We start from the raw sequence: 72,089 nt of genomic DNA, 5'->3' as shown, positions 1-72,089 counted from the left end.
CCGAGAATAGAGACGACGTGGTTGATATGACTGCAAAAGTTATTCGGGAAGAGAGTTTGGACGAGAGGTATAATTCTGAGACAGATGGTGCTGAATACCGATAATCCCTTGTCTTGGCTACTAACAGTAAAGTTGTACAGGCTAAAATAAGTGACAATTTTAGGAAAACGGCACTGGAAAAAGATTATTGCCGGCGTGTCAAGCAATTTTATAAACTCCCTGACGGGTATGAGCTGACAATTCCACCTTCTGGGTCTTCAGTGCTGGATTACCCCGCCGTCCATGTTGCCGTTTATGCAAAGCACTTTGATTTCGACCTTCGTTTTCCTCTCCCTCCCTTTGTTGCCAAAATTTCGAAGGCTTGGAATGTCTGCTTAGTACAGCTAATTCCTCCCACCATCCGTGCCTTTATTTCCTTTGTACGGGTTATGTTGTATAGAAATTACCCGTTAACCTTAAAGGGAGATTGCCAATCGGAAGGGTTGTGGTCCTTACATACTCAACCCCGTAAATATACTGTTCACCCTAAATTGTCAAGCTGTAAGGGCTGGCAAGATAAGTTTTTCTTCATATCGGTTCCTGAGGATTTTCCACTCAGGAGAACATTTTTTCAACCTCACCCAAGGTTCGAGTCTATTCCCGTGAGAGATCTTGGCAAATATGAGCGCAGAGTTGTCAATCATTTTGACATTTTGGAATCTGATAACGGTGACGATAAAGTCTGTCTAACCCCTAAGGTGTGGGTGTCGAATGTGAGTTACATTCTCGGCAACGCTCCTTTGTCCCATGTCGGTCTTTGCTAGACTGACAGTCCTTGTACTAATTCATTCATTTTTATTAACTTTACGCCTTTACACTTTTTAGAGGAAGGCTCATGTAAGAACCCTCCTCTATATAAGAACCCAATCTTATATAAGAACCAATCTCAGCCCTTTATTAGTTTTGATCTAACCATCTAAAATGATCCTTTTGTAATGGCATTTCTGTAATTTTGAGAATTTCGTATTTAGAACATAGAAAAAACAATTTAGAACATAGAAAAAAAAATTTAGAACATAAGTAGAAAAAATTTAGAACATAAGCAGAAAATTTTAGAACATAAGAAAAATAATTTAAAAGATAGCAAAAATTTAGAACATAAACAACCAAAAAAGTTAGAACATAAGAAAAATAATTTAGAACATAAGTTGATTAAAATAATCGTAGCATAGGTAAAAATTAATAACATAATCTGAAAAAAATTAATTTAGAACATAGAAAATATTTAGAACATAAGTCGAAAAAATAATTTAGAACGTAGGAACGTATTTAGAACATAATCTAAAAACAATTATTTAGAACATTAAAAATAATTTGGAACATAAGTAGAAAAAATTTAGAATATAGGAAAAACTTTTAAACATAAGCTGAAAAAATAATTTAGAACATAGAAAAAAATTTAGAACATAAGCTGAAAAAAATAATTTAGAACATAGGAACAAATTTAAAACATAATCTAAAAAACAATTTAGAACATTGGAAAATTTTTGGAACATAAGTAAGAAAATTTTTCCGAATATAGGAAAAACCATAGAACATAAGTTGAAAAAAATTTAGAACATAGGAAAAAGTTTAGAACATAATTAGGGTTCTTACATAAGAAAGGGTTCTTATATAAGGTGGGGTTCTTACCGGATCCCTCCCCTATATATATATATGTATATATATATATATATATATGTATATATATATATGTATATATATATATGTATATGTATATATATATATATATATATATATATATATATGTATGTATGTATGTATGTACATATATATATATGTATGTATGTATGTACATACATACATACATACATATATATATACATATACATATATATATATATACATATACATATATATGTATGTACATATATATATATGTATGTACATATATATATATATGTATGTACATATATATATATATGTATGTACATATATATATATGTATGTACATATATATATATGTATGTACATATATATATATGTATTTACATATATATATATATATGTATGTGTTTAGGGTAATTTTACCCCTCACACGTGGCCCAATCAGAGGGTGACACGTGTCAGCCAGGGGAAGGACCAAAATGGACCTATCCCTGTGTGACACGTGTCCTCCCAGATATTTGGGAGAATGTCGGCCTTCAGGCCCAAATCCCGTGAAAGCCGTAAAACGGCGCATCCCATCTCTGATTAGGGTTCTGCCACCTAATCTGGGGCACAAATCCCAATGACCCTATAAATTGGGAGATTCCCCTCTTTTGGAGGGCATGTTTCTTCATTTTACTACAAACTGTCCCTTTAATAGGGACAACTGAGCTAGAAAACCTAGCAGATCCCCACCTAAATTTCCGCACCTTTTTCTCTCCTTCAAGTTACTAACTTGAGTGTTGGAGGCGGAGCACCACCCAAACGGTGTCTTCGTTGATTTTGTAGGTACAGAAGCCCTCCGGACCAGTCTTCGAGTTGTAACTCTCCCAAGGGACAAAAACACCCAAAACATTTGGCGCCGTCTGTGGGGAGAGTACCTCAGGATGGTTCAAAATTCTGTACCGATTCTCAATTCTACCTCTCTACGTCCGGGCACTCAGACGGGTACCCCGGACGACATGCAACCGGTTATTCAGCCGGTGGGGTTTGAAATCCCCCAGCCTCCACCTCAGCCTCAGCTAGAGGTATTCACTAAGGAGGAGGAAGAAGATGAAGATGATGATGTGGAGACCTACACATCTAAGGATGGCTCCCTCATCTCTAAATCCATTCGTTCCAGGGATCAACTGGAGCGAAATGAAGACCAGGCGGGCCCAAGCAGGCGCCCATCTGGAAGGCCAGAAGGGGAAACCCAGAAGGCCAAAGGTCAGGCCCCAGTCACCCGAGATGAGCTCATGAAATTCATGAACTCTTTCAAAGGTGAAATCAAGGCCATGATCAACCAAAACAAGGCAGGCTCTAGCAAGAGTCAGCCGGCTAAAAAGGCTCCCAATGATGGGAAGAAGAAGAAGTCGGTCAAGGACAGGCAGCCAACTCCTCACCCAAAGGAGAAGGCAGCCGCAAAACTTGACTAGTCCAAGATTCTGATGCCCCGGCGACCCCATCCGGAGGGCAAGAAGACGCCTACCTTCGATGCAAGAGAAGTCATTAATCGAAGGAGGAAGCAGCAGTCTGAGTCAGCCTCTACCTCGAGCTTTCCAGACAGCTTCAAACAAGCATCAGCAAGGAATTCTATGTCCTTGCATGAGAGTCGGACAGGCGGTAAATCCGTCAACACCGAACCTCAACTGATGATAGGGTCGATGCCATACGCACCTCAGGCGCAGTATGGGCAATATGGCCTTCAATTCATGCAGCCACCTCCTTTTGGGGGTCAGGCGGCATATCCTCCTGCCCAGCCTCTGGACTGGCAGCTTCGGCTAATGAGGCTAGGCGAGCAACCGTCTGCCTTTGCAGCCAATATAACCGAGGCGGCTCAGCCGGCCAAGGTTAAGAATGTACTGGTGGGCACCTATGATGGTACCACCAACCCCGAAGACCACCTGATGGCATACACCAACCTCATGTGCTTACAAGGTTGGGACGATGCCACCTGGTGTCGATGTTTCCCGGCTACACTGAAGGGCATTGCCCAGCAGTGGTTTGGCAACTTGCCAGCCGGCTCTATTGACAGCTTTAAGAGGCTAGCCTTCTTGTTTGCTACCAACTTCTCTATGAACATTCCTGCCAAAAAGACGAGCCTTGATTTGAGCACCGTCAGGCAGGGTGAGAAAGAAGGGCTGCGCTCCTATGTCAGGCGGTTCAACCTGGTCAGAATACAGATCCAGGGGCTGTCTGACGAGGTAGCTTTCACAGACTTCTTCAAGGGTCTGAAAGACGGGTCGACTTTTAAGTTCGACCTTGTCCGAAAAGGGGCATTCACGCTACAGGCGGCCCTGAGGGAGGCGGAGAGCTACATTCAGGCTACCGACCTCTGCTCGCCTGGTAGCTAGTCAGACTCCAAGAAGTCTGACAAGCAAAAAGAAAGCCGGTCTGCTCAGCCGGGTAACAAAAAAGAAGAGAGAAAGAAGAGAAAAGAAGTCTGGGCGGTTAGTGATTCTGACCGGCCGTCCCAGAAGAAGAAGAAAGAGTTTAAACCGTACGTCCCCAAGTACGAGTTTAACAAAGACTGCAACTCCATATTCATGGAGGTGAAGGATCGGCTGTCTATTGAGAAGCCGAATCCGATGAAGAGTTCCGTCCAGTCTCGGAACAAAAATAAATTTTGCCACTTCCATGAGGAGGTTGGCCATGACACCAACGACTGCTTCAGTCTACAGCGGCCGTTGGACCGTCTGGCTGACAAGGGGCTCCTCAAGTCTTACATCTCTAAGTCCCCTGCCGGGGCAAAGAAGAAGAATAAGGGTCAGTCCTCCAAGGCTGGCCCCCAGCCTGCTAGTAGCTCGGAAAAACGACAAGGATCCGGTCTACACTATAGCAGGCGGATTTTCATGTGGTGGCCCTACCATCCGGGGCACCAAGAGTCATCTTCGAAAGATGGATAAGGATGATGATGAGCAGGCGTCTGCCTCCTCCACCTTCCCAGACGTTCTTATAACTGAGAAGGATAGGGGCAGCGTCCGCCGTCCGCATGACGACCCGGTTGTCATTGAATGTAAGGTTGCCAACCAGCTGGTTGGACGGATCCTTATTGACACCGGCAGCTCGTCAGATATTATCAGCCTCCGGTGCCTGCAGAAGCTGAAATATAATGTCAGCAGCATGCATCCGGTCACCCACCCCTTGGTTGGTTTTGGGGGTGGGATGGTCTACCCAGCCGGCAGAGTTGACTTGCCCATCCGGCTGGGAGAAAAAGGCCAGGGACGGCATATTGTCGTCAGGTTCTTGGTCGTTGAGGAGTTGACCGCCTACAATATCATCCTTGGTAGGCCAACCCTCAACGAAGCTAAGGCGGTCATTATCCTGTCTCTCATGCTCATCAAGTATGAGCGGGATGATGGCTCTGTTAGTTCCCTGAACGGGGATCAGAAAACGGCAAGAGAGTGTTATCTCTCAGCCGTGAAAGATACTATGGCCTCAGACGGCCAAGGGAAGGAACCAATAGACCTTGACGATGTCAAGGAAGCCAACCCAGCCCCACCAGCCGTTGGTAAGAAAAGAAAGGCGCCCCTGCTGGTGGAGGTGAAGAAAGAGAAGAAATAGCAATCACATACCGGTGAACGGTCAGACGAGCTTCGTCCCCAACCGGCTGGAGAAAATGTTGATCTCGTTCTGGACGACAGCCGTCCAGAGCGTACGGTGAAGGTTGGGACGGTTGCATATGCTACTCTGGGTGCAAGCTTGCACCTTCTGCTGCAAGAGTTCAAAGACATTTTTGCCTTTGAAGTGGAAGAGATGCCAGGCGTCAGTCCGGATCTCGCTGTCCACAAACTCGCCGTGGATCCCAAAAAGAAGCCCATCCGGCAAAAGAAAAGAAACCATGGCGAGGAAAGAAGTCAGGCGGCAGCTGCCGAAGTCAAAAAGCTGCTAGACGCCAGGTTCATTCGGCCCTGTAATTTTCCCGACTGGGTGGCCAATGTGGTCCTTGTCAAGAAACCGAATGGGACCTGGGGCATGTGTGTAGACTACACAGACCTCAACAAGGCGTGTCCAAAGGACAGTTACCCGCTTCCAAAGATCGACAGTCTGGTCGACTCTACAGCCGGTCACGCCTTGATGAGTTTCATGGATGCCTATTCTGGCTTCCATCAGATACCCCTCTGGAAGAAAGATCAAGAGAAGACGGCCTTCGTCACTGATTTGGGGTCATTCTGTTATACTGTGATGCCGTTTGGCTTGAAGAATGCGCCTGCCACTTTCCAACGGATGATTAATACGGTCTTCATTAATCAAATTGGGAGGAATGTGGAGGCGTACATAGATGACATGATAGTCAAATCCAAGCAGCAGGCGGATCACCTTGTTGATCTCCGAGAAACATTCACCACCCTCAGGCGGCATAAGGTCATGTTAAACTCCAAGAAATGCGTCTTTGGTGTTGAGTCTGGGAAGTTTCTCGGATTCTTGATTGATCAAAGGGGGATAGAGGCTAACTCCGAGAAGATACAGGCGGTGATTGACATGAAGTCACCCCGTTCTGTCTAGGAAGTTCAGAGACTAACCGGTTGCCTGGCCGCCTTGGGAAGGTTCCTCAGCCGGTCAGGTGAGAAATGCCTCTACTTCTTCCAAGCTATCAGGAAGAAGACCAGGTTCGAATGGGGAGACGATGCTGAGACGGCATTCCAAAAGTTGAAAGAGCACTTGCACTCTCTGCCTAGGCTGGTCAGTCCTCTACCTAGGGAGACGTTGTATATGTATTTAGCCGTCTCAGATCATGCTCTCAGTGTCGTTCTCCTTGCTGAGCGAGACGGCGTTCAACTCCCGGTTTACTTCATTAGTCATGTTCTTAAAAATGATGAACTCCGGTACCCTGTGGTGGAAAAATTTGGCCTTGCTTTGTACATGGCATTCAAAAAGCTGAAGCCTTACTTTCTGGCTCATCCGGTGGTGATTTACACCGACCAGCTACTCAAGCGGCCAATGTCTACCTTGGAGTCATCCGGCAGAATGTTAAAATGGGCTATTGAAATGCAAAGTCTTGAAATCACTTACGAACCGAGAAAGGCAGTGAAAGGTCAGGCGTTTGCTGACTTCATTGTGGAAATGACCCGTCCGGTGGCTCCGGATAATCTCAATCTGGTTTGGAAAGTGTATGTAGACGGGAGTTCAACTAAAAACGGCTGTGGTGCAGGCGTAATTTGTGAGTCTCCTGAGGGAGACATATATGAGTATGCACTACGGTTCAAGTTTCAGGCCTCAAACAATGAGGCGGAGTATGAAGCCCTGCTAGCTGGAATCCGCATGTGTAAGGCGGCAGGGGCCACAAAAATTGACGCCTACTCTGATTCACAGTTGGTCGTTAGCCAATATGAGGGCACATTTGAAGCAACTCACCCGGCTATGATCAAATATCTTCAGGCGGTCAAAGATGAGGCTGGGTCACTTGAGGAATTTCATCTGAATCAGGTACCCATGTCAGATAACAATCAGGCGGATGCTTTGTCAAAACTGGCATCCTCCGCCTGTCATGATACGCCTCGGTCAGTCTTCTGGGAAGTACTTGAAAAAAGAAGCATCTATGAAGATCCCATTGGAGTCCTAGACCGAAGCTCTACTTGGATGGATGGCATCCGGGCTTATCTCTCAGACGGGACACTTCCTGATTCGCCACAGGAGGCAGCCGTCCTGAAAAAGCGAGCTGCAAACTTCGAGTTAAGAAATGGAGAGCTCTTCAAGGCGGGGTTTCTTAAGCTCCTTTTGAAGTGTGTAACCCCAGAAAAGGGGAAGTAAGTTCTCGAAGATTTGCACTCGGGGTTCTACGCCTCCAATATAGGCGGCAAATCCCTAGCCGTCAGAGCCAGACGACATTATTTTTGGCCCACTTTAGAGGCAAACGCCAAGGAATTGGTGAGAAAATGTGACAAGTGCCAGAAACTTGGCAAACTTATTCACCGTCCGGCTACTGATCTGACGGCCATCCACAGCCCAATCCCGTTTGCCAAATGGGGCATGGACATCTTGGGTCCTTACACGCCTGCACCAGGCGGAAAGCGCTACATCTTGGTAGCTGTGGATTACTTCACCAAGTGGGTATAGGCTGAGGCGGTAAAAAATATCAGGACCTCAGACGTGATCTCCTTCATTTGGAAGAACATCATCACCCGGTATGGGGTCCCTATATCTATGGTGTTTGATAATGGGCCTCAGTTTGAGACGCCTCAGCTCAAGACTTGGTTGGGAGATCAGGGGGTCTCAAGTTATTTTGCATCTGTTGGCTGGCCCCAAGCAAACGGCCAAGTTGAAGCCTTCAACAAACTAATCTCAGACGGTATAAAGAAGAAAATTGAGAGAGCCGGTGGCTTATGGGCTGAGGAATTAATTCATGTCCTATGGGCCATCCGGACAACTGCAAAGGGGGCAACCGGTGAAACCCCATTTCTCATGGTTTATGGTGCTGAAGCCGTCTTGCCCATTGAGCATTATGAGCCTACTCTCCGAGTCATGCTATATGATGAAGAGACGAACTGGGAGGCAATGTGCCTAGCATTGGACTCACTTCCAGAACGCAGGGGCAATGCCGCCTTACGCCATGAGATTTACCGTCTGAGAATGACAAGAGCCTACAACAAGAGAGTACACAGGCGTCCCTTGAAAGTGGACGACCTTGTGTTACGAAAAATGGAGGCAACCGGTAGGGCCAATGAGCTTGGAAAGCTGACTCCTAATTGGGAAGGCCCCTACCGGATCTATGAAGAAGTAAGAGACGGCACCTACCGCCTGGAAACTCCAGATGGCAGGCGCCTGCCTAGAACTTGGAACGTAGATAATCTAAAAAGATACTACGTCTGAGATTTTGTAATAATTCTTTGTAAACAAGAAGTGTACTTTAATGAGAAAAGGCTTTTTGTCTTCATTCTTGAAAGTTTTTTATCCCGTCTGAAACACAGACGGGTTGCATGTTTATTTATTTTTTTTTTTCTAAGTTTGATACTTGGAAATTGAGTGAATGCCTGATTGGCAAAGAGGCCAATGGCCAGATAACTAAGCTGAGCACAAAAACGCCCAGTGGCTACACAGCCGGCCTAAACCAAGGTCAGTGGCCAATTGTCAGACGGCTGATTTTCCCATAAAACCGTCTGTCCCTACATGGACTAAGGCGTCCGGCGACACCCCTCCGGGTGCAATCGTCGCAGAGAGAAGCCAACATGCTTACTCTACGTACCAATGCAGGCGGCAACAATTGGACGGCTGAATCAGCCGCTCATAGCCGTCTGCCTGAGCAACTTAAGGAAATATTAAGGTTGGAAAACCAGATGTCAATTGACATCAGACGGTTTCCTCTACCGGCTGCATTCCTTACTTAGCGTTTTTTCGCATTTAAATTGTACGCAGCCTCGTTTGGGGCAAAAGAGTTGTACAAATGGCTTAATGAACTTCACCTAGGCGGTCAAAACCGTCTAGGTAGAAGCGGAAACGCCTGTATATGTACGGCTGTGCACTTGGTTTGGGGCAATCACTATTGTGATTGATTGACTTGCAAACGTATCATGCTCTTTGCAGCATCAGACGTTCCCAAGTCAATCAACCAACCCTGTTTAAAACCAAGCACACAGCCGTCCAGGGGCAAGGACAGCCGCATACTTTTGATAAGTAGGTAAAAAATTGAAAAAGTTGAAGCCGCATGCTTTTGATAAGTTAGGCAAAAAATTGAAACATTGGAGTGCAAACACAAGCGCAGAAAATACCAAAACCGACACAGTCGGTGCATTCATTAAGATTCCACCCAGCCAAACGGCTGTAGTGGATCAATTGTTATCCGGACCCCGTCCGGGGAATAGAAATTGTTTACCAAACACGGCTCCTCAGCCGGTAAAGATACAAATGTACTCGGTACACAGGCCGGAAAAGCAATTTTTTTGGCATACTGCCGCAGAAGAAAAATAAAAAAAAGAAAGCAAAGACTTGGCTTACAGCCGCTGAAATTATTGCCCCGCAGACGGCCCCTCCTGGTTCTTCCCGCCTCCTTCCAGGATCTCAACCTCAGGAGCATCAGCCTTGGCTTCGGCATCAGGCTCAAGATGCTCCGTCTCAGCCCAGACGAGGAAGGTTTCCGGCTGGGGCAGCCCCTTCTCTCTCAAGTACATGACCTCGTCAGCGTACTTGTGAGCCAGAGCCCAGACGCCATACTCCTTCCCAGGATTCAAGGCCTCCCAGGCGATCCTCATCATGGCGTCCTGGTCGTTGGACATCTCAGAGACCAGGCGGTTTTGCTCCGCCTCAAGGGTGGCCTTGAAGTTCTCCTGAGCCTTGGCTGCCGCCTCCTCCAGACGGGCCACCTTACTCTTCAGATCAGCATTTTCTGAAGAGGCGTTTTGGAGCGCCTGGAGGCTCTCCTGGGCCTTCTGGAGGTCCTCCCTGAGCTTGGGAAGGTCAGCCTCCGCCTGCTTCTGAGCCGCCTCTGCAGCCTCAGCCTTCTGGTTGGCCGCCTGCAGCTGCGACTCCAGCTCCGAGATCCTGGCCGCCTGCGTCATTTCGGTTGCTTTAGTTTTTATTTCATTAACAATAGACGTGTGTAAAGCAACGTCAGTGGCATTTGTGGCAGACTGATTGGCCCGTCTTACCTCATCCCGTTTGCGGGTGTAGGGACGCTTGAGCCCGTCTACCCGCAACATGGCCTACAAAAATAAACAAGGTCAGGAATACAGGCGGGGAAAGAGGCAGAAACAAGTATAAAAACAAAAAGAGAAAAATGGCTAAGCTACCTCAGCCAGAAGGGTCAAGATGCGTTCTAGATTGAACGTCTCAATCCCCGGGATAACATCCTTATCCCGTTTGCCCACAGCCTCCAGCATAGCTCGCGCATGTTGCTGGACGTCTGGCCAGCGAGGCGACCGATCTGCACCATAATCAGCATCAGATTGAGTTACTAAAGCTGCGCCTATCTGGTTTCGACCGTCTGAGGATGACGTTTGCTGAGAGTGTGATTTCACTCGCAACGGCCATCCTAGCTCAGGCGGGGATTCAAAAGGATTCTTACCTGCAGAGCCGGCGTGGCGAGAGCCACTCGCAGCCGTTGATAGCCCCCCGGTTGCAGGAAGACGGACCATATTAAGGCCAAAGGGGCCTGACACTTGCTCGCTTCTTCCCCCAACTCTCATTTGCCTCCCAAACGGGGCAATGGGGGTGGTCACAGAGGCGGCCTTCTTGGAGGACTTTTTGGAGACAGGCGTCTCCTCCCTAGCCCGTTTGAGACTTTTCTCAAACGTCTTGTCCACAATGCCTCCCTGAAAAATTACAACATAATGTCAGCAGACGAAGAAAGGAAACTTTGAAAGAAAACGCTTAAAAGAGGTCAGTCGGTTACCTTGGCCTTAAGCTCCCTCGCCTGAGCTTCCGCCAAGTCTCGGCGGATCTGAGCGGAGGACCGCTTGGTGGTTTTCTCTTCTGGCAGCATGTTTAATGCGTCTTCTGCAAAGATCAGACGGGAAAAACAGTTAGAACATTTTCAAGAAACATACTTCCAACGCAAAAGTACTACAGACGGAAGTAATTCAGGCGCATACGTCTATCAAACATGTGCCCTACCCCGCAGGCGGCTAGGAAACACTCATCTCTGAACCAGGCGCTCTTGGGGATCCAATTCTTTGGAACTTTTATTTTTTCGCCGGTTGACAGAGTTGCGTCTTCGAGGCCGAAGAGATCAGCCTCAATTATTGCGTCGTAATCCTCATCCGGGATTCGAGGCAGACAGCATTTTCGCCCCATTAGCTCGGGCTTTTTACTGTACCGGCGGAGTTCGGAATTCTCCCGCCTGGTAGGAGCCGTACACAGGTAGAACCTGTATTTCCAGCCGTCGAACTTGGATACCTTGTCCAAGGTCATCATATATTGGGGAAACGTGGTCAGAGTATACAACGCTCTGTACCCGCCTGGGTTGCGACTAAGATAGTGCATTTTGGTAAAGGCTTCCCAGCCGGGGTGAACCCCTTGGAATTCGCAGGCGGCAACATACCCCAATATGTTTGCCCAAGAGTTGGGGGTAAGTTGCCAGACTCCGAGGCCGTAGCCTCTCAAAATTGCCTTCACCGCCTGGTGAAGGGGGAAGCGCAGGCCCGCCCTGAACGCCGCCTCGTAACAGCCGAAGTAGCCATTTGCGTTGCGTTCATCATCTTCCCAAGAAATGGTGCCGTCTGGGGGAGGCACCCTTATTTTCCACCCGTCTCCCATGGGGTGAGCCTGCAAGAACTTGTCAAGACCTTTCTCCATAAGGTCAAGGTCCTTGGAGGAGACGTGGATTTTGTAAGGATCATCTTTCTCCTTCCACGTCTTCCTCTCCTCTTCCTCACTATCCTCAAAAGGAGGAAGATCGTTGCTGCTCTCTGAGGAAGAGACGTTGAGACCACTTCCCGTCTCCTCCCCAGATAAGGAAATGGAAGTTGAGGCGGCTTCCTCACCGCCTTGGTCGTGGATCTCTTCCACGCTTTGGTCGCACTCCTCCAAAAAGGAATCTAGAGGAGTTGGGGGGCCACGCGGCGGAGATCTCTCTGGAGCCGTCTGGTGTCCAGAGCCAGACGTCTCCCTTTCAGGCGTTTGGCCGCGTGAGGCATCGCTTCTATAATCTGGATCTCGTGCCGTCTGCATTGTCCGAGCCATTGTGTCCTGCACAGACGTGCAAATGGTCGGAATCCAAGCATAAGGGTGGTCCCAACACCCTGAGACGACACTACCAGTCCTAGACTCAGCCGTCCCTGGTGAACGGCTGGATTCTACCCTAGGTTGTGCCGTGTGTGTTGGTGATGAATCCATTTATTGCAAGGAATATATACAAGCGGAAAAATGAAAAAAGAGCTGAAAGAGTCAGAGACGGTACCTTTAGATTTGATATCTGAAGGTAGACGGGTCCGCCTGTGTTGATGCGACTAAGTTTCTTCGGAAATTACGCCTGACTCAGACGGATGACTTCTGCTCTCACTCTTTCAAGAATTTCTCTAAGTTTACTCTGAAAATTTTTGTGAAGCGTAAATGAGAATCTGAGGGTAAACGGCTATATATAAGGGGTAAAAGAAGGGGTATTCCCGTAATTTACCCAGAAGTTGAAAAGTTAAAATTGGGCGGTAAAATTACCACCACTCATAGAGTGACACGTGTCACAGATGCCACGTGGCGTGCCACGTCACATCTGTGAGGGGCAAATGTTTAGGGTAATTTTACCCCTCACACGTGGCCCAATCAGAGGGTGACACGTGTCAGCCAGGGGAAGGACCAAAATGGACCTATCCCTGTGTGACACGTGTCCTCTCAGATATTTGGGAGAATGTCGGCCTTCAGGCCCAAATCCCGTGAAAGCCGTAAAACGGCGCAGCCCATCTCTGATTAGGGTTCTGTCACCTAATCAGGGGCACAAATCCCAATGACCCTATAAATAGGGAGATTCCCCTCTTTTGGAGGGCACGTTCCCTCATTTTACTACAAATTGTCCCTTTGATAGGGACAACTGAGCTAGAAAACCTAGCAGATCCCCACCTAAATTTCCGCACCTTTTTCTCTCCTTCAAGTTACTAACTTGAGCGTTGGAGGCGGAGCACCACCCAAACGGTGTCTTCGTTGATTTTGTAGGTACAGAAGCCCTCCGAACCAGTCTTCGAGTTGTAACTCTCCTAAGGGACAAAAACACCCAAAACAGTTTGTATATATATATATATACATACATATATATATATATATATACATATGTACATACATACATACATATATATATATATATATATATATATATATATATATATATATATATATATATATATATATATATATATATATATATATATATATATATATATATATCTATGTACATATATGTACATATATATACATATGTACATATATACATACATATATATGTATATATATATATATATATATATATATATATATATATATATATATATATATATATATATATACATATATATATATATATATATATATATATATATATATGTACATATATATATATATATATATATATATATATATATATGTATGTACATACATACATATATATATACATATATGTACATATATATATATTATATGTACATATAATATATATACATATATGTACACATATATATACATATATGTACACACACACACACATATATATATAGCATTTTTTGTTTCTCAAAATTCCAAGTATTTATAAGTTGGACAACAAACAACTTGGGTTGTCAGCTGACGGAACGAAGGTTATAAAGCGTTGTCCGAAAGCCTCAACACCTTCATACGATACTCTTGCTACGTATTTGCAGCCGTGCTCCTGCTATCAGTGCCAAGAGAAGAGCTGAAAGGATGGCTGACGACAACGCTAAGAGGAGAAAGCTGACAACTCTTGATAATCGGCAAGGTGGTGGAGCCAGAGCTAACAGCCCAAGACAACCCGAAGGGCGTGCCGCCAAGAAAAATCAGGCTGACAACCAGAAGATACCTCCTTCCCCAAAAGTTCAAGTTAAAACGATTGTTCAAAATTCTGAACCAATCGTTAAAAAGATAATAGATGGGGTGGAGATTGAAGATCTCACCATTACTCCTGAATCTCCCCCCCCCCAACTCAGCCTAACACTTTCGGTCAGCCAATAGCACAGGTCAGACCTACCGCTTCCGATGGTTTTGACACTAGTATTCCCAGCCTCATCTATTAGTCTAATCAATGGATTGAGCGCCCTAACGGGAGGTTTCCTGAAGTACTTATTAAAGGGTTCTTTGTCCCTGCTGGCCATTCTGGATATCGGTGGCAGCCCGACATCGATGCATGCCAAAATTAGTCGATGATCACTGATGACCCAATGCAAGGTGGGACTCTTGGTTATCGTCTTCTGAGCAATCTAGCCCTCCCAATGGACATACCAGCTGGTACCATTGGCCCTCTTGCTGCTTTGCATATGCACAACATGATGAAGGTATTCAATTTTTGTTTTTATCACTATCATTTTTATACACTTATCATTTTTTTATTATACTTATTATTTTTTATTATTTGAATGCTGACTTATCTTTAATTTGCTCATACTCAGGTCGTTTTGTCTGGTAGCGAGCTTGTTGAGATGTACCGATATTATCAAGAGCAGCATCATCAAGCTTCTGTTAACCAGAACGCGCTGCGAACGGCCTTAGATAATGCTGATAAGGCTTTAAACAATTTAAAAGAAGCCAAAGAGAGAGATGATCTTGAAATGGGGGCTCTCAAGGATAAGGCTTCCAAGGTCGAGGATATTGAGCGGGAAGTTCAGCAGCTTAAGACTCAAAACACTGAGAAGAACCAGGCCATTGAGCGTCTTCCTACCCTTGAGAGGGGTCTCAATGATGCCAAGGTTACCATCCACAACCTTGAAGATAAGGTTTAGAAGATGGAAGCTGATAAGCCTGGCATTCCGTAGAGAGCAGTTGGCCATTATCTGGCCTCTCGAGAATTTTGTACACAGCTCCAAGACCGTTTTGATGGCGGATTGACTGCTACTCAGAGATGCATTGTCCATGCTGCTGGTTGGAAGAAAGAGGATTGGTTAAAAGTTGAAAAAGCATTCAATGAGGAAGCTTACAAGACTCCTTCCAACTTCGAGGAACAGAAGTTTGCGGATGAAGATCTTTTGAACTTGGAGCCGAGTGCTGATGAAGGCCCTTCATACCCTAGTATCCTAAACTCTCCAATGCTTGAAAATACACAAGCTTGAAGGGGCGAGCAGTCATCACCGACATCTTCTTGTGGGTCTTGCATAATTGGGCCTTATTATCTATAACTTGATATATGTAATCATTTGTTTTGGTTCAAAATTGTTTTTTGACAATGCTGTTTTATCGGCATATACCCTTTTTCGTGGTGATGCCGGTCGATTGTCATCTTTGATTATTGTGAACATAACATATTATTCTTGAACTTTTAATTATCAGCTACTCTTGTTTTTATAACAAATTTTATACTTACTAAAATTTCGTAAAAACTTTATCCATATTAGCTTCGTACTTCAAGCAATCTTATCAACTGTTGCCTTTTCCAGTTTTTACTTATCAGCAATAACTAGCCATATCATCCTTTTTCCTTATCTCCTACCCCCCTAGTGTATATATTTGTTACACAATTATATGCACTAGCTCGGAGATTCTGTTGCTGGTTCAGAGTACAATATCGGTCACCCACTGCACCACTTTCATAGCCAGCTAGGTACCCTCTCGGCGATCATTATTATCAAAGGTATTCCTGTTGTCGGCATATACTCGAATTGATTTTGCCAATATTATAATTTAAACTAGCAACCTCGCGAGTTAATGAGCACAACTGATCAGGTTGTAAGCGCATTAACTTCACGGCAGCGGTTTTGAGCTGTCCGTCCCACTTAACGGTGGTCTGTTAAGTGGAGGATGCCTGTTTTCAACACAATTTCTGAGAACTTTCTTATATTCATCACTGATATTGTTCTTGCTAATATCAGCTTCATTGTCTACAAAAGGATTTTTCATTACTTTACTTACACATAATATTTCTTTAATACTACCGTATTCCAAACATTCTTCAACGGTTTTTCATCCATTGTTTCCAAGTAGAATGACCATTGCATTACCATATCCCTAATTCGATATAGTCCTTCCCAATTTGCCGTCAACTTTCCATCTTCATTACCCTTCCCTGTTGCCGCTGTTCTTTGCAGTACCATATCTCCTTTATTCAAAGGGCGATAAGCAACTTGTCTGTTATATGCCCATGACATTCTATCTTTGTAGGCAGCTGATTTAACTGCTGCTTTCTCCCGTACTTCTGGTAGGAAATCTAGCTGCTGACGCAACAAAAAATCATTTTGCTCTTTACAGTAATGCTGTATTCTGAATGTTGGCAACCCTAATTCGGCCGGCTTGATTGCTTTTGTTCCGAATACTAATGTGAAGGGTGAGCTGTTGCTCCTCTGACCGTTGTTCTATTTGCCCAAAGAATTTTTGGTATTAAATCATCCCACAAACTCTTTGCGTCTTCAATTTTCTTTTTTATTGCCGCTATGATTTGTTTGTTCGCTGCTTCTGCCTGGCCGTTTGATTGCGGATGGCACACTGCCGCATATGCAAATTTTACCTTGTACATGGCTAAAAGATCTTTGACCGGCTTACAATCAAACTGAGATCCATGGTCATAGACCATTGCCATCGGCAACCCAAATCTTGTGAAAATACTTCTGCAGATAAACTTTTTCACTTCTGATGCTGTTATCTTCGCTACCGGCTCTGCCACTATCCACTTTGTGAAATAGTTTATTCCCACTATGAGGAGCTTTCTTCCACCCATTGCTAAAGAAAACGGCCCTACTATATTCATTCCCCGTCGTGCAAAAGGAACTGGATTAAGTATCGGCGTAAAATCATTTGGTGGCAAATTGATTGCGGGTGCAAACTTCTGACATTTTTCACATTTTTCACATATTTAACGGCATCTTCATTCACAGTTGGCCAGTAGTACCCCCTAAGTACCCTCATGTATTTCTTCAATTAATTTGGCAGATTCAAAATATGTTATGCATCTGTGTAACGGCAATGAAAATCCTCTTTTATACAACTGACCCTAATGCATAATGAACCGCACACTGTCTTTTCGCAATTTTTTGGATTCCCCCTTATCAAGTGGCAATGCTCCGTATAGGGGATACGCCAATATCCTATCAAACCACTAGGTGCCGTTACCGACACAAAGCACCTGTTCTGACTCTCTATCAATACTTTTCTACTTCAATATTTCCACCATGACTGTTCTCTCTAAGTTATTAAAACTTGAACAGGCCAACCTTGCTAGAGCATCGGCTTATGCATTCTGTACTCTCTGTACCAACCTGATTTCAAAATACTGCAATTATGCTTTAACTGCTTCCTCTCTGTACTCAAGGTAAAAAGTGAAGCAAAATGAAAAGTGAGTGAAGAAGAAAATTTTGATCTAAAAGGCAGTTGATGTAAAAGGCGGTTCAGAAATCCGACTGACGAAATACGAATAACGATTTTAAAAGGAACGGTGAGATAGATGACACGTGTCCCTGGATTGCTAAAATTCTCGCCCAATAAACTAAGGCCTTGTAACTTCCACATATCAGACTTTAGTTATTGATTAAATTAGACCTTGTCTGCTATCAGCACACAAGGTCACTTGGGAAGAAAACGGAGTTTTTCGCTCCCAATAATATTAATTCAGTAGACCTTGTCTGCTATTAGCACACAAGGTCACTTGGGGGGAAAACGAAGTTTTTTCGCTCCCAATAAGTTTAATTAAGTAGACCTTGTCTGCTATCAGCACAGAAGGTCACTAGGGGGGAAACAGAGTTTTTTTGCTCCCAAAAATTTTAATTAAGTAGACCTTGTCTGCTATCAGCACACAAGGTCACTTGGGGGGAAAACGGGGTTTACTCGCTCCCAATAATTTTAATTAAGTAGACCTTGTCTGCTACCACCACACAAGGTCACTTGGGGGGAAAACGGAGTTTTTTCGCACCCTATAATTTTAATTAAGTAGACCTTGTCTGCTATTAGCACACAAGGTCACTTAGGGGGAAAACAGAGTTTTTTCGCTCCCTATAATTTTAATTAAGTAGACCTTGTCTGCTTTCAGCGCACAAGGTCACTTGGGGGGAGAATGAGGTTTTCTTGCTCCCAATAATTTTAATTAAGTAGACCTTGTCTGCTATCAGCACACAAGGTCACTTAGGGGGAAAACGAAATTTTTTCGCTCCCAATAATGTTAATTAAGTAGACCTTGTCTGCTATCAGCACACAAGGTCACTTGGGGGGAAAACGAGGTTTTCTCGCTCCCAATAATTTTAATTAAGTAGACCTCACAAGGTCACTTGGGGGGAAAACAGAGTATTTCCACTCATCGGAATAGATGTCTCGCAAGGATATCTGCTTGATTTCTACGTCAGTTCTGGGAAAAGAAAGCCTGAACATATCATCATACTTAGACATGGACTTAGTGAGTCCCAGTTCAACTAAGTCTTGAACATTGAGCTGGACAAAATCATTGAGGCTGACAACGGAACTGATCTATAACCCAGGAAATTAAAGATAAATGGCATCTTCAAAATTACAAGAAAACATTCTTAATATTACACTACACAAACACGGAAAAATGCTCGACATAGTACAAGAAACGAATTACAGCAACCAAATAAGTACCCTAAAGTGAGAACATTAGTTGTAATCTAACGTCCTCACTTGGGGGGCTAGTTGTATGGGAGGATATGCGAAATGGGCAGACATCTTAATAAATACGGATACAGACCCAATATAATTATCAGATAGGCTGATATGTTCCGTAAAGTAGACATGTCGGCTTGTCGGTATTCGGCACAGGGTAGCAGCAGCTTGACACTTGGCGGGAAAAGCTCTGCAAGCTTTGTGGCCACATGTCATGATAATTATTATAAATAGTAGGTTAAGCTTCATTAATGAGGTTAGCATTTATCACTCTCTCTCTCTCTTTCTCTACTTTCTCTCTCTTACTTCTCTTCTTTTTCTTAAACACATTATGACTTTATCATCGGAGTGGTTATCCCCGGATCACCCCGGGGCTAGCTAATCTCTGCTCATTGTGTAGGTTCTCAGCTTGCCGATAAGAGTATCAGGATCTCAAGCTCGGGCTCTCGGGTTGTCGGATCCAGACAGAAACACTAACCTCCCTTGAGCAACACAAAACCGACCCCCTTCCCTTCCCAACCACCACGAAACCCACCCTAATCCCCCGTAGCCACCATGGAACCCACCTAAACACCAAGAAACCCACCCTTTCCTTTCCCATACATCGATAATCACCACATTGGTAGTACCAAATCAAATTGGGGCTTAATTGAGGGGTCGAAAAGTTGCCATGAGTTCTTCAAATTGAGCTAAAATTCGCTAAAATTAGGGCTGCCTAAGTGCATTCATGGCGGTCGGTTTTTGCGGTTTAAATTGTAGTGGGTGAGGTGTTTTAGGTGCAATGGTACAGTTGTGATTGGTTGTTGCCTCTGCAATTGTGGGCTTGTGCATTTGAGATGGCTAGTGGTTGTTGGTGGTAGTGTGAGATGATTGAGGGTTGCAGCTTGGTGTGTTAGTGTGTGTGGGTTGTAAGTAGAGGTGATCATTTGCGGGCTTGGACGGGTAGCGGGCCGGGCCTATGCTTATTTTTTTTTCCAACAGGCTTTATGTAGCAAACCCGAACCGTTTTATGCGGGCTTGATATTTTGTCCATACCCGCTTGTTAAACGGGCCGGGCTTGCTCGCGGGCTAACGGGCCTTAATTTTTGTTTTATTTTTTATAACACTAACTAATCTTTTTATTATTTACTTGTGCTAAAATTATTTTGGTATAGTTGTGTTATAATTTTTTGTTCACAAATGGTAATAGAAATTAAAGAAAAGAGGTTGAAATTATGACATATGTTACAAATATATGTAAGATAAAACTTATTTAATAAGTGTTTATGATAAAATATAAAATTGAAATGAATAATTGTAACTAATAAAAGCTTATAGTTCAATATAGTCTCTTTGTATTTATTTTCAAAATTACACAAAGTATGTCATAACTAACTAACTAAATAGAATTATTAAAATAAGAATGTTGTTATTATTATTATTATTATTATTATTATTATTATTATTATATATTAATAAACGGGCCGGGCGGGCTAGCCCGCAATAAATATTTCTTGTCCATACCCGCCCATTTTTGTTAACGGGCCGGGCCTAGCCCGCCCAAATATCCAATTTTTTTCAAAAAGGTTGTCCAAGCCCATCCTTTTGCGGGCTGGGTTGGGCGGGCTTAGCGGGCCGTCCCGCCCATGAACAGCTCTAGTTGTGAGGTAGGGAAGTAGAGATGGGCTCCGTCGGCGTGGTTTCTGCAGCGGCGAGGGTGGCTGTGATGTGCGAATTGGTGGCGATGGTGGTGCAGGTTGGTGTTATGTAACACCACTGAAGATTCCAGGCTGCTGCTGATTGTTGCAATCAGAATGCCAATTGGTGGCAGTGTGTTGATGTTGCTGCGCGTGCCACTGCAATAATTTGATGTGGCTGGGACGGTTTGTTTGCCGAGGAAGGGGAGTCCATGGTGGTCGTTGGGCTGGGGTTAAGAGGGGGTTTATTTTATTTTATTTTTTATTTTTTTTTGTAAGGAATTCCAAAATTACATGATGACACGTGATATGGGTAACCGGTTTATTAGATTATATGTTTTTTTTTTGTCTTGTTTAAAATTGACGCTCCCAAAGGTTGTAATAATCATGTAAAATCCAAAGGTTGTATTATTTAAAAAGAACAGCCCAAAGATTGTATTAATTTTTGCAATTTTTCCATTCTATTAAAAATAATTAAAAGCTAACTATTTTAAAAACAAATGCAAGAAAATCCACTACCACCCACTGTACCCTCCTTGCCCTCCACCCTCGTCGCGCCAGCCCCCACCGCAGTGACACCTAGACTACCCAAACTCCACGCAACCTTTTTGCTGATCGCTCTCTTCCCGCTGTGACCCCCTTACTACGACGACCCTAACTCTTCCTATCCCCCGCAATTCCTTTTTGCGGTTAATTATCCTCAATCGCAACCCCCATCGATAACCACAAAACTAGAACAATTTAGGAAAGCGGTGGGGTTTGGGTGGGATTCAACTGAATAGGCGTAGGAGTTGTGGCGTGCGGGCCGGGTGAGGGGCCAAAGTTTGGGCTCTAGCGACAAGGGTAAGGTTGCAGTTGGGTTCTTTGGTTGGGGAAGTGGATTCGAGGTAGGGGAGGGGCTGTCGGGATGGAGGGAAGAGAAGGGAGGTGGTTTTGCCGGCACAAGGAGGGATTCCAAGCGTGGGATGGAGGCCGACATGGCTGAGCAGCTGGGAGGGTGGTTGGGCTGGTGGGGGTGGTGTTTGAGTTAAGTAAATATTCCCTCTATTTTTAAATACTTGCTCCACTTTTCATTTGTGGTCGTTTTTAAATACTTGCTCCATTTCCTTATTTGGAAAGTTTTACAATATTTAATTTTTCTCACCTAGTGGACCCAATATATATTCTCTCTCCTCCAATTCTCTCCACTAATTTATTGCTTTCTACAATTTTTTATTCTTCCACCAACCCAGCTACCTGCATATTTTATTACTTTCTCCAATTTCTCCTAAAACTCTGCGCATGGAGAAATGGAGCAAATATTTAAAAACGGATGGAGTAATTAAGTTTTATTTTTATTAAAAAAAATTCTTTAACTTTTTACCAATTATATACTGACACGTGTCGGGTTACTTGTTATAACAAGTTAGATGACCGGTTGGGATTATTGGAAGCAAATTCATACTAAAGTTCGGATTATTAAAAAGTAATCCAAAGTTGGGATTATTTTGGGCGAATGATAAAAAGTTAGGATTAATTTTATAAATTATTTCTTTGTAAAATAAAAAAAACAATTAAATATTGGTGGATCCTTGCCATTCTTGGTAATGTGTCAATTATTTAGAAATGACCGAAAAACAAGAGTGTCTCAATTATTTAGGAGCAAAGGGAGTGTACTATTATAAGGGGCAAATGGATTGATGATGAATTTATTTTGATAAAATTATAATGAGGAAACGAGAGAGTAGTCTAAGGTTTGGTTTATCATTCCTCAAACAAAAAAAAAAAAAATAAATAAGGACTTGTTTGGCATCATTTTTGGTTTTTAGTTTCTTTTTTTTTTTAAACTAAAAACCAAAAACAGGAAACAAGAAAAAGGTGTTTTCACTTTTCTGTTGTCAGTTTTCAAAATTATCATGATTTTAATAAATCTAAATAATTTTTGATTCATTATGTGACATATATAATATACTTTTAAAAAACAAAAAACCGCAGTGATGCCAAACGAACCCTAAATAAAAGGTTTGGTTTATCAAATAAAAATGGATTACTAATTTGGTATGTAATTTCATTCTAGACAAGCATGGATTCTAAAACCTAAACTAGTCTATGATTGTTTGATTTTATTGTAAGGATGGATTTTATTCTTCATTAATAAAATGTACTGTGTGAGTCTTAGAGGGGAGGTGGGGGTGGGATTCTAAGGATATGAGGTAAAGTTAAAACACCCTAGGTATAAAATCCCATTACTAAAAAGCTAAGTTCAACCAAACAAAAAATAGATAGAATGAGTTCTAACTCCATTACAATCCAGTCCAAATGATCAAATCATACGACCCCTTAAAGTCACAATCTACATGACATATTTCTTTTAATTACATGTTTTTTTATTGTTGTTATATCTGTAACCTTTTTTTTTTTAAAGAAATCATATCTGTTACTTTACTATGCCGATATTCATCAATTTTACTTAAAACCATGTGATGGTCAATATATAATAAAAATGAAAGAAGTACATTTTTTTTTAATACATCACTTAGAATTTTGCAGTTTTCATATGTTATCTTTGACTTATTTTTGTAACTAATATGCAATTAGTAAATATGATCATGTAATATGTTGTTGGGTTTGTTACAACATCTACTTATATAATATTATATATTATTATTATTATTATTTTTACCAATATGTATTTTAATATATTGATTGTTAATAGTGATACATTAAAAAAAATAATAATAATAATAATAATAATAAGGAAAAAGAAGTATATCATACGGAAAGAGACCTATATAACAAATTGCTCAAAAGGAGTAGCAAACAAAGCTATGGATCAAAAAATAACAAAATTTGACATCCCTATAATTATCACCAAATAATGTCGACATTTTTAAGATACTCTTTTTATCCATAGTACCTTTTTGATCTCCCCTTTTTCCATCTAACATAATTTCTTTTACTTTAACTTCCTTTCTTAGTTCTCTCATGAACCATCCAATGTTGTTATATGAATGTGAATGTCATTCCTTTTCCTCCATAACCCTACCATTCCAACTCCTATAAAAACCAACCTTCTTTCATAATATATATCTCAAATCATAAGTTATAAAAAAAATTAAGGAAAAAAAAAAATCATCTCTTATAAAAAAAAAAAATTAAAAAAAAATTAAAAAAAAAAACATGGCAAAAACAATTTTTTGCTATGTTCTTACCATTATGCTACTTCTTCCTCCAATGGTAGCAGCTGAGTGCAGTTGCGAAGCTGATGACTTACCCCGCGACGACAAGTCCGTAACCCTCAAGTTTAAGTTAGGTGCCATAGGAGCAATCCTTGGAGCTGGAGCATTTGGGGTAGGGCTTCCTCTACTAGGCAAACGGATATCCGTTTTACGGCCTGAAAACGATATATTCTTCATGATCAAGGCCTTTGCCGCAGGAGTAATCCTCGCTACCGGGTTCATCCACATACTCCCGGAAGCTTTCGAGGGGTTGACGTCTCCTTGTATAGGGGAAACTCCTTGGCAGAAGTTCCCCTTTGCCGCGTTTATCGCGATGGTGGCTTCCACTGGGAGCCTAATGGTGGATTCCTTGGCAACAGGGCATTATAGAAGGGTTCACTTTGGTGAGAAAAAGGAAGTTTCTATTAATAGTAAAGTGGTGGATGAAGAGAGTAATGATGCACATGCTGGTCACGTGCATGTTCATACTCATGCTACTCACGGTCATTCTCATGGTCATGGTGGTGGTTCTTTAGTTGGTGAAGGTAGTGATGAATTAGGGGAACAGTTGAGTAAGCTTGAACTTATTAGGCATCGTGTTACTGCTCAGGTGATCATTTTTATTTCATTTAATACACTTCAATTAATAATCTTTATTTTTATCGTGTATTTACATGCATATCTAACTATTTCAATCAATTCTGTTTCTTTTCAAAATTAGATGAAAACATATTTTAAACCAAGATGCCTACTAATGAAAACATATTTTAAACCAAGATGCCTACTAAACTTTATTATGAGTATAAGAGAAAACGTATTCAATTTTTATTTGTATTAGTAAAATATTTGAAACACGAGTCACTGGACTACAAACCTTATTATCTTAGTCAATTTTGTTTCCTTTCAAAATTTAGATGAAAGCAAATTTCAAACTAAAGATGTCTACTATACTTTACTCTGAGTATAAGAGAAAATGTATTTACTTTTTTATTTATATTAGTAAAATATTTAAAACACGAGTGAGTAGACTACAAATCTTATTATCTCAAACAAACTTTAAAGGGTCAAAAAGTTGAAGCAAAGGATGTCATATTCTTCTTTGCTCCTATATTCTTTAGAATTTAATAATTAGGTGCCAACTTAATGGTTACTAATTTAAATATCACACCTAAAAAGTTTCAACTTTCAAAGTCCAAATTATATAAAACGCTTTAATTTTGAATTCAATCATAAAAGTAGTACTTAAAGTTGCTGACAAACATGAACACACACCCTTCTTTTATACCTAAGATTTTATCAATAATATCTATATCTAGCAAACTAACTATTATTTGGACGGTTTTTATTCAGGTATTAGAGCTGGGAATTGTGGTCCATTCAGTAATAATAGGCATAACATTGGGAACATCTCAAAGGCTTGATACCATTAAACCTTTAATGGTTGCTTTAAGTTTCCATCAATTTTTCGAAGGCATGGGACTTGGTGGCTGCATCACTCAGGCAATTAAACAACTAAAACACAGCTTATTCTTGCTAGTTTGGCATCATTTTTTTAATTATTATTTTATTAATTATTTAAAAAAAAAACCTAAAATAAAAACAAAAAAAAGGTGTTTATACTTTTTATTTTTTTTTATTGTGTTTTCAATAATATAATAATTATAATAAGTTTGACTAATTTTTAATTCATTATATGATAGCATTCATCAATTAATGAAATCATCATTCTTTACAGGCTAAGTTCAAGTCACGAGCTATGGCAACAATGGCACTGTTTTTTTCACTTACAACACCAATTGGTATTGGCATTGGCATTTCAATTGCCGGTGTATACGACGAAAGTAGCCCTCGATCACTAATTATACAGGGCATATTTGAGGCGGCTGCAGCAGGGATACTAATATATATGGCACTTGTTGATCTACTAGCTGCAGACTTCATGAATCCAAGGATGCAGGCAAATACTAGGATTCAATTAGGCTCGCATATTTCATTACTTTTAGGGGCTGGTTGTATGTCTGTTTTGGCTAAATGGGCATGATATAGTAACATTTTATATTATGTTTAAAATTTTGTTAGTAAGAAATTGGTTCAAATTTGTTTAATTCATAATGTTACAATGTTACATAAATGAGAACGCTCAACCTTTATGCTCCTAAGGAGCAAAGGAACTCATTAGTTACTTTTTCCGTTCTTTTTCAATAGACATATTTCATTTATCACACTCGTCAATGTAGAACTTTAACTATCAGTAACTTTAATTCCTCATAAATAAAAATAATAGAAATTACATATTAGTTATTATAACAAATCTAACAAGATTCCACATGGACATGTTTTCACTTACATATACTTTACAAAAGGTGATCAAATAATGGATGATAAATAGTGTTAAAATCAAAGCGAGTCAAGTAAAATATTAACGGATGAAGTATAAGCAATTAAGCAAGGTAGAAACGCAATTCATCATTGTTTTTGTCATTGGTTTGGAAATCCCACCAAATTTTGTCATACACTTTGCTCATGTCCGTTTGATGGTTATTTTACTTTTGCATTCCTGATATTATCTAGCAACTCAATGTGCAATCGAAATGTTAACTGCCCTTCTTCCCAAGAAGAAACCCCTTAAGAAAAGTAAATACGCATCTTTATAGGGTGTAAGTGGACAAAATTTGCCGAATATTCATAGGCCATTTTTAATGTTTCTGTCAAACTTTCTAAATCTTCCAATCTTCTGAAAGATGTTCAAACTTGCAAATGATTATTATTCCTTCCAATTTTACAACTTTTTGACTCAAAAAATATCAAATTCGCACGTATAATCAACTTCTCTATTGTACGTATTTGTGATGAATGAAAGCATTATTAAAAAATAAATAGAAAAATTGTCGGGAATAATGACCGGTATTCCAAATATTAAAACGACATGTCGATTATTCCAAAATAAATCGACTTTTGACCTACATCTACTCAATGTATAATTATAGGTACCGTGTTTAATAACTAAACATGTGCCACATTTGTCATTGGTTAGGATGTCCTATTTTATTTAATTTTTACCTTTTATTAAAAAAAAAAATTGATTTTTGATTAAAAAAAACTTTTATAAAAAAGTCCCGTTTCCATTTCAATACCCATTCGGCCACCCTATCAACCCCCTCTCCCTTCCCATTCGGCAACCCCATCAACCTCTCTTTTCCGTTCCGCCATCCCATCAACACCCTCCCTATTCCAACAATGCACCAACCACAATTGTTGGTTTCAAGGGGGTATCGGGCAGGAGTTTTAGGGATTAGGGTCATTGGGGGTTTAAGTGAGGATTAGGGATGGCAGTGGATCTGGACCCAACCCGGATCCGTGGATCCAGATCCGTTTTTCACGGATATGGGTCCTCAAATTTTGCCCTCCCTATTACAGAGCAAAGAGGGCGAATGTTACTTTCGTCTTTGTACTTCAAAGCAAACAGGGCGAATTAATTTTTCGTCCTCTATAATAGAGCTAAGAGGGCGAATTCACAAAATCGTCCTCTATAATAGAGCAAAGAGGGCAAATTTCATTTTCGCCCTCGTTGTTCAATAAAATAAATCAACAAAGTAAACGTTTTGGCTATTTTACAAAACAAAAAAGAAACAAACAGGGCGAATGTTACTTTCGTCTTTGTATTTCAAACAAACAGGGCGAATTCCATTTTCAAGTTTTTGTCAATTTGTCGATTCTGCAAGTTTTTGGGAGTTGTTATTAATGCTAGTAATGTCAGATAGATTATGGAGAAGCAAATCAGAATTATTCGTATTTTATCAGTGGTTTATCGATTTAATTGCTTAATTGATCGTATGAGCTATTGATTACTGTGAATTGGAATAATTGTAATTTGTTTTGATTACTATGAATTGTGATAATTGATAACTCTATCTGAAATTATGCGCATGTGATAATTGATAACTCTATCTGATAGTATTATACTGGCATATATTATACGCAAAGGAAAAGTATAAACAGCAGTTCAAAAATGAAATTGAGGCTGTAAATGAAAAAATCAAGAGCTCTAGTGTTGTTTTTGTGGCTACAGTGGAGGAGTATGAAAAAATCAAGAGCTGTATGCCAGTACTCGTATTATATACGTTAAGCTGTATGTGCATGGGGTGATTTTTTTTCATGTCTAATCCTAATATCAGCATTAATATCAAGAAGAATTTGGATCAAGTGGTTGAAATTCACTCCTCTATATATATATAATTGAGCTGTCCTTGAATATGTGATATTTGTTCTGATTACTAGTGGTCTAGTGCTCTATACATGAGTCTCTGTACATGGTCTAGTACAACCATTTGTGGAGTAAGTCATCTATATCTTTTTATTCTTTTAATCATTAATTCATCATTATATGAAATACCACTAACATGTATATGATGAACAGAGAGTATGCCTCTATTTGTGGGCCAAAACCAAGTGTAGTTGATTGGTTTCAATCACGAGTAAGTGTTATGTCTTTATGTTAAGGTTAAGATTAAGGTTATGGTTTGTAAGTGTTAATACTAATTTGATCTCTCCATAATGACTTATTTTCATAGATAGGCAAAGGGCACCCGATGTCATCTAAAGATGGAAAGATAGGAAGAGCTGAGCTGGAACAAAATGTTGAAAAACTACAAAATGAAAATAATATTATGCGAGCTGAATAGGAAGCGTCTAAGAAGAAACAAGAAGACCTAGAACAAAAGCTTCGGTTAATCATGGAGAAGATTGGCCTTGATGCTTGATAGAGGTAATATTTTATACAAAGTATCTTTTTCTACTTTGATATTTTTGGGCAGCCATGGTTAACTGTCAAAGTGTGTTGTATGTGGAGTAAATCACTACTTCTATTGTTTGTTTATAAGGATCTGAAACCTTATATGAACATCTTTCTCTATATGTGATCATTACAGCCATTGGAACCCTAACCACAAGTCCACAATATGATTACATAGATTTTCATGCTGTTCTAGCTCTGCTGCTGACATTAAATACCCACATGCTTAAATGTCAGTAAATAACGGAATGCTGATTGTTAATATCAGAAATCATGTGTTCTTTTATGTGGATTTTTAGTTTTGAATTTGTTTCAGTCTTGTATGATTGTTTGGAATATGCGTGTTAAGTAGTTGTGTTGAGAACAAGTTTGGTGTTTCTCTGTTCATGATACTTGCATTTGAGCTCAGGTTGAGTCTGAATCTTTTTCAAGTTTGGTGTTTCTTATATTATTTAGCTCCGAGTAGTTGCCTCTTATAGTAATCATAGTCATTATTCATCATCAAGTTCCTACATTCCTACTAATATATTCTTTTATTAATTTACATTCATTAGTATTGGTGCTTCTGTCATGTTTGCAGTTAGGGGATTAAGTCAGTGTGCTGATGTTTTGGGGATGGAGGACACCAAAGGCTGGTTGCATTTCTTGGAAAACTGATCAGATGGAAAAAGGGGCTTGAAGATGCAAGGATGAAAAGATGTCCTAGAATTATTAAATAATTGCTATTTAGGAAAACTTGGTTAATACTTTTGTATATATAATGACAAAATTAGAATATATAATGACAAAATTAGAATTTATATTAACTAAATAAATACTTTTGTTAATACTCCTAGAATTATTTTTTTTAAAAACTGAAAATTGAATAAAAAGGGCGATTTTGTTTTTGCCTTTTAAAAGTTGATCAAACAGGGCGAATTTTGAGCAAGGAGGGCAATATTAATTGACTTAATTGAGTTGTTTACAGAGGGCAAAAAAAACTTTTCGTCTTGGTTGATTCAATCAAAGAGGGTGAAAATTTTCTCAATTTTTGCCCTATTTGATATTAAGAGGGCGAAATTTTTGCCCTATTTGATGTTGATCAAAGAGGGCGAAATTTTTTGCCTTCTTTGATATTTAACAAAGAGGGCAAAACATTTGTATGCCCTTTGAAGCTAATAAGACGAAGCTAATAGGGCGACCTGAAATCGCCCTCTTTGCCTAATAGGGCGAAATTTGAACCTAAGAGGGCGATTTAAATTGCCCTCTTTAATATAATATCTTGTAGTGCATGAAGCTGGACTATGATGTATTAGCTTAGACTATCCAATAATTATGAAACATGCTATATCTTGTGACCATATTTGTAAAATTATTAAGTTATATGTATCACAAACTCGAAAAAAAAAGAAATTATTTGTGATAAAAATTTCATGGAGAATAATTATGGATAAAAAAATTAATCTAATAAAAGATAAAATTCAAAATATTGATAAATATCACATTGAATATTGATTAAAAAGAAATAAATTTTAATCATACGTCCATTCATCTTGTCAAAAACATTACTGTGTGAATAAATTAGCTAGTCTTTTTTTTTTTTTTAATTTAATATAAATCATTAAATAAAATCATTATTATTATTATTTTTTAAAATAACTGTACAAAAAAATTGTGTATTTGAATTTTTATAATAACCGTGCATCGCACGGGCTTCAAATCTAGTTATTTCCCTACCTTATAAAAAGTAGAAACTTACTCTTATGAATAGTGTAATGCCAATTATACCCTTTAAAATGTGCATTTACATATATACCCTAATTAATATGTACAAGTTTTTTTAATGAATAGTGTTTGGACAATTATACCCTCTAAAATATTTAATTACGTACTTATTTGTTTTCATGCATTAATGTTAGTTGTCTTGGATATTTATACTCATAAACATAGTTGTGTACATATTTTTTTGTCACTAATTTTGCCAATAACTAAATTTGTGATTTTAAGACCAAGCCGAAAGAGTAAGTAGATATGACTAGCTATGCGCGCGCATCGCGCGCGTTAGCTGCCCTAGTTAGAAAGAAAATTGTAAAAACTAAAATAAATTACCGTTCACAATACGACACATGTGATAATTAACTCCTTAACCTGGTTTGCAACAAATCACGTTCTATTTTGAGCACCTATTTGTGAATGGTTGTTTTATATTGAAAGACCGCGACCAAATATCGTTTTATTCTTGCCAATTATTTTTCCAAAATAGATTTAAAAAGGAAGTCATTGTGTATCTAACTACCAATAAGTTAAGCTTGGTCTAATGGTACGCATTGCACCTTTTAACTGTAAGGTTAGACATTATATCCCTCACTATGTACATGTTGAGGGTGAGTGATTCTTCGGGTGGTAATCTCTAAGACATGAGGCATGTCCCACTGACATACTAAAAAATGGCTAGTAATCTTTAATCTCTTAGGGCTTGTTTTGCATCATTTTTGGTTTTCAGTTTCCTGTATTTTTAAAACTAAAAACCAAAAACAGGAAACAAAGAAAAGGTGTTTCCACTTTTTTGTTGTTAGTTTTCAAAATTATCATGATTTTAATAAGTCTTAACAATTTTTTATTCATTATGTGAGATATATAATATACTTTTAAAAACAAAAAACCAAGAAACAGAAAACTACATCAATGCCAAACGAACCCTTAATTATTTGTTTTTTTATTTAGATTTGAAGCAAATTACTCGTAGTAACATGAATCTTAGTATCTGACACAAAAATTAACTTTTCTTCTGCTTCTTTATCTTCTTCTGCCTGGTCCCCTTAATCCCATAAGTAGAGTCGACTACATGAACCAACATAATTACATGAAGGCTTCCCAATGCAAGAGATCACCCATCCCAGTACTACTCTCAATCATTGTAGCTCATGTCAAGCAATGTGACCAAAATTAACGATTTATGAAATTAAGTAATTTAACCATAACCTACCTCCTTAAGACATGATAGGGTTGTTGCCCCTTCCAAAAGAACAGTCTATTTTAAAAAAGAAATACAATGCAAAAGTCACAGGCATATAAGATGGTTACTAATTTTCCTTGTAATAGCACCACCATTATTATTACCCTTTCTAGCTTTCTAGGTACTTTACTACTTTAGTTGATAATTTTATATTGTATTCTTTTCAGAACCAAACAGCTCAAAGCTTTAAGAACCCTTAATTAAATAAATAAATATATGAGATGAGATTCTCACCTTTGAAATACTGGTTCAATTGGCTTGAAGAATTGAATCCACTTATATTGTTTTCTTCAGTAATCTTCCGCCGTTCAATTAGTATGCTTTGACTACAGCCTTTCTATCTGTGACAAAGCTGTATTGTATACAGAAATCCCTGAATCTTTGAACGTGGAAAAACGCGGTTAAGTGGTTAGGTCAACCCTTCTGCTTCCACAATGCTCTTCTGAGATGAAAAATAATAGAAATCAAAACAGAATTTTTAAGTCGGATAGAACTTCAAAGATTTTACTGTACGATAAACATTCATATCATTTATGAAAGATAATTAAGAAACATCCTGAGATTAAAAGGATACTGACATACTGTAAGCTTTGGTTGTGCCCTCAAATTTCCAACGAATAGTTCATTGCTCTTGGTGGAACCGTGGAAGAAATGTAAATGAGCTGAATTGTTACGAATTAGCTAGAGAGCCGAAACATTCAATATAAAATCAGTTTCTGGCAATCAATCCTTACAAGACAGAGAATACTAACAGCTTAAATTATACCAGTAAGGCAGTATAGACACTGTTTAAACAAGAAATTTGCAGGTTTAAAATGTACGAAACCACTTCAAGTGTACTTGCAATATGAAAGAAAGTCTACATAGAAGTTCATATTTTAAAGCTACGAAATCCTATACATCAAAGTGGTGATTTAGAAAATATAAACAAATCAACCTAGGTTAATTTCAGCCAACTCCATCTGCATGTGTAACATATCATACATTCATACATGTTGAACACTTGGTTGTATTCTTTCAATATATTACAACTAATTAGAATCATCCCCTAAGAACAACTTCAATCCTTAATTCACTCAGAAACAGGTTTTGAGGGATACGAGTCAAATAAGAAGCACATAATATCAGAATTATACAGATCATTTCTCAAATTCAAACAAAGGAAATAATCATGGATAGTAATTATAGACTGATAACATCTTGACAATACTAATTAAGATCAAGAAGCTATATCTTAAGTATCATAATCCTACAGCGCAAAAGAAAAGAAAGCCTTGGAGCCAAAGTTGCACATAATATGTAACGGAGGTACTACAAGAAAAAAAAATATTTCACAAAATCCTAAAGATACGCTCAAATGAAAGCAAAACTTATTTAAACAGCTACTTGAAGTAATAAATCAGCACCTTAATGCAAGGCTTAGCTTGTTCCATAGCCCTAAAAAATCGAATTCTATATATTTTATTAGCCACCCTCGTGGAAGCCAAGTCATCTAGACTAAGAAAAAAGAGGTGGTTCTGAAAATATTACTGAGCTGTACCACCTCAAACCGGTAATGGCATTTGTACAAAATTCACCATAATCACAACTAATTAATTTCTTCCATGGTTATGATCATTGTTATAAAACAGTCGTTCAGTGCCTATCTGATCTGTTTCAATATTCTCCTTCTGATCTTACCATATAATTCAAGTTCAAACACACATGTGGAAGGATTCATGCTTCCAATGGTTGAATAGCTGAAGCTTGAAACTCTGTAATGAATTAATGATATTTCGAAACCCTGCCCCTAATCCGTAATGATATCATTTTGACTGAGAAACTAGAAACTCACGCTCTTCTAGATGACTGTAATTTGCTAGACTCGAAAGCTAGCAGGGCAACTCTTGTAATAAACTTTGTTTTAATCTAATTAGCGAACAACAACAAAACCTTAGTCCCAAAATGATTTGGGGTAGGCTAACATGAATTATCATAAGGAATCGTCTGATATAAAGAAACGGACATAACAAAACCATCATTTAAAAGAGTTTGAAAAAAGGTGAGTAAAGAATAGCTGAAGCTTCAGACTCAAATGAAATATTGCCAAGTATTGCCCTGTGAAGCTGACGAATGGAAGAAATATCTCTTAATGCCCTCCAAATACTCGGCATCAAGCAGCATCTACCACAATGGCAAACTAATTACATAGTATAAGCTCGTACAAATCTGTAACACTGATGGAAGTAAAAAATTCATGCATAGTTTCCACTACATGAAGCCAAAGGTTTAGGGTTTGTGTGACTTTGCTTGCCAAGAGCTTATATTGTTAATTGACTTAATTCTGTCTGCAACTCTGCAGTTGACAGCTTCACAAACCAGCTGAGCATAACAGGTTTATTTCTTGCATACATTATGATTTCCATCTCTTTAAAACACGCAGATTCGCATGGATAAGCATTTGCAAAAGCAATTCACAACTTACATCCTTAGAAAATTTTTGGATGAATAGAGCGGTATTGATGAATTCTAGAGGTTATCTCATCTTTTCAACATCCAGATAAGCATATACAAGCATTTTCCTAAACAATGCAAGACAACTTAGATTTGCAATCCCTACCAAGTTTTCGTTACAGGAATTCCGATAGCTCTGTAAGGGGTTTGTGAAGAATTCTACACGTCCAATTCATTCTCATCCATAAACTAAGCCTCATTTTGGCAAATCACTTTTATCTTAAAGGACTTTATTCTTAAGTGTGTAGCCTCTTCCTGGTGTTAAAACTATTGCTTCAGTAGGGCAAACACAGATTCTTTCTTATTTCTCAATCCCATTGGTGTACTGTATGACAAGCCCCAATATCCACTATCAACATGATGTTGAGCTATAGCTAAGCATACACACCACATTTCCTCATCTTTCAACATTTAACTTATTCATATTACTCAAAGAACATGTCGATGTTCTGTCTTCTTAGCAAATAATTTTTGAGCAGCAGCACATTCTGCATCAAGTTTTTCCTTCTTCACCAAACAATTACCCCAAACTGATTTTCCCTGCATTTCAGTAGCACATTCCCAAAAGCAAAATTCATGCTCCCTTGACAACCATATCACTCCATCTGCTATACTTGCTGGCCATGTTTTTCGCCTCCCTCAACAAAAGAAGCAACTTATTCTGTTTTCATCAGTCCATCAGTCCATCAGTCCTGTAGTCATGCTCTCTAATTTTATTTACTCCGTATATATTCTGTATATGCCACGATTGGTGGGCATCTGAAGCTCCACAAAGACCATTTCCTCACACAAAATTAGTCTCATCTCTCAACATCAACAGCTTATACATCTCTTACTACATCTTTTCCCTGATCACGAGTTTTCCCCAAAAGTGAGGGCAGAAAAAAATGCCATCCTCATCCTCCCTTATAAATCAAATAGTTCTGCAGCACAGCCTTGTCAATTTAGTGAAGAACCAAATTACAATACTACACCATCATCTATCATTGTCAGCAGGACCTTCCCCACAAGAAAATAGGTCTAACTCTTGGTAAAGATGACCAAGAGACAAAAAAAAAAAAAGGTTTGATGTCATCTGCTTAATCAATAAGACCTTTTGGCCATGGCATCCTCATAGTATTAGAAAGCACCCTGTGGCAGATAACATGTACATGTCTAGAACTCTATTGAGCTTTCCTTCGCACACAGTATAACAGTGGCATCAACAAACTTACTATAAAGGGCCATACATCATTCTCTGTTGCAATGCACCCCGTTTCCTGATACTCAACTAGATTTTCTCAATCAACTGCTATAAATACTCAAAGAATTAACTTAATAACAGCTGAGCCTTATCAATTTCCCAAAAGCTAGTACTAAAAGATAAGGTTTTCCCTTCAAGGAAAGAAGTATTAAAGACAAAGACATAATAAAAGACAAAAACAAAGGATGTGAGAAACAGGCGTGTGAAAAATGTGTCTTGGACCTGCTGCCACCTGTTAGCAATCATGTAATGGTTAATCTGATATACAACAGGAATGTAGGCAAACTAACAAGGGCTATCTGTTTTGCCAGGACCTAAGAAACAAATAAGGGAAATTTGTTCCTATAAATAAATAAATAAATACAAAACAAATAAATCTATTATTATGCCTTGAATATTGTATATGTCTTTTGAACAAAAATGGGAAAAAGAAACCCTGATTCTAGTCGCAATTAAATCTTTTACAATTCGTGTTCTTCGTCTCTAGTTTCAGGTTTGTCTTCAATTCCTCCTATCTGAGAGCTAATATGTATTTTCAATTTAATCTATAATTTTAAATTGAAAAAAAAAGGGCTATACTCATAATATGATACCTTGTACGATTTATACCTCCCTAACCAATTGCCAGAAGACTTTGTAATACACTCAAAATTCACCTTTTATTGAGGGAGAAACAGAAAAAAAAAAACTCGGATGAAAAAATAAAAAAATTAAAATAATAAAACAAACAATTTAAAAAACAAAACCTTTGCCGGATTGCAACCTTAAGGACAATCTGTACTTGTTTCTCACCTTTCCACCAAAAGCACAGGAAGTTTAAGAACATAGCATGGTAAATCTTTGTACTATGCATCAGATGCTTATCACCTGGGCTTGTAAGGAGCACATTCATTTCAGAAGGTTGAAAATAGAGCTTCAGCCCGCAAAGGTATGGAGTATGTTACTTGAAATCGATCACAAGAGGGAGGCTGACAAAAAAATTAATTGCTCTGTCGATACACACCTGACACCCCCATCTCCATTGAACCCTTTTCCCCATTAAATCATATTACTCAAATTAATTTTTGTAAACTTCGACAATGGAAATGTTTTTTAAAATTGGACATTAATCAATCAATAGCATTAGTTATAGTATTATGAATATATTGAATACAAGATAAACAGTTTTCATAAACCGCAAACAGAATTACTTAAAATGATAATATGATGCATAAAAGATGAAATAGCTCGTTATAGAGAAAATGTACTAGTAGTTAATCTTAAAGATGTCTGACTGATGTAAATTATAATATGAGGCCAAATGCTAGTAGAGTGGCATGAGAAACACATAATAATAAATCAGTACAAGATGTATGAAAAGAGCAAAACACTACTAAAATGAGCAACAATGATCCACAGGACCACAGGACTGTCAGCGGCAAACGTGTAAGAAGACATAAAAGGCAAATCAATAAATTTAGCTAAGCCAAACTCCATCCAATGTTCCCCTTCCCTAGTATCTTCATATTCTCAACATCTAGACCTTTCCAATTGTATCATTAACGCTGCCTTTATCTAATTTTCAAACCAAAAAAATCTCATCTCAGGCGTCATATTTTGAACAAAAAAATAGTAGTCACTATCACCCTATCTTGAATAGCCTCGTGATTATTTATATTGTTTAGTTTCCACAACATAAGGTTTATATAAATCTACATAATCACGCATAAACTCAGCTATCTTCTATTGGGCTTATTTGACAAGGCCATATAGCAATAATTGGAAACAAAACAGAATTCATCAGCTTGTTTATAGGCACGAAATTACTTGCACCAAAAAAGGAAAAAAAAAAAAAAGAAAAAAAAAAAAAAAAAAAAAATTCCTAAAGCTCACAGCTTTCCTATGGTGTACCATCCTTGAATATTTGCTTATTTCTCTTTTATATTAACCATAAACATGTTGCTGCAGTTTTTATCAGTCAAAACACCAGAAGTGCAGAACAAAGTGTATGATTTATTTATTTATCTTTGATGATTCAAAATTTCCATCAGAATTTAGAGAAGATCCCAACTTAATGAAGAAAGTTGACGTGACATATCCGAGCCATAATACCATAATGAGCACATACATAAATCATTATATTCTATTCCGAATAAGAAATTCCATGAGAAAGGGAAGAAAAAGTTCAGAATTACCATCTTGCTTTTCTTTCAAGTCTTTTCGTCTCATCATAAACTGTTAAGCTGCAAGAAGTTATGATCACTTACAACAGAACAGTCGGAGATAATTGGGACAACAGACAGTAATAAGATTAACTAACCATGCATGAAAGGTATGATTTGTACCACATGGATAATTACTTTTCTTGAACACTAAGAACAGGATTAAACGTGACAATTTCCCCCCAAACAATGTGATATCAGACCATTTTTACATCACGCTTCCATCACATGGCTTGAGAAAGCAAAAACGATCAGAAGGACAAAACAAAAAAAGCTTCTTATATTAAGAACCTAACTTTCAAGAATGAATTTTGACCATACAGATAAAAGTATATTGATAAAAATTGTAGCAATACAATCACAATATAAAGTACTTCCATAACAACATATTAATATATTATGAAGTATTCATGAATATATAGTAAATTTAATATGGAGTCAATATTAAGCCAAATAGTATGTGGCTCCTAATACAAGAAACAGTATCTTATGAAAGAGAAGGTGCCAGATTATACAATCAGAGAGATTGTGAAGCAATAAGCAAAACTTATTAGAACAAACACAATATGCAGAAAATGCTGAACAACAAAGATTTTTGCATCAATTGAGACAATAAGATGCACATTGCTATAATGCCAACAGTGGCAAAAACTGACCACAGTAATGTGGACGATTTGACTGTCACAACATGATCACCTTGTCACGGTAAATCTGCAGAAAATGCTGAACACAAAAGATTTTGCATCAATTGAGGCAATTATATCACATGCTAGAATGCCAACAGTTGCAAAATTAGGTCGTGGTAGTGACCACGACAATGTTGATGATTTGACAGTCACAAGACTCACAACATGAATTGTTATAATGTGATAAATAAAAAGGTTGAATTGTTAATATATGATGGTTAAATAGTAACAATCTTTTAGCTACTAATGGACACACCTCACAAGGGCAATATCTCTTCTTTTAATGCTTCCAAGAATAGAGTTTCTTTTTTAAAAAAAATTCCCTTGTGCGAAAAAAAATGTAGATTGACAAACAAAAGTTACCACAAGGTAACAGGATTTACATGGAATAGGAGAATGACATCCTCCCAATTAATATATATGAGTACACCAATACAGGAGAACCAAAAACTTCTATTTCTATGTCTATAACCTAACTTTTTTTTTATGCCTAAATTAAAGAACAAATTAAACAGCACAACATTGTATTGATAAATAGGTACATACTATTCAAGACGTCTTCCCTCCAAGAAGAGGTTTAGATGGTGATAAAGATCGCATTTCAGGTGCAGAACTGGGGAATAATATATTCAACTTGTGCATGAGAATGTCAGCTCGGGATGGAATCTCATTTAATAAGAACTTTTGAACTATAGGTTTCTTAAACCATTCCAGGACAGAATCACCTGGAGCTCTCAAAACAACTTTACTAACCTCAAATGGAGAGTCAACTGAGCTCAACATCTGGGCAATCACAATCTTCAGAGTTGGCCCGGTAACAAGTTTGATCCTTCGGGGTACAACGCCATAGTAAAGCATGCGTTTTCTAAACCTATGAAGGGTGTGCACGACAGCAATGAGTGCTGCTCCAACTGATAAATTTCTGACATCAAGGGACCAAGCAATATGCTGATCAAAGACAATTGCCTTTGGGAAAAGCTTATTCTCATAGGAGACCTTCCAAACACAACGTGCACGATTTATCTGTCCCATCAGAACAAGATAATTGAGGAGTACATTAACAAAGTACTTAGCTGCCCCTTCTTCTAGTTCATAATCAATTCCTTGAAAAAAATCCCGAACAAAAAGTAAAACTGGTTGTTTCCTTTGTTCTGGGCCAGTGAAAAGACCGCACATGAAGGCGTGTGCCTTATGCTTTGTAGCACTAAGAATGGACATTAAATGTTTCTCACTCTGCTCATCCTGACATCTGACAAGATGAGCTAGAATTGATGTGTAAAGTATCAGATCAACTTTTGCAGCTGAGTTCACGTATGTTTCAAGAAGAGGTTTGGCAGAATCATATAATCCATTTTTCATGCAGGACTCAAAAAGCTGTCGGATGATAAAATTATTAGTCCTTATCCCAGATGAACTCATGAACCGAAGCCATCTTAATGCAAGATCTACAGAACCATCTTTTATATAGACCATAAGAACATCACTGGCACTAACATCTGCAGGATAACCCATGGCTTTCATTTCAAGCAAAATTTTAGCAGCCACATCCACCAGCTTCTTACTGGCTACAAGGGTCAAAAGTGCAGTATAAGTACTGAGTGTCGGTCTTAAACCTGCATTTGTCATTGAGTTATAGAGCTTCATGGCAGGATCCACTTGTCCAGAGGCAGCATGCATTTCTAATAGGCAAGAGTAGGTAGAGGGTGTAGGCAGGAACCCTGCTCTCTCCATGTCCTGGAAAACAGACATTGCGGTCTCAAGCTTTCCTGATTTTGCATGAGATTCAACAACCATCGTATAAAGTCCGTAATTTGGCCTGAAACCAGCTTTTTTCATTTCATCCCAAAGCCGAAGAGCTGCTTCTAATTTTCCAGCCTTGACATAAGACTCTATTAGTGAAACAAACATAGTGGCTGATGGCCTATATCCAAAGCCCTGCATTTCCATATACAACTTCATTGACATATCCAGCCTCCCTGCCTTCCCCATCAAATCAACAAACGACGCAAATATAGAAAAGCTAGGACGAAATTTCCTCTCCTTCATCTCTTGAAAAAGCTTAATAGCAGCATCTAGACGACCAGATCGTGCCAAGCTAGGTATCATCAACTCATATGTTGAACTATCTAATGAACATCCACTTGCTTCCATACCCTCATAGACTTCAACCGCCTTATACGGCAAACCCTTGTTCAAAAATAAGGTTATTAAATGATTATAAGTTTGTGTCTCAACCTTACAACCAGCTTCCTGAATCTTCTTAAAACAACAATATGACACCTCTAATTTTTCAGCCTTTGCTAAATACTGAATTACACGATTATATGCACTAAAAGAAGAATTACCATTATCAACATAATCGCGAATCATCTCATCAAACAATGATTGTATTTTATCATAATCTCTACTTTTATTCAATTCATCCAATAATAACAAGTAACATTCATCATTTGGCACATACCATTGTTGCCTCTTTGCCCATTGGAACAAGCTAGCCGACATTTCGCCATCATTGATTATCTTCATCGCTTGAATTACCTGCGTCATATTGGGAACAAATTGAAGTTTGTCCAATTGGGTTTCCATCTCAGGCCCCCATTTCCACCTCCTCACTATCTCCACAAGTTTTGCAACTGCAGAAGCATTCAGAAATGGTTTCTTAACCCCACCTGACATTACATGATCATCAACACCCGGTTCGACAGAACGAACGCCTTTACCGGTGTAAAGAACACCTCCCTTCTCATCTAAATACTCTATTTCCTCAGTCCATTCACCCGAATTCGGCTTCCCAGAGCAGTAACTTCGACGAACAAAATCGGGGATTTTGAGCCTGCGGTCAATTAAACTGAAATATAGAGATACTGTAATCGGAGTGAATAATCTATTATGCTCATTTTCCACAATGTCGCCTGAAATGGGGTTATGCGCATATAATGGTGCTGCAGAAGTGGGATTTTTGCGGTTGAGAGTGAGATTTCTCCGCCATAAAACTCTGCAACGAAACATGAATGGATAGTAGGGAAACTATTGATTGAATTGCAAATGCAGAGATCAGATTACTGGAGTTCTTGTTTGCACCGAATAAGCTAAAACCCTAAACCCTGTGTTATAAAAAAAAATTGCGTTTTTCTATTTAGTGCCCCTGAGGGAGTAGTTATCAACCCTGCACCGTGCTATAAATAGCACGGGGGCATTTTGGGGTTTTCACGTTTAATGAGTGTATTTTAATAATTCATACGTACAGAAGTACGAATATAAAACACAACACGAACAGAAGTACGAATATAAAACACAACATACCCGTTTGAATGCGAATTTCCGTTTCATCATCTCCAACATTACTTAATTTTTCCCGCTTGTGATTTGTTAGTGCAGAGGCCTGTTCTTCACCATTTTCGAACACGGGAGGAGGCTTATTGATCAGGATAGCTTTTGCATTTCCAATAAAAGATGAGGTAAGCTTCAATTGGTAGTAGTTATACTTTAGGGCTTTATTTTGCGATTTTGCGACATGGATTAAATAGTAGATTGAATTATTAGCGAATTTGCAGTTTAAGGGCTTTAGTTGATATTAATCACGAATGTAATTGATAATGCAATTCTGAATTAAGTAGTAATTTTGAAATTAGGGTTTGCGGTTTTGCGAAATTGGTTACTGAATTAATCAAATAATCGCATGATTGTGATATTTAGTGTGTGAACTAAATTATTAGTTTGAAATTAATGGTGATTTGATTTTTTGATGTTGTTTGAGTAGTCGCATGTAGAGAATTGTCTGAGTATTAGCTGTTGTGAAGGTGTGATGTAGAGCTATATGTGTGGCCATTTTTTTGAAGTCTTGTTGTTGATTTTGTGCAGTTTGGTAATAGATATTCATGCATGCAGTTTCGTAGATGATTTTTATTTGGTGAATTGTGAAGTGTGTAGTTGCAAATTGAATATTTGATGGGTATTTTAGTGAATGTTTGTTGATTTTGTGCAGTTTGGTAATAGATATTCATGCATGCAGTTTCGTAGTTGATTGTTATTTGGTTGAATTGTGAAGTGTGTAGTTGCAAATTGAATATTTGATGGGTATTTGACTGAATATTTGATTGAATATTTGATTGAATAAGTCATGAATTTGCATAGTGATTCCACGATGATACCTTTGAAGCGTGATTCCACGATGATCGAGCAAAAACAATGGGGAGATAAAGAACCTCAAATGTGATTCCTCTACTTGGTCCACGAGCACGGATTAAGACCTCCACTAATGCTAGTTAGTCGCGAAAGAACACTTCTATTGACCTTCTACGGAGATGGACGAACGATCAACTAGGCAAGAACCACCGCGCAACACCACGTGAGCCACTAGGGGTGGCCGGCCGTGGGTGAGAGGGGAGGAGAGAGGCGTGCGTGTGAGAGAGGGAGGATGAGGGCTTTTTGGATGGTGGTTGCTTAATTCACAATTCACTGTATTGTCAATTGTGACTTATCATGCAACCCTAGGCAAGGTTATTATTTATAGATCGCATCTCTAAATAATAGCCCAAGTCCAAATCCAAGTCCACTTCCTAATCCCACTCAAACTATACTTAGCCCACTCATGCTTATGACTAATTGATTGCTCATGAGGCCCATTAATGGGCCTCTAACTTGCTTAACCAAATACCCTTGTGTGTGACCAATATAGGATCCATTCTAAAGGGCTTCGGGCTATTTGACTAGCCCAAAGATCATCTCTCATAGTCTAGCGACAGAGGATGACGCCCCAATAGAATGAACTTATTATCTCCATAATAGTGATCCTTGATATATCTAGTAATTGCACTTATCGAAGACACAATTCCTTCAATCTCCCACTTGTCTGAGACAAGTGCGCAATATTCAAATTCCTTAAGTCATTTTGTGTCGATTTGATAATATGATTGCATCTTATGCAATCTATATTAATCTACAAATCGTTTCTTGAAATCCGAGTTAGAATTACAAAACAAATGGTTACTATGTAACACATTTGAGCACGGCCATGCATTTTCTGAATTCTCCCTCTTCAAGAGGCCAAAACATGACACATTCCTCATTTAATAGGTAGACTCTATCCAATCTTGTGGCAACCAAAGCTCCCACTCAACTTCTGAAATAACCAGGAAACACCCTTTATAATCTCCAGTTACGGGAAGACGTTTGAATGTACCACAGTTATATCATCCATTAAATGAAATCAATGTTCCACTCATGTCAAAGGAATCCACTAATATATCCGGAAGTTCTATACTTGAACTTCAAAGTTGGTCTATAGTTCGATCATGCATCATTCATGCATATCCATGTGATTGACCGAGTATCACTACACTCCTATAGCCCATGAAACTGCGCTATCCAATCAATCTTAATTAACATGCTAGTTCAGTATAAGAAATCATTTATGTCCACTTTAATGATTCCGAACTAGGAACTTAATAATATATGAATTTTGTTCACCTGTGGGGTTTCATTCAAAAGGTCATTAACCTAGTGAGCCCATCAATTCATAATTATTTTGGACATTTTATTTAATTTTGAAACCACAATTAAATAAGAGAAAAATAATTTCTGATTAAACATAATTCTGCAAATGAATGTATTACATATGTAATTTGTTTTCTCAAAACAAAAACAACTTCTAATTACATCATTCGCTTCAATCCAGTTGCACTAGTATGCTTCTCATGCTTAGGCATTGGAAGGGGTTTAGTAAGCGGATCAGCGATGTTCTCATCCGTGTGAATTTTGCTCATCTTGACATCTCCTCTGTCAACGATCTCTCGAATGAGGTGAAACTTCCTCTCTACATGTTTGGATTTGAAGTGTGACCTAGCTTCCTTGGATTGAGCAATAGCTCCATTATTGTCACAATATATCTCGATACCCTTTTGAGAACTTGGTACAATATCCAGCTCAGTCAGGAACTTCTTTATCCAAACAGCTTCCTTAGCTGCTTCAACAGCAGCCAAATACTCTGATTCTGTCGTAGAGTCTGCGACAGTGCTTTGCTTCGAACTCTTCCAGCTCACTGCTCCTCCATTCAGACAGAAAATGTATCCAGATTGAGATCTGAAGTCATCCCTGTCTTTTTGGAAACTCGCATCCGTATAACCTTTGACAACCAACTCATCTTCGCCACCATACACTAGAAACATTCCTTTCGTCCTTCTCAAGTACTTAAGGATGTTCTTGGCAGCTGTCCAGTGTGCTTCACCTGGATTTGCCTGAAACCTGCTGCACATGCTTAGAGCATATGCAACATCCGGCCTTGTACAAATCATGGCATACATTATCGATCCTATTGCAGAAGCATAAGGAATGATAGCCATACGTCTCATCTCATCTGGCATAACCGGGCATTGAGATTTACTGAGCGTAATGCCATGGGACATGGGGAGAAAACCTCTCTTGGAGTTTGTCATCTCGAACCTGTCAAGAACCTTATCAATATAAGTCTCTTGACTTAGTCCAATCATCCTTCGAGACCTGTCTCTATGGATTTTGATTCCCAAAATGTACTCAGCTTCACCTAAGTCTTTCATGGAAAAACAACTCTTCAACCATTCCTTGACTGACTCAAGCATTGGTATGTCATTTCCCATGAGAAGTATGTCATCTACATACAAGACTAAGAAAACTACGCTGCTCCCACTAGACTTCTTGTATACACAAGGTTCCTCTTCACTTTTGACAAAATCAAACCTTTTGATCGCTTCATCAAAACGAAGATTCCAACTCCTGGATGCCTGCTTCAATCCATAAATGGATTTCTCAAGCTTGCATACCTTTCTAGGATTTTCTGGATCTTCAAAACCCTCAGGTTGTGTCATATACACTTCCTCCTTCAAGAACCCATTCAAGAAGGCGGTTTTGACATCCATCTGCCATATTTCGTAATCGAAAAATGCGGCGATTGCTAGAAGAATCCGAATAGACTTAAGCATTGCTACTGGGGAAAAAGTTTCATCATAGTCAATACCATGAATCTGTCTGAACCCTTTTGCAACTAGTCTTGCTTTATGGATGTAGGCATTTCCATCCTTGTCTGTTTTAATCTTGTAGACCCATTTGCAACCAATGGGTTTTACCCCATTAGGCAAGTCAACTAGGGTCCACACTTTATTTTCAGACATTGACTCCATTTCGGATTTCATGGCCTCAAGCCATTTATCTGAGTTGGGGCTCACCAAAGCTTGCTTGTAGGTTGTGGGTTCCTCATTCTCCAATAAGAAGATTTCAGAATCCTCAGTTAACAGAACCTCGACAAACTGTTTGTTTCTGATTCTGGCAGACCTACGTGGGGTAGGAGCAACAGTAGAAATTTTCTCTCCAACTTTTTGAAGATTTTCGCATGAATTAGATTCAAGTGGGACGATAGGAGTCTCGCTGGTGGAATTAGCTTGCTCCGACGCATGATTAATCGTTTCATGCGCCCTCGCCTCTGATGTGGTGTTATCCACATCCATTTGTTGCTCGTCTCGAATTTCTTCGAGAACCACTTTACTCCCACTTGGCTTTCTAGATAGAAATTCCTTTTCTAGAAAGACACCATAGCGAGCAACAAACACTTTGTTGTCTTCGCGATTGTAGAAGTAATACCCTTGTGTTTCTTTAGGATAGCCCACAAAGAAACACTTGTCTGATTTAGGGTGTAGTTTATCGCTTTGTAAACATTTTACATAGGCTTCACAACCCCAAATCTTGAGATAAGACAAATTTGGAACTCTTCCTTTCCATAATTCATATGGTGTCTTCTCAACTGCTTTGGATGGGCTTCTGTTTAGTACTCTGGAAGCTGCTCCTAATGCATATCCCCAAAAGGATATGGGAAGATCAGTAAAGCTCATCATGGACCGAACCATATCTAGTAGAGTCCTATTTCTCCTTTCTGACACTCAATTTAATTGAGGTGTCCCTAGAGGGGTTAATTGTGAAAGTATTCCACAATTAATCAGATGTTCATCAAATTCTTGGGTTAAATATTCGCCACCACGATCAGATCGTAGTGCCTTAATTGTCTTCCCAAGCTGGTTTTGTACTTCATTCTGGAATTCTTTGAACTTTTCAAAGGCTTCCGACTTGAGCTTCATTAAGTAAATGTAACCATATCTACTTAAATCATCAGTGAAAGTAATGAAGTAATTATATCCACCCCTGGCTTTTGAACTCATTGGTCCACACACATCTGTATGTATGAGTCCCAAAAGGTCACTAGCTCTTTCACCTACACCCGTAAAGGGTGACTTAGTCATTTTCCCAAGTAAGCATGACTCACAGTTTTCAAATGATTCATAATCAAAAGAAGAAAGGAGTCCATCCTTATGTAATTTCTGGACGCGCTTTTGGTTAATATGTCCAAGCCTACAATGCCATAGGTAAGTTGGGTTTGAACCATCTGTTTTCTGCTTTTTATGATCTATGTTGTAGACATGAGTTGTATATTCCAAAACATACAAACCATTAATTAACTTAGCATTAGCATATAACATGTTTTCTTTCGAAATAAAACAACGCTTGTCTCTTATTTCAAATGAAAAACCTTCAGTATCTAAAACTGGAACTGAAATAATGTTTTTAGTAATGCTGGGAACGAAATAACAGTTATTAAGTACTAAAATTAATCCAGAAGGAAGTCTCAAATGATAACTCCCAATAGCAAGTGCAGCAACTTTTGCTCCATTTCCTACTCGAAGTGTCACTTCCCCTGGATCTAACCTCCTACTTCCTTTTAAGCCCTGCACGTCATTAACGATATGAGCACCACAACCGGTATTAAATACCCAAGTGGAAGATGAAGTAAGATTAATTTCTACAACAAAAACATCAAGTAACTCCTTACCTTCTGTTTTCACTGGTGTATAATGGGGACACCCTGGTGTATGGGCTTGCCATCCACCACAATAGAAGCACTGGCAATCTCTCCTTATCAGGTACTCCTCAGCATGGTTAAGTAAGATGTTGATCAAATTCACTGATGATCCCTCATCATTATGAGAAAGTCTCACAATGTCAAAACCAGCATGGAGCGAGAACAAGATAATGTCACGCGCATAGTCATCATCGATCGGTTTCCCGAGGACATCCATTTGGTTGATCATATCAACCAATTCATTGACATGGTTCCTCACTGACTGACCAGGTAAGAGTTTCTTTGCCATTATCTTACCATGAATCCGGTAAGTCTCATACCTTAAACTGTCAGCCCAGGAATAGTAAATCTGAGGGATCGAGTTGACGATCTCTCTTACATGTGGATTGTTGGCACCTCCGCTACCCAATGCCCCCATGCCACCTCTGCAGATAACACGAAGACATTGATATAAGTTGGTCACCTCATACCGTCTGAACCTATTATACCAACAGTTTGGAATAGAATCTAGTATTAAGTTCTTGACCTTTATTGCATCCAAAACTAATTTTGCATGCAATTCAGGGTCCTGACCAGGAGCACACTTGTTCTCAACGGGAACATATAGGCGAGCATCAAGCTTGAAGCTTGTGAGAACATTTCTCAATTCGCCCTCCCATTGCCTGTAGTTTCTGAGATTAAGCCTTAAATTGAGTTTCATTGGTAAATCTGTGTTGTCATATAAGTTATTCATCTACAAACAAAACAAAACGAGGCAAAATTCAATAATTATGTTTAATAAATTTAAAGTACCATAAGTAATTTTAGAATTTATTGGTAACTTTAAAACATTTTATTCAATTTTAAATTGACCCCTATTGAATAAAATGATTCCAAGATCCTTTATTTGTGCAATAATTAACCAGAGTGAAGCCCCGCATCAACCATTACATTTTCAAGGTGAGTAAACTCTTTATTGATTACAACTCTTGTAATTGTTGGTTGAATAATTAACCATCGCATGTTTAATTATTACTCTTAGCTTCAAGGTTCTAAACTATTTAGGTAACCTTGTTGAATATAACCAATTAAAAGTGTAGTTATGCAGTTCTACCCCCACTTCCCCAAGATATATTATGATACTCAGCTGAGTGCTGACCCATCACAAACGATCAAGGTTTTCATCGGGTTTTTAATTGGAAAAGCTGCATCAATATTACTGGGATCTAGATTTATTATGTTGTGATTGTATAGTGAACTCTAGCGCATCATCAAGCAACATAAATAAACCTAAACATGCATAATCTACTAATGCAATAAAACATGACATAGTATGGCCCCTTAATCCTAAGAAAACTAATAAAGTAAAATGCTCCCACTTGAACCTTCATGGATCTCATCCATTTTGCTCCATTGGGCCTTCACTTCATTGGCTTTTGGATCAACTGCAACCTGTAATTTTTATTCTATTCTATCTACTACTTAAATAAAATAAAAAAAAAATTACAAAAATACTCAATGGTACGCAGACCGTATTTAGATTACAAAAATACATCACGATGCGCAGATCATATTTTAGAATCTATGGGCCATACTAGTCTATATAGCAATAAACAATATCATATATTATGAAGTGCCATATAATAAATCACTCATCATGCTTTCCTAAACTATAACATCTGATGATCATAATGAAGGAAACATGGCTATAAATATCTCATATTTTAATTAATTACTGTGATTAGATAATATCATATATTAATCATAACCAATTATAAAATATCATATATTTTAATTTAGGTATGAGATAGAATCAAATCTTATTTGAAATTATGGAATATAAATCATATTTATTTTCCATGATTATCCTAACTAATTTAGGAATTCTATCCTAATTACTTGCCAATCACATATTTTAAATCAATTATTATCCATAAATAATTATGAGATAATCACATTATTTAATCAATTATTATCCTTATAGAATCTTTTGCTCCATACTTATCCAAACTTAACAAAATAACAACTTTAATTTTGTTAATTATCTTTTCAAAATTTGAAATCTGATTTTATCTAAAATAAAATAAAATAAATTTTTTTTTTTGAAAAAGCCGCGTCAGCCACCGTGGTGTGGCCAGCCGAAGCCAGCCACGGTGGCCGCACACCTTACGGTGTGCGCTGCCCCTGCAGTGACGCAGGAACAGCAGCAGCAGCACACGCAAGGGGTGGTGCACTGCTGCGCTGCTCCTTGCTGCCTGACCCAGCCCCGCCCCCTCCCTCCTGGACCACCAGCAGCGGCACCACCGTGGCAGCGCCACCCAGCCGCGGTGCTGCTGCTGTTCTTCCCTTTTTTTTTTATAATTTTAATTAATTAAAACAACTTTTGTAAAATTAATTAAACTTTATGTGGTCCTATTAATCCCAAAATTAAATCATATTCAATTTTAAAATTAGGGTTCTTGATGAAATTAATCCCCAATTTAATTTAACATTTAAATTAAATAATTTGACCATGAAAAATTCATAATTTTAACATGTAATCAAATAGATTAAATTCCATAAACATATTATCATCGAAATAAATCAAAAATTAAACACAAAATTTCATAAATTAGGGTTTAAAATACGAAATTTTCGAAATTAGGGTTTAGGGGTTCGAATTTTTTTGATTATTTTGGGGCAAATTTCGGATCAATTGATGGCTAATATGGAGCAAATTAAACACCTTTAATGATTCTATATTGTTAAATCACATTTAATATAACAATTGACTCATAATTAAATATTCTCCCTCCTAATTGAATTAAAATTGTGAATTATCAAAGAATTATTACTCAATATATGTAGATGCAAGAGGCTAACTGATACCACTTTAGGAGATTATAGGTACTAAATGCGGAATTAACATGAATCATATTCATATAGCACAAATCGAGCAAGAATTATACCTTTGAAGCATGATTCCACGATGATCGAGCAAGAACAATGGGGAGATAAAGAACCTCAAATGCGATTCCTCTACTTGGTCCACGGGCACGGATTAAGACCTCCACTAATGCTAGTTAGTCGCGAAAGAACACTTCTATCGACCTTCTACGGAGATGGACGAACGATCAACTAGGCAAGAACCACCGCGCAACACCACGTGAGCCACTAGGGGTGGCCGGCCGTGGGTGAGAGGGGAGGAGAGAGGCGTGCGTGTGAGAGAGGGAGGATGAGGGCTTTTTGGATGGTGGTTGCTTGATTCACAATTCACTGTATTGTCAATTGTGACTTATCATGCAACCCTAGGCAAGGTTATTATTTATAGATCGCATCTCTAAATAATAGCCCAAGTCCAAATCCAAGTCCACTTCCTAATCCCACTCAAACTATACTTAGCCCACTCATGCTTATGACTAATTGATTGCTCATGAGGCCCATTAATGGGCCTCTAACTTGCTTAACCCAATACCCTTGTGTGTGACCAATATAGGATCCATTCTAAAGGGCTTCGGGCTATTTGACTAGCCCAAAGATCATCTCTCATAGTCTAGCAACAGAGGATGACGCCCCAATAGAATGAACTTATTATCTCCATAATAGTGATCCTTGATATATCTAGTAATTGCACTTATCGAAGACACAATTCCTTCAAAATGCCCCGTAAAGACATTGGGTAGGATTTTCGGCAGTTTTGATGAAAGCAAGCAGCGTGTCGTTAGAGAAATGGGTTTTGGTGGCTTGTTTTATCTCAAAGGGCTGCCACGACAGTTGGCCTTCTGGCTTTGTACAAGGGTTGATGTGAGTAGAAAATGCATGTTATCTGTTGATGGACAGGTGTTACCATTGGACCCAATTCAGGTCCATTGGGTGTTGGGCCTTCCATATGGTCCTAAAGTAGTACCGAAGAAGGCGGTGAACCAGGAGTTGGAGGATAGACTCTGGAACACATATAGAACAAAAACAACATGCGGGACTAGAGGCATAACTAGGAAGACACTTGTGCAATATCTGGAGGGTCCTTGTGTGGATGAAGATGAGTTCAAGAAGGTGTTTCTAATGTATGTATTGAGTGTACTCTATTCATCGACATGCCATCGTATGAAGAAGCAATATCTTCATGGTTTATCAGTGGCAGACAATGCTCCACTGTATAAGTGGTGTGAGTTTGTGCTTGATGAGCTAATGAAAGCTCTAGGGAAGTTTAGCAAAAGGTTTTATGGTGATGATCTTAATTTTAATGCAAGTAGTGGTGGATGTACCTTGTTCTTGGCGGTAAGTTTAATTCAAATTGCAATGACATATATGATGCTGATATCAATGAGTGTTTAATAACAGGCTATGAACATGTGTAGGTGTTTTATTTGGACCGGCTTAATCTCTCACCCCTTAAATGGGGTGAGTTTCCGAGGATCAAAGTGTGGTCGAGGCAGGAGATGAACAAGGCTTCATCTGCTGATCAGTTTGATAGTGGTGATTATGGAGCCCTTGGTGTGAGTGTTTACAAACTTAATACATACACATATGTTTTAATTACAATTATCTTTGACTAACCATTTGTGTTAATTTTTTGCTAGTGTGTTAATGTGAATTATGGGCGGGATCACCCATTAAAGGCAGGAGACATCTTGCCTTGTAGGAGTAAAAGATCAAAAGATTTTGTTGAGGTCTGTCTTCCACTAACTGTTTAGTAGTTTGTGATTGACGGTTGTGTGTTGATGATAATCTAATTTTGTGATTTATTAATCTGTTTACTTAGGTTCTAAATGCTTTGAAGAGTGTGTAGAATGTTGAATTGGATGCTGAACCGGATGAAGAGGAAGTGGATTGTAATTCCAAATATGTGAAGAGGAGAATAATGGCAACCACCGATCGGCCATTTGGTCGTGCTCCAAATTTAGGAGAAGGTTGTTACAGCTTTTCCTAAATCTATTTAATTTAGTTGTTTTACATAAGTATAAATTTTACAAGAAGCAATCTGATTGTGTGATGATTTTGATCATATGCAGCCAATCCAAAAGTCATGGATAAATTGGCTCAGGTGGAGAATGTGCAGAATACTGATGCAGACCCGGCAGTTGATTTGCAGTCCCCAATTAATGAGGTGGGGAATGTTGAGAAGGAGTTCAATTCTATCTCACTTGATAGAGATCAGAGTGAAGAGATTTTGTCAAACTCAGACGTAGATGTTGGTGTTGGGTTTTGGTGAGTCCGACTCACCGCGGAAACAAACCCAAAACCAAGACCGCACTCGCAATAAATAAAACCATAAACATAATTAAATTAATCACAAGATTAAGATAAGCTAATTACCCTTGACTCGTGCTTCGCTCCAAATGAGCTCTTACTTGAAAGCTTCAAGTCCCGCTCGCACGGAGACCTCCAACGAAGTCCACCCGCACCAACAAAACCGACTAGGTCCAATGTCTTGGAGTTAGCAAGACCCGACCAACAAAACCCGAGTAATAATATTGAGTTCAAAGGTTTTCACTAATTGTGATGCCTTTTCCAACTCTTACTCAAGCATCTTTCCCAATGCCCATACTTGGGTATTTATAGGAAATGATGGGAGTATCATTTACTCTCCCATCAATGTGGGATAGTATGATTTTTCCATTTTATTTTAAAGCTAAAATAAAATCAATAATCAAGCTAGTAATAAATCAACAAGTGGCAAGCTCATGTGAGTGGTTAGGTGAGGACCATTTGGAGAAGGGGGGGACCAAACTTGCTCCCCACTCCCTCTCCCATAACCGGCCAACTCACTCCCCACACACTCAAGGACCACAAGCCACATGGCACCCACCCTTGGGCACCAAGGCAGCCAAGGTGGGCTGCCATGTGCTGCTGTCCGTGGCAGCCACGCCCAGCAAGCCCAGCACTTGCATGCGGGCTGCTGCTGCTGCTGGCCAGCACGCCCAGCATGCTTGTGCGGGCTGCTGCTGCTGGCCTTGTGCCTCGGCCAGCGCTGCTAGGCAGCAAGCAATGGCCTAGCCATGCTGCTGCTAGCTGTGGCGAGCTGGCGCGCCTAGCGTGCTAGCTCCAGCAGCTTGTTGCGGCATGGCTTGCTAGCCATTGCGCGCACAAGGCTGCGCCTAGCATGCTAGCACGTACTAGGCTGCGCCTAGCCTTGCGATGCTAGCATGAGTGCGCTAGCACGCACCAGCCAGCCTAGGCTCGGCTTGGTGCGCATGCTAGCCACCATGCTAGGCCATACGCCCTTAGCACTCGGTTTGCTAGGGCATTCCGATGCTAGGGGTATTTTGGTCTTTTGTTGATTTATTACTATTACTCGTCTCGTCTTTCACTATTTTTCGACTCGACTTCCGACGCTCAGTTTCGACGCTCTAAGCTCGAATTTCCGACGTCTAAATAAATATTACTCGGTCGACTCATTAATTCCATCTGAATTAATTCGTCGTTTCGGTTTGTTGAATGCTTGGGTGTGACCCGAAGGGTTCAGTCAAGATTAAGCTGTAACATTAGTTATCCATTAATATTACTGATCGGAAGCGGCCTCCACCCAGGCATTCCGATCACTTGACCTTACTGAATATATTAGCTTTCTAATAATTCTGAACCCGCTAACGGAATAGTACACTTGTTCGAAGGACACCATTCCTTTCAATCTCCCACTTGTCCTTCCGGACAAGTGCTCATTTTGTGTACATCCCTTTCCTATGTCGCTTAATGTCTCTTCATGAACTATAAGGTAAGATTTATTTTGTCATCCTTATTACGTCCAGAAGTGTTTCCCGATTCCGAGTCCGACTGTCAATAAACAGATGATTTCTAAAATCCATCCGAGCACGGCCATGCATTTTACAGTCTCGCTCTACGAGAGGCCTTGTATACAACAAAGACATCTTCCCTATTTTACTAGGGGGACATTCCCAGTCTTGTAATGTAGCTCCTCTTACTGAGAGGACCTAGCCGCCCGAGTGTTGCCGTTATAATCCCCTATTACGGCAGACGTTTGACAACATCAAAGCGAACTAGTACTCAAACAAGAGAACTCACACTACTCATGGTCGAGGAAATAGGTTCCGATAGCCATAATGAGAAGTATACTTATGACAAATTTTTAATTTCTTAAAGTATTCTCATAGGTCGATCCAGTATGGTTCTAAACCAATACCTGTGCAAATGATTTACGACAATCATGTCCTCGTAGCACATGAAACGGTGCTATAAATCAGACTACACACTAATCTCAATTGGTCATTAATCGTCCATCGTTTAAATGACCTTGATTAGGGATAATTTTCGATTATAATATTCAATGTTCACTTAATAGGTGTTTCCTTACCAAGACTGGTCTTGATACCCTATTTTGAATATTCTCAGAATCGAATGGACTCATTATTTAATCCTAAACCACAATTAAATAGCATAATGGAGTAATAAAATGTTGCATGAAATTTTATATTACTCCAAAACATGAATGGTTTTCCTTAGTGTCTTACATTAACTTTTCTCAAAATTAACTAAAACACTAAACAAGGAAATCAAAGCCAGTCTCCTACATGCTTGATTCCCATTGCCTCAACGTGCTTGTTGTGCTTCACTTGAGGCAAAGGTTTAGTAAGTGGATCGGCTACATTGTCATCCGTTCCAACTTTGCAAATTCTGATTTCACCCTCTGATTTCCATTCTCGAATCATGTGAAATCGCCGCTTGACATGTTTGACCTTCTGATGTTCTCTAGGCTCTCTGGCCTGAGCAATAGCTCCATTGTTGTCACAATAGAGGGCTATTGGACCCTTTATAGAGGGTACAACATCAAGTTCGCCAACGAACTTACGAATCCAAACAGCCTCCTTAGCTACTTCAGCAGCTGCCAAGTATTCGGCTTCAGTTGTAGAATCTGCAGTTGTACTCTACTTTGCGCTCTTCCAACTAAACGCCCCTCCATTTAGACAGAACACATATCCAGATTGCGATTTGAAATCGTCTCTGTCTGTCTGGAAGCTTGCGTCGGTATAACCTTCCACAACCAAATCCTTTGTACCACCATACACCAGGAATTTATCCTTGTTCCTTTTCAGGTACTTTAGGATATTTTTGGCCGCAGTCCAATGCGCCTCTCCTGGGTCTGATTGGTAACGGCTCGTAGCACTCAAGGCATACGACACATCTGGCCTAGTACATATCATGGCATACATGATAGATCCAATAAGCGAAGCATATGGAATCTGATTCATTCTTACCCGCTCATCAGGTGTCTGTGGACACTGCTTCTTGCTTAGGGTTATGCCATGTGACATTGGCAAATGACCTCTTTTGGCCTCCTCCATGCCAAATCGAGCAAGTACCTTATCAATATAAGTACTTTGACTCAATCCAATCATCCTTTTCGATCTATCCCTATAGATCTTGATGCCTAGTATGTACTGAGCCTCTCCCAAGTCTTTCATTGAGAAGCACTTTCCAAGCCAGGCCTTTACAGACTCTAACAACGGAATGCTGTTTCCAATGAGCAATATGTCATCGACATATAAGACTAGGAAGGCGATGTCACTCCCACTGACCTTCTTGTAAACACAAGATTCATCTGGATTCTTGATAAAACCAAACTTACTGATGGCTTCATCAAAACGCAGATTCCAACTTCTGCTTGCTTGCTTTAATCCATAAATGGACTTCTTAAGCTTACAAACTTTCCCAGCATTGTTTTGGTCGACAAAACCTTCAGGCTGTGTCATATACACAGTTTCTTCCAAATAACCATTAAGGAAGGCGGTTTTGACGTCCATCTGCCATATTTCATAGTCGTAATATGCAGCAATCGCTAGGAGGATCCGAACGGATTTAAGCATTGCAACTGGTGAAAAGGTTTCATCGTAATCAATACCATGAACTTGTCTGTAACCTTTTGCCACCAATCTAGCTTTGTAAATGAATACATTTCCATCTTTGTCGGTTTTCAACTTGAAAATCCACTTACATCCGATCGGTGTATAACCTTCGGGTAAGTCAACCAAGTCCCAGACTTGATTTTCAAACATGGAATCCATTTCAGATCTCATGGCCTCTTGCCATTTAGCAGAGTCGGTGCTTGCCATCGCTTGCTTGTAGGTTGCCGGTTCATCTCCATCCATAATCAGGATGTCCTGATTCTCGGTTAATACTAAACCAAGATATCTATCAGGTTGAGATCTCGGCCTCAGAGACCTACGTAGGGTAATGGATTGAGCATTTGCATTGTCGGTTCGACTTTGCACATTTTGATCATTTTGACCTGCGTCAACAGATGCTGTTTGAGCACTCTGACTGTCATTATGATTTTGTTGCTCATCCTCACGAACTTCGCCGAGTTCGATTTTCCTCCCACTTGTCATTTTGGAAAGGTGCTCCTTCTCCAAAAAGACACCATCGCGAGCAACAAACACTTTGTTCTCCGATTTGTTGTAGAAGTAATACCCTTTGGTTTCTTTTGGGTAGCCCACAAAGTAAACCTTGTCAGATTTGGGATGAAGTTTGTCAGAGATCAATTTCTTGACATTTGCTTCGCATCCCCATATCTTTAGAAAAGATAACCTAGGAGGTTTCTTCGTCCATAATTCATATGGAGTCTTTTCTACAGCTTTTGATGGAGCACGGTTCAGTGTTAGTGCCGCAGTTAGAAGTGCGTGTCCCCAGAAAGAGATAGGAAGATCACTAAGACCCATTGTTGATCGTACCATGTCTAACAAGGTCCGATTTCTCCTTTCGGATACTCCGTTCCATTGTGGAGTTCCTGGAGGTGTCAATTCTGAAAGTATACCCTTTTCTTTCAGATGGTCATCGAATTCTTGGCTCAAGTATTCACCACCTCGATCCGATCGAAGGGCTTTGATTTTCTTGCCAAGCTGATTTTCAACTTCACTCTGAAATTCTTTGAACTTTTCAAATGATTCAGATTTGTGCGACATGAGGTAGACATAGCCATATCTACTATAGTCGTCTGTGAAAGTGATGAAATATCGATGTCCATTTCTTGTGGTTGAGCTCATTGGTCCACATACATCGGTGTGTATAAGACCCAATAAGTCACTTGCCCTTTCTCCCAACTTGGAGAATGGCTGTTTAATCATCTTGCCTAATAGACATCCTTCGCAATTCTCAAACGATTCTAAATCGAAAGAGTCAAGAACACCTTCTTGTAGAAGTTTCTTGATGCGTTTGATGTTAATGTGGCCAAGACGACAATGCCACAAGTAAGTCTGATTTGACTCCATGGTCTTAGCTCTTTTGGTATCATTATAAACAATTTGTCCAAATACACAAGCGTGTCATTCCAACAAGATGATATGTCTTGTGATCAAGTTTACAATGACGTCCAACGCCACAAGATCAAAATATGGTAGATAAAACTAAAAAGTTTTAAATCTAGACAAAATATGAGATTACAAGCTTTCTTTGAAAGATTATCTTCTTCTTCCACTTGTACTCATATCCACTTGAAAAGCACCGCTCACTTTGTTCCTGAAATAGGAGCATATAGTGAGCCAATTTTTCCGGTATCTAATACCTCATAAATTGCTTATGTTCAAGTGTATAGATGATACCTGAGATCGAGGTTACTTTTCCTTTCGCCTCATCTGCTAGATACATGCTACATTCTCTTTTGTAGTGTCCGGGTCTACTACAATAGAAGCAGCGCATCTTAGCTTTGTTCTTGAACTCCTTCTTCTTTGGTCTCAGGGCAACCTTAGCCTTCTTGCAAGAATAGGTTTTCTGTAGCTCTTGAACAACTTCCATCAAGGAAAGTTTGTTCCGTTTGGCCGTAAGTCGCATCTTTAATGCAACATACCCCGAGTGGAGTGAGCTTAGTAGCATGAGAGCTGCTTGCTCATCTTCCACTGGTTTGCCAAGTAGCTCCAGATGGGTGAATAGCCTTGTCATGTTGAGCACATGAGCTTGAAGTGGCATCCCGGGTCTAAGTCTTGCATTATAGACCTTAGCCCATACTTCTTGTCTCTCTTTGATGAGACATCCATCTTGCGGTGGCTTGATCCTCATGTTCGAGAGTGACCTAGTCACATCTTCCACAAGTCCATCATAGTTGCCTCTGGTACTCTTGGTGACTCTCAAATTGACTACATCTTCTAGAGCTTTGAGCATCATGTCCGGAAAATAGTTGGAGAACTTCCCCTTCCATTGTACCGGGATGGAGTTTGCCATGAGTCTGGAAACTCTTTTGCAATCCTCACTCCATTCCTCATGTGCCTCATCACTCATAATCCCCTTTGAGTAGAAACTCGGGATTTGAGTGTCCAGAATGTGCTCTAGGTAGCAATTTTGGAGGGTCTTTCGGAGTTCCTCTTCCCATTCCTTAAAGTTTACCAAGTTCAGAGAAATTGGCAACTCTTTGGGCAATTCCGGGAGCATAAGGTCGTTGTCATTAGTTGAAGACATGATTCTACAATTGAAAGAATTTAAAATGAAAAAACCATTCATTATACTTAAATAAGATTGAAATCATGCATTTTAATCAAACTTATTTAAAACGTCTTATTCACACATTAAAGATTGTCCCCAATTTTGGTGAGAATAAGTCGATTCCAAGATCCAAAGAAACAAAGAGTGGTTAAGCATGCTTTGGCTTGTCTTAACACTCAATCTCCTAAGGTAAGCAACGCTTTGCTAATGGCTCCAAGCCACTCTTGGTTGAATAAATCGTCGCATCCAATGCTCTCTAAACAATTTATTCACTTTGCCACGACATGTTAGGACTCCATCACTCATATCGTTGAGTATAACCAAAACCACTTGCATACCTAGTACGCCTTACGTTCCTTGGAGAAGTAGTGATGCCTCGCTTTGGCGTAGCCCATCACTACCCTCGTTCGGTTGGTAAGTGTGTTTTGGAATGGCAAGTTTTACTCAATTTTAAGGGACCTAGGGTTTCTATGTTGGTTGATTTAAGTGAACTTAATTAATCATCTCAACATTCGAAATCCTAACCATGCATCTAACATATAATTCAAATATATAAACATAAATATATATCGAAAACATAAATAGAGATGCATTTGGCAACTAGCATGACCCCTTGAGATCTTCAAGTCTTCAAAAGGTCTTCTTTTGCAACTTCATGGCTTCGTCTTCTAAGAACTCCGTCTTCAAGACTTGACCAAATAATATAATTGCTAGTATCTACGATTAGGACTAATCTAAATATTAAGGTACAAAAATACTCAACGGTTCGCAGACCGTATTTAGATTTACAAAAATACATCACGGATCACAGTCCGTATTTTCTATCCTAATCGGGCCCCACTAGTTGCCATTTCATAAAACCTGTGAGAGAATTTTACATTCCATTCATCCATTCACTATCTGTGAATGGCCCATGCATTTTACAACGATCAAACAAGTAACAATGCATAAAACCGCGCGGGAACTAGTAATTAATCTAGGTGGTTAATTCAATTAACACGCCTAATTAAACTAGTCAAAGTTGTTTTAACCGGTTATGGTAATAACTAAGAGACGCTCCCACTAAATTCCGCATCCAATCTTAACTAATCCAATTAATTAAGTCGGTGAACCCAAATATTTGTCAAAATTAATTTTGCAAATGTCGCTCAAAAACCCGAGGCCTAGCCTCCAAAATTTTAATTAAATAAACAAAATAATTAAAATAATTAAAACGACAATCTAAGCAAAATTACGAATTCCATAATGTCTAAGTGCCTAGCACTAAGACTTGGAACCCAAAATTGCCCTTATTTACATATTAAGCAATGCTAAAATTAACTTTAAAATAGCAACGCCTTAACAACCCGGGGTTATTGTGCCAATTATGGGATCGTACGTACCGTACAACAAGCTCGTAACATACCCATTCGCACCCCCGCAACACCAAGCATGCCCATGGGCTGCTTGTGCTCGCCCACGCCACGCCCAGCCAAGCCAAGCGTAGCAGCACGCACAGCGCGCACAGCACTATGCTGCTGCTGCGCCATGCTGCTGCTTGTTGCTGGCTGGTGCGCTATGTGGCTGGCAGCGAGCAGCAGCCCACGCCCTTCCTCTACCACACAGTCGCACAGCACCACGCACCTAAGCACGAAGCACCCAGCAGCCTCGGCAGCCACATATGGGTTGCGTGAGCAGCCCAGCTGGCCGAGAGCTAGCTCGGGGCTCTTAGGCCTCGTGTTGCGTGCTAATGCTTCGAAAATTATCGAATTTTGTGTGTGACATTATAAATCAATTCTAAATTAATTTTAGAATCAATTTTGAGGAAAAATGAAAAATAACAAGTCCAACTTAAATAATTCATCCAAAGCAATTAACCAAATTTATTACCAAGAATCATTCTTTAATAAAATTGGTTTAACTTGGTGTAACAAAATAAATTAGGGCATTTCTCACTATTAATTTAATCACTTTAAATTAATCTTGAGATTTTGACAAAATAAAAGGGAGTTGGAAAAATGAACATAAGTTCAATAAAGACTCCAACTTTAATACTTGTGACTTCATGAAAAATTATATCTTCCAATATGAAGATAAACCAATTTCTATCACAAGTTTTAAACTTTATGATTCCAATCAACTAAAAAATGATTAAATCAACAAAGTTTAACCAAAATACATGGAATTTAGTAACTCAAAGTTTCAATCACTTATCATAAGTAAAGATTGAATCTTTAATACTTGGAAGCATCAAAGAACAACTATTTCACACTCAATGCAATTAATTTGCAATTATGTGAAAAATAAAACCAAACTTTCAAGCACCAATTACTACCAAGTAATCATGCTTAAAGTGGTCTAAAAATTGCATATAAAATAAGGAAAGAACCATTTACATAACCACCATAAATATGCAATCAATTTTCAAGGTTAGAAAGACTTAAAATTTTTCGTCAAAACGAAAAATCCCTCGAAAAATGCATTTCTGGTCGTTTTCTGGCTAAAAATCGAGCCCTAAAAGGGTAAAACCATTTCCAGAACACCTTTTCCACCCAAAATTCACTATTTTTGGGTCGAAATCTGGGTTCGGGGCTGAAGATAGCTCTAAAACGAGGTAAAATTTGAAAAACGAGTTACTAATATAATTAGCAACTTAAAACCAGAAAAAATAAGCCATAATAACACCTTGAAAATATTATGATTTTAAAATAAACGAGCGAGGCTCCGATACCGCTGTTGGGTTTTGGTGAGTCCGACTCACCGCGGAAACAAACCCAAAACCAAGACCGCACTCGCAATAAATAAAACCATAAACATAATTAAATTAATCACAAGATTAAGATAAGCTAATTACCCTTGACGCGTGCTTCGCTCCAAATGAGCTCTTACTTGAAAGCTTCAAGTCCCGCTCGCACGGAGACCTCCAACGAAGTCCACCCGCACCAACAAAACCGACTAGGTCCAATGTCTTGGAGTTAGCAAGACCCGACCAACAAAACCCGAGTAATAATATTGAGTTCAAAGGTTTTCACTAATTGTGATGCCTTTTCCAACTCTTACTCAAGCATCTTTCCCAATGCCCATACTTGGGTATTTATAGGAAATGATGGGAGTATCATTTACTCTCCCATCAATGTGGGATAGTATGATTTTTCCATTTTATTTTAAAGCTAAAATAAAATCAATAATCAAGCTAGTAATAAATCAACAAGTGGCAAGCTCATGTGAGTGGTTAGGTGAGGACCATTTGGAGAAGGGGGGGACCAAACTTGCTCCCCACTCCCTCTCCCATAACCGGCCAACTCACTCCCCACACACTCAAGGACCACAAGCCACATGGCACCCACCCTTGGGCACCAAGGCAGCCAAGGTGGGCTGCCATGTGCTGCTGTCCGTGGCAGCCACGCCCAGCAAGCCCAGCACTTGCATGCGGGCTGCTGCTGCTGCTGGCCAGCACGCCCAGCATGCTTGTGCGGGCTGCTGCTGCTGGCCTTGTGCCTCGGCCAGCGCTGCTAGGCAGCAAGCAATGGCCTAGCCATGCTGCTGCTAGATGTGGCGAGCTGGCGCGCCTAGCGTGCTAGCTCCAGCAGCTTGTTGCGGCATGGCTTGCTAGCCATTGCGCGCACAAGGCTGCGCCTAGCATGCTAGCACGCACTAGGCTGCGCCTAGCCTTGCGATGCTAGCATGAGTGCGCTAGCACGCACCAGCCAGCCTAGGCTCGGCTTGGTGCGCATGCTAGCCACCATGCTAGGCCATACGCCCTTAGCACTCGGTTTGCTAGGGCATTCCGATGCTAGGGGTATTTTGGTCTTTTGTTGATTTATTACTATTACTCGTCTCGTCTTTCACTATTTTTCGACTCGACTTCCGACGCTCGGTTTCGACGCTCTAAGCTCGAATTTCCGACGTCTAAATAAATATTACTCGGTCGACTCATTAATTCCTTCTGAATTAATTCGTCGTTTCTGTTTGTTGAATGCTTGGGTGTGACCCGAAGGGTTCAGTCAAGATTAAGCTGTAACATTAATTATCCATTAATATTACTGATCGGAAGCGGCCTCCACCCAGGCATTCCGATCACTTGACCTTACTGAATATATTAGCTTTCTAATAATTCTGAACCCGCTAACGGAATAGTACACTTGTTCGAAGGACACCATTCCTTTCAGTTGGATCGTTAGTGTAGACTATTACGCAATCTAGTCCATTTAATCGTGATGCATCTTCCCCCAATCATCAGTACATATTGATTGAGAATCCAATCAACGAGTACAGGGGACCTAAGTATACTTTGGGTAATGACTGCTCAAACTTTGCTGAAACCAATGTGTTTAATGGTATGTTCAGCCCCCCAATTTGTGTTCAGGAGCAGGGAGTGGGTAGGGAACAGGGAGGGATAGTTTATCTAAGGACAAGGGAGAGAAGAAGGAGATTTGGCAGCAGATAGTGGAGAAGGAGAGAGTGACTGAGAATGAGATGGATAATGAGAGAGACAAAGAGAAGGAGATAAAGAAGGATAATGGGATGGAGAATGAGAAGGACAAAAATGAGGAGAAGGAGAATGAGAAGGAGAAAAATGAGGAGATGGAGAATGAGAATGAGAAGGAGAAAAATGAGGAGAAGGAGAATGAGAATAAGAAGGAGAAGGAGGATGAGAAGGGGAATGATGCTGAGAAGGAGAATGAGAATATGAATGAGAAGGTTATTGAGAAGGAGAATGAGCATGTGAATGAGAACGGGAAATAGGGTGAGAAAGTGAATGAGAATGTGGAGGAAAAAGAGAATGAGAAGGGGAAGGAGAAGAAGAAGAAGAAGGAGAAAGAAAATGAGAAGGAGGAGGTGAATCAGACTGATAAGGGGAATGACAAAGAGACTGAGGAGGTGAATGACATGAAGAATGATAAGGACAAGGATCAGGGTGGTAAGGCACTACTATTGGAAGGACAGGAGAAGACATTGGAGAATGGGAATGGTCCTGAATTATTTGATGATGGGGGGTTCCATGAGATTACCTTTGAAAGTGAAGATGAACAGGTTATCCCGATAAAGCTCCGAACCACTGCACAGAAGGAGATGTTGAGAAGGAAAACTGAGCGTAGTAGGAGGCAAAGGAAGATGGTTAGGGTTCAAACACTGCCAATTGACTATGTTACACATTGGAGGCCAAAGTATATTCTTCGTAGGTTCCGGGAACCATTACTCCAGTATGTCATGGATAATTCATCTGGACAACTACGGAGCTTGGAGTGAGTCCCTAGTTAACCACAATTACTATCTTAGCCTTTTTCATGTCACCAATTTGATTTTATTTTATGCTAATGTACTATTTTTTTTGTTGTAGTAATGAGCCAACTATGCTAAGCATTGATGGGCATATGGTGAAGTTGAATTTATGTGGAATGCTAGCTAGCTGTGTGGGTGAGGTTTGCGATCAGGTAACTATTTTAATTCTTACCTTAAAGATCTAAACTTACTAATGTTCGTCTCATTTTGACATTTGCTATGGTTTTACGTAATCTAGTATGTTAGGGTTCCAGCAAAATATATGAAAAGGTCTGGGATAAGCAATTTGCCGGTAAAACCAGGCGTTTCATGCTAGATCCATCATTTGGAGTAAGTTGCATAACCCAATAGGATATTTTCTCATAAGCTGGAATGTGGGCTATGTCTATTTGATTTATTTGAATTGTCTTATAAGCTGGAATGTGGGTTATTTGTTTTTTATTTTTTTGAACTGTCCTGCAGACTATGGTACTGAACGCTAATGGAGTGACTCAGAATATTCAAAGGACTATCAAAGCTTATTGCAAACATATGATGGAAACCCCCACTAGCAGAGTCAATGTGGTAAAATGATTTAGATAACAAGTAGGCTGTAAAAGTTATATTTGAGCTGTGTGGTTTTGTAAGGTTTGGAAAGATATTGAACTGCATCTCTTGGTTTATAATCACTAGGTTTTAGTTCCAATATGTCGAGATGGCCATTGGTGGTGTGTTGCATTTTCAATGAATAGGGAAGAGGTTATTGTAATCGATTCCTTATAGACAAAAAATGCATGTGACACTAGGTGTTTGGAGGTTCATCAACTGGTGAAGCATTTGAACTTTGATGGTAATTTGTTATGTGGATTAATTGCAATGTTTTTACATGAAGTTATATCCAACTATCTTAATTTTTGCAGGCTGTTGCAATGGATATAGTATTTTAGGGCATGGACCCTAGTTGGCAAACTGGAACCGCTACGGGTTGGCGAAGGTCATCTTTAGAAATGGAGCAGCAAGGAGATATGTATGATGTTGATATCACTGTCTCAAATTTTTTTAATGATATATATTATCCTAATTGTTGAAAGCTTGACATAATTCACTTGGAAAACTGACATAGCTGTGGAGTGCACATGATAATAGCGGTCAAACGTAATGCTCACAAATTCCTTAAAATTATGCCTCGTGTAAGTTTTTTGAATCTAATTATGGCAATATTACTCCTTCTACAATTAGTACACTCTTTACAGTTGTGTTTTCACATTTTAAATTGATTGCACTTTGGCCTAACGGTTGAAGACATGTTGCTGGAGAGGTCTTGGATCCTTTGTAAAGATCTGCTATCGGAATTCAATGAATCGCGCGAAGCTGTCTTCGACATTATCAAGCCCCTGGTTTTGTAAAGCTCATTCCCCCTTATTTTTCGAAGTCAATATTTTGCATCCCTTTTTATAATCACAGTTGGTAGTTCTATTTTTTGGGTATAGTTTGTTGGTTTTGTATGTGTATCCACTGTCCTTTTTATGCTGCAAATCAGTGTCCTATTTTTTGGCTGGAAACTGAATTTTGTCATACAGTTTTTAGATCACAATTTTTGCTCCTACTAGGGCTGACAAGCTATGCTCCTTATTTTGGTAGTATAATAATTACTGCTCATTTTATGTTAGTGCTTAATACTTGGACAGATGTTTTGTTGGGAAATATTCAGCTATCAATACTATATCACTTGTTGATTTGATATGGTGTTCAATGTCACTTGAAGGAAGCAACACTATATTGATTTTGGTCAATTACATGTGTTCATAGTGGTTTACTCTCGTTTAAACGCTGAGAGAGTCATCTTGGCGGGGTATTTTATTGAAGTCAAAGATTTAAGAAGTCAAAGTTTTAAGTTTTCGATAGGGGTGTCGTCTTAATGCTTAATTTGGGTTACGTGAGCCATTTAGGTACTTGATAGGTATTTGGGCTTAGTGTTCAAATTAGGTTTTTTTAAAGTATTTGGGCTTAGTGTTCATTTGGCCCAATCTTAGTTTAATATTAGTGGTCTTGGCATAAAATACTATCCAATAAGACTTTACAATATTAGCTCTCAAAGTTTGAGTTATATCTACCCATCTATATAAACGACAAGCAATAGAAAATACATACAAGCAACGTGGCAATTTTATTAGTGTTCATTCGGCCCAATCTTAGTTTAATACTATTTGTCATATGTTATTAGTGTTCATTCGTCGCAATCTTAGTTTCATATCCGCAGCCCTAAATTCCCCTTAATGTGTGGAATTTATCTTACCTCAAATCAGACTTACATATTTACGTACGCTGCAACAATTTTATTTTCTGTTATATTTTATTTGCACATGTAGATCGTTTGAAAAATGTATACATTTCTATCTTATTTTATATTTTAATAAGTTATAATGATGTGACTTGTTTTTTATTTGTAGTCATAGCTACCACATGTGTGCATCTACTTTATCATTAGAATCATCATCTATTTTATAACAATCTACAAGATACTATGTCTATTACTATTACAATATCAGGATACTATGTACTATTACTATTCCAAATTTCACCTATCTTTTTAGTAATTTTTTTCTTGGAATTTTTTTTAAAATTTAATTTTTGGAATTATCTAGCTCATTTTTTGCCTAATAAATGACAAAGTCATATCATCTTTCTTTACAGTTTCATGTCATCATTATGCCTAATAAAAGCATCATCATTTACAAGTTCATATCATCAGAATAATCTATCATAACTTCTTTATTTTCATCTCTCTTTTTTTTTTCCTAAAACAACTTGTTCGTATATAATACGATGAACTGATTTTTTAGCCTGTTGTTATGACTAGGCCATTGGGCCATTATTGACTCATACTATATTAAGATCAAATTTAACATATTAATCATCAATTTGATTAATTATGCCCATGATTTTTTCATCGTGTTGCATTTTTTTATGTTCTTCCCATCTTTTTAATTTCGTTATCATCTATTATGTCTTCTTAATCTACCTTTTTACTAAACTACTAGTAAAATACTTTACATTACATCATCTATGATATCTTCATCTATTATCTCATCATTAAAATCTAGCTTCTCACTAAATCTCTAGTAAAATTCTTATAATTCTTTCATCTACTATATCATCTATTATTTCTTCATCTAAATCAACCTTTTCACATACTTACTAGTTTAATACTAATACCTTACATTAATAGGTTCTTACACCATCATCTATTATATCACCATCAACATAATTACATCATCCTTTATTGTAGGATGACTACCAACACTACTAACATTATAAACTACTTAGGTACATAATATTAGGTTAATATTTTTAGATCCAAAATAGAACTTAGGAATTAGACATAACATCACTTGGTTAGGACTGCATACTTAGGCTATCTAGGACTACTATACTGTCATAGATATGTTAACTTTAGAACTTGAACACCATCACCTCCTTGAACACCATCACCTTAAACCTTGAACTTGATCACCTGTAGTAATCTGGGTTAAATGCTATGTTGTCTCCTCTTTTGAATCCTTGTGGTTCAATGTGAGCCCACACCACTGCACCATCTATGAGTCCCTCTTCTACAATTGTTTTCTAGTTGTTTAGGTCTTCTCCATTGTACCACAGTCGTACCCGCTGCTCATCAACATTGTGCTTGACCCCCCATTTGTTATAAATGTCTTTCACTTTGGTTTCATTTTTCATCACAAACCGATTGGATTCACGGCCTCCAGAGGAAAAAGTACATATGGTGATATGCTTTTGATTGTTGGTTGGAACGTTGCTTGGGGGTTCGACCGCTAGTGGATTCCCGTGCTATACATGTGAAAGAAAATATTAGAATAGAGCTTATTTAAAGTTTAATGCTTAGACATGCAATACAAGACAAGCAATACAAACGCTTGCACCGCTTACCTTATCATATGCTAGCACAGTTTCACGTCGGTACATCCCTACTTAGAACGAAGTTTCATCAAGGGCGAGCAGATGTTCCCTCCAGTACAAACGCAAGTCCTTAGGCCTCACACCAAATTGTTTCGCGTACTCGTAATAAATGCTATGGAAACGATTATCCACACTCATCACCATTGGTTGCCCACCATCATCGACATCACCTTCCTTGATTAACAGATCACACTTTAATGTTGGTGGCTGAGCTTGTATCACAACATCATCATCTCGTTCGTCTGTTAAGTCTAGTGAATCGTCATAATCACTAGCCCACTCATCCTCCATGGCAACGTTTTTGTTTAAATGAATTTGAAATGAAGTGGAAAGGAAAAAAGGAATGATAAGGAAATGGTGTAAAAAAACTTCACCTTTATTTATACTAGTGGAAAGGATACTAGTGGAGAGTGAGGGGCATAATTTTTTGTACGGTAAGACTTAGAGTTTTTTAGGGGTTGGTGGGGAGGGTAATTAATTGCTCCTACACATTTATTAATTTTGCTTCTATGAGTGTTCTACTACAATTACATTTGGTAGATAAGTGTCGAGTCAGTTTTAACGTGTGACGTAACATTTAAACACATACTACTATGATTTGGTTACGAGTATTAGGCAATTTTAAGTCGTAAAAGTACCCTTTATTATGCTAAAATTAATAACAACACTTCAAGGGTTACATATTCCATATTTATAGACTATTAATAAACATTGATTTCATACATCGATTTCATTACATTACAGTTAAGCCATACTACATAAATCTTACAACTTTAGTTAAATATAATATATTACTATTTTGTCAAGATTTTTAAAGTTTACTATCAGTAAATTTAATTAGATTAAATTACACTAGTAGTCATACTCTAATATTGTTAATTTATTAATACGATTATTTAGCACTACCATACCATACTTAAAAACATCAAACATCGATACAACTTTCCCAAAATAAAAATACATTAAAAAAAGCACAAGATACAACAATAAAAACTTAATTTCCATAAAAACACTACTTTATTCCATATTACCACTCATCACCACTGTTAGAGTTCTTGTACTCGTCAGATTCACGTCCGGAGTCCGAGCTACCCCATTCACGCTCTAACAACTTCATCCCCAAATGTTCAAAAGCATCTTGAATATTCTCAACATAACCTTGGGGGAAATCTGTGGTTTTATAGGTAAATTACTTACAATTCCATTTGCAATTGTAGGGTCTATATCATTCAAATTGCACATGTAGAGTATGAATTCATTATACTCCTCCTCATTTTTGTTGAATAGCTTGCAAAAGTCTTCATCCCCAAAACGTACCCAATTCACAATCCCCTTTGGTTTTTAATTCTCTTCTTCTACATGATCATCCTGCTCCTGTTCTCCGTCTCCTTGTTCATCTCCTTCCGCTTTCCCTTTTGTAGCATCCAAGTTCAATGTTGAGAATTTTCTCTTAAAATTCACTAAAGCCCACGCGCACCCTTTCCTTGTAAATCGTCTAATTCACTTTCCCATTCTTCAAGGCTCTTGAACATGTGTAAAAATGCAGACAAGTGCCTAAATCTATGCTCAAAATTGTAACATTTATAAACATAGTATCTCAACAGATATAATTGAATAGAAAAGCTAATAGAGTACAAATTAAGCATGTAAAATAACATACAATATGCCTCCTTGCGAAATTTAAGGGGGTTTTTAATTTTAAAGGGTTTCAAAAATGGGTACTTGGGGTGAAACTGAATGTCGGACACATTATTTCCACTTCGAGCTATCGAGGCAAGTTGGTGACTGACAGGCTAAAGTCGTATCACCTAATCAAAAGTAATTCCTAAAACCACTAACTAAAATAGATAGGGAAGTAGGGTAGAATCCACAGGGAAACAAGTCTTTTTATTCCTAATTAATTAATTATAATCTAAATTATTAAGTAACCAAATTGTTGTTATTTAAAGGAATTATACTACGAAGAATAAAAGTAGGGAGAAATAAAAGTAAGAGGAAAACAATGAATAAAAGACCTAGGGCATAGGTTCACCAATAAATAATATTCTAGGGTAAAACATAATAATCAATTCATCAATGTATCAGTTAATCAGATCATAAAGGGCTTTCGCTACGTATTACAATCACAGAGTTAATTTGTAGGAGTTTATAGGTACTACGCAGCGGAAATAACATACATGAATCATATTCAATAAAGTACCTAATCCAAGGATCGCATGCATAACACACAAGACACATAATTATACCTTTGAAGCGTGAATTCCACGAAGCTATTCGACAGGCAAATCAGGGAGAGAATAGAGCCCCAAGTGTTGCTCCTCTACTTAGTCCACGAGATTCGAACGAGTCGTCCACCAATACTAGATTGGTCGAGTGATTGAGGAAAACCGCGATCACCACCTTTTTGGATAACCGACCACCGCACGAACCACCACCACGAGACACCACCGTGTGCCGGGAGGAGGAGAGTGACGTGAGAGAGGGAATATGAGAGGGGGTTGGTTTCGTGTTTGCTAATTAGGGTTTGATCTCAATGATCAGTAAATTCCTTACATGCAAACCTAGGCACCTAGTTTATTTATAATCTCATTATAATTAGACTAGGGCACGAAGCCCAATAGCTTCTTAAAGCCCCATATGGCCGGCCACCTAGAGTGATGAGGCCCATGATGGGCCTCGTCCTCTAATGCTCGATCTAGCCCCTTTGTGTGACCTTATAGGATCCGTCCAATTGGGCTTTGGCCTATTTTACTAGTCCAAAGATCGTAAGTACCTCTAGCTATGGAAAAACGACGACCCAAATGTCCGGACTTAATTATCTCCATAATTTGATCCAATTATATATCTAGTAATTGCACACGACGAAGACATAACTCCTTCAATCTCCCACTTGTCTAAGACAAGGGTGCAATATTCAAATTCCTTAAGTCAATGTATATGTCGATTTTATAATATGATTGCATCACATGTTGAGATCATATTAGTCTACAAATCGTTTCTTGAAATCTGAGTTAGATTTACAAAACCAAATGATTACAGAGTAATGCATTTAAACGCGGCCACGTATTTCTGAATTCTTCCTCTTCAAGCGGCCATGACACATTTCCTAATTTAATAGGTAGACTCTATCCAATCTTGTGGCAACAAGCCTCCCACTCAACTTCTGAAATGACCGGGAAACACCCTTTATAATCTCCAGTTACGGGCAAACGTTTGAGTGTACCACAGGCATAACATCCATTGAATGAAATCAATGTTCCGCTCATGTCAAAGGAATCCACTAATATATACGGAAGCTCTATACTTGAACTTCAAAGTAGGTCAATAGTTCGATCATGCATCATTCATGCATATCCAAGTGATTGACCGAGCATCACTATGTCCATATAGCCCATGAAACTGCGCTATCCAATCAATCTTACATGCTAGTCCATTCATTGAAATCATTTATGTCCACTTTAATGATTTCGAACTAGGAACTTAAATAATATATGAATTTTGTTCACCTGTGGGGTTTCATTCAAAAGGTCATCGACCTAGTGAGCCCATCAATTCATAATTATTTTGGACATTTTATTTAATTTCAAACCATAATTAAATATGAGAAATAATAATTTCTATTTTAAACATAATTCTGCAAATTGATGTATTTTCTTATGTAATATGTTTTCACAAACATACACAACTTAAATTACATAATTTGCTTCAATCCAAGACTTTAATATGACTTTCATACCTTTGTCTAAGGAAGGGGTTTAGTGATTTCTCACTCATAATAAAACTTTGCAGAACGTGACCTTCCGCTGGTCAATGTTCTCATAACTGAGGTGATATCTCATATCCATTTGTTTGGATTTGTGATGTGACCCTGGCTCCTTTGTTATTGGGCAAAGGTGACCCTTTAGTCATATTACATTTTAATCCGAACATCCTCTAAAACTATCCGACTATAGCTTAATATACATATTCTGACATTGAGCATGCAATAGTGTTCTGCTTTGAACTCTTCAAGCTCACTATAGTTCTCCATGCTAACAAAACTGTGCATCTAGATCAATTTCTAGAATCATCTTGCTTGTTTGGAAAAACTTGCATCCATAAAACCTTTTTGACAGCTTGTTTATCTTTAACACCATAAACTTAGAAAAATTCCTTTAGTGCTTCTCAAGTACTCAAGGATTTGTTCTTGGTGACTTTCGGTATGCTTATTCTGTATTTACTTGAAAACTGCTACACATGTACAAGTCATATGTAACAACTTGCTTTGTACATTTCATGGTACATGTAATGGCCCCTTTCGCAAAAGCATAAGGTACATTACCTTTACAACTCAACTCTTCTAGCTTTTAAGGCACTGAGTTTTACTGAGTGTAAAACCATGAGACATGGGAAGAGATCCTCTCTTAGAACCTTGCATCTTGAACTTTGTCAAGAACCTTATCAACATAAGTCTCTTGATTAGGTCCAGTCATCCGTCA

The 72,089-nt window shown here is 38.9% G+C and overlaps 2 protein-coding genes and 1 pseudogene across 2 annotated transcripts; 1 reads left to right on the top strand and 2 right to left on the bottom strand.

The window, feature by feature from the left end:
* Positions 1–16,151: 16,151 nt before the first annotated feature.
* On the bottom strand, positions 16,152–16,957 carry LOC145594231 (uncharacterized). The gene is made up of 2 exons (XM_081650564.1): positions 16,748–16,957; positions 16,152–16,595 (listed from the first exon to the last, which is right to left on the bottom strand). The coding sequence occupies exons 1-2, from the start codon at positions 16,955–16,957 to the stop codon at positions 16,152–16,154; spliced, it is 654 nt and encodes a 217-aa protein (XP_081506690.1).
* Positions 16,958–23,589: 6,632 nt separating this feature from the next.
* On the top strand, positions 23,590–25,854 carry LOC145595056 (zinc transporter 1-like). The gene is made up of 3 exons (XM_081651412.1): positions 23,590–24,329; positions 25,070–25,219; positions 25,455–25,854. Exons 1-3 carry the CDS (start codon positions 23,682–23,684, stop codon positions 25,758–25,760), a joined length of 1,104 nt encoding a protein of 367 aa, XP_081507538.1. The 5' UTR covers positions 23,590–23,681; the 3' UTR covers positions 25,761–25,854.
* Positions 25,855–38,441: 12,587 nt separating this feature from the next.
* Positions 38,442–41,148, bottom strand: LOC145595145 (pentatricopeptide repeat-containing protein At1g79490, mitochondrial pseudogene; annotated as a pseudogene).
* Between the last annotated feature and the right edge of the window lie 30,941 nt (positions 41,149–72,089).

The sequence above is a fragment of the Chenopodium album genome, chromosome 19 (assembly GCF_948465745.1).
Source record: "Chenopodium album chromosome 19, dcCheAlbu1.1, whole genome shotgun sequence".
In the NCBI taxonomy this organism is placed as follows: domain Eukaryota; kingdom Viridiplantae; phylum Streptophyta; class Magnoliopsida; order Caryophyllales; family Amaranthaceae; genus Chenopodium; species Chenopodium album.
The sequence above is the reverse complement of the archived record's forward strand: the minus strand, read 5'-3'. Positions and strand labels throughout refer to the sequence as shown.

What these genes read in the sequence shown, in the direction of transcription:
- LOC145594231 (XM_081650564.1), bottom strand. Translation starts at nt 16,957, where the DNA reads ATGGGTGGAAGAAAGCTCCTCATAGTGGGAATAAACTATTTCACAAAG. An exon ending in ATCTTTTAGCCATGTACAAG is followed by an intron (nt 16,596 to 16,747) that starts GTAAAATTTGCA and finishes TTGGGCAAATAG; the next exon opens with AACAACGGTCAGAGGAGCAA.
- LOC145595056 (XM_081651412.1), top strand. Translation starts at nt 23,682, where the DNA reads ATGGCAAAAACAATTTTTTGCTATGTTCTTACCATTATGCTACTTCTT. An exon ending in GGCATCGTGTTACTGCTCAG is followed by an intron (nt 24,330 to 25,069) that starts GTGATCATTTTT and finishes GTTTTTATTCAG; the next exon opens with GTATTAGAGCTGGGAATTGT. An exon ending in TTGGTGGCTGCATCACTCAG is followed by an intron (nt 25,220 to 25,454) that starts GCAATTAAACAA and finishes CATTCTTTACAG; the next exon opens with GCTAAGTTCAAGTCACGAGC.